This window comes from Pecten maximus, chromosome 4, assembly GCF_902652985.1.
Source record: "Pecten maximus chromosome 4, xPecMax1.1, whole genome shotgun sequence".
Lineage (NCBI taxonomy): Eukaryota > Metazoa > Mollusca > Bivalvia > Pectinida > Pectinidae > Pecten > Pecten maximus.
This window is the reverse complement of record NC_047018.1, coordinates 2966954-3033873: the sequence shown is the minus strand read 5'-3', so window position 1 is coordinate 3033873 and position 66920 is coordinate 2966954. Positions and strand designations below refer to the sequence as shown.

The 66920-nt window shown below is 40.2% G+C and overlaps 3 protein-coding genes across 3 annotated transcripts; 1 reads left to right on the top strand and 2 right to left on the bottom strand.

The window, feature by feature from the left end:
* Positions 1 to 35568: 35568 nt before the first annotated feature.
* LOC117324844 lies at positions 35569 to 39239 on the bottom strand. The gene is made up of 3 exons (XM_033880673.1): positions 38733 to 39239; positions 37683 to 38549; positions 35569 to 37599 (listed from the first exon to the last, which is right to left on the bottom strand). The coding sequence occupies exons 1-3, from the start codon at positions 39237 to 39239 to the stop codon at positions 35569 to 35571; spliced, it is 3405 nt and encodes a 1134-aa protein (XP_033736564.1).
* Positions 39240 to 48854: 9615 nt separating this feature from the next.
* LOC117324976 (complement C1q and tumor necrosis factor-related protein 9-like) lies at positions 48855 to 51296 on the top strand. The gene is made up of 2 exons (XM_033880827.1): positions 48855 to 49317; positions 49729 to 51296. Exons 1-2 carry the CDS (start codon positions 48861 to 48863, stop codon positions 50124 to 50126), a joined length of 855 nt encoding a protein of 284 aa, XP_033736718.1. The 5' UTR covers positions 48855 to 48860; the 3' UTR covers positions 50127 to 51296.
* A 3084-nt stretch (positions 51297 to 54380) lies between these two features.
* On the bottom strand, positions 54381 to 65890 carry LOC117324975 (sister chromatid cohesion protein DCC1-like). Its single transcript, XM_033880825.1, has 12 exons — positions 65824 to 65890; positions 65147 to 65295; positions 63475 to 63639; positions 62852 to 63017; positions 62368 to 62502; positions 61957 to 62047; positions 61468 to 61606; positions 60749 to 60837; positions 58401 to 58477; positions 56614 to 56691; positions 55743 to 55891; positions 54381 to 54625 (listed from the first exon to the last, which is right to left on the bottom strand). Exons 2-12 carry the CDS (start codon positions 65185 to 65187, stop codon positions 54517 to 54519), a joined length of 1239 nt encoding a protein of 412 aa, XP_033736716.1. The 5' UTR covers positions 65188 to 65295; positions 65824 to 65890; the 3' UTR covers positions 54381 to 54516.
* Positions 65891 to 66920: the final 1030 nt, after the last annotated feature.

Here is a 66920-nt window from a genome sequence, read left to right as displayed (position 1 = left end):
TTCATAATATCTCATCAACTATACAAGGATAAATGACAAATAAATTTTTACTAAGATCTTAATTTGATAAGAAATATACATGTACTAATGAACCACTAATTCCTAAGTTACACTGGTTTAGGCTGACCTTTACCCTTAGGACCAACTAATAGACATATAATAGACTTCCAGTACTAAAGACTTGAGTCAGACCCCGACTTTTGACTTAATGACTAATGTAATAGTCTATTTGTGTTTTTAATATATCTAATTACATTATCAAAGATATGAGTGTTTATATCATCACTGTAACTGTCAGAGCCATTTAGGAGTATATATATATATATCAATATGAAAATATTCCTGCTTATGTAAAGAATTTATTAGAGTATCTCTATGCACAATATAGTTAATTAGGGCATAAAAAGAAAAAATGATATGAAGTTTCAAGTCCAAATCCACAACTACAAACAGGCGATTCTATCAGGTGGTCTTTATAAAGATCATAATTTAATTGGCTTGCTACATTTCTCAACTGACACAAAAGTATGTTTTCATTTCTATTTCCTTTATATTTAAAGATTGAGGAAGTAGTATTTCTAATATCATTACCCGCCGATATCAAGTTTCGAAATTTTGAAATGGTTGGTGCATTTAATGTATCAAAATCAAGGTCATTAAACTCTCGTACCATGGAGGGAAAAAAACTATGAAAATAATTTTCAGAGTGACATAGTGGTGGGTTGAAAGCCCTGATGGTTCTTAAAGGGTAGTTCTGTTCATCAATATTATTTTTAAAAACGTTTACAATCTCAGTAAGATACGAAGGTGTATCATTGTGTATTATTTTGTACATCAGCAGATATTTATGTTTCTTCCGTCTGGACTCCAATGTTTCCCATCCTAGCTCATTATACAATTTTTCATGTGAGGTTCCCCTACGTAGGCCAGTTATAATACGAGCAGCTTCAATTTGAATCGATTCTAATAAATTTTTACATTGCTGAGAGCAATTATCCCAGATCACATCAGCATAATCAAGTATAGGCCTAATAAAAGCAGTAAAAATAGTAGTAAGTGAGCTTCTATCAATTTTATATTTAAGATATTTCAAAATATTAAGATGTTTACAGGCTTTTTGGTAGATATTGTGAATATGATTATTCCATGTACCATCAGCTGAAAATAAAACACCAAGGTGACTATGTGAGTCATTATTTTCTATTGCTGTGTCAGCAAAAAATAGTGGTAAGTGTACAGTATTTCTTTTTCTGGTAAATAAAACTGATTTAGTTTTTGAGGGGTTAAATATAACATCCCATTGTTTTGCCCAAATATTGATAGTTTGTAGATCTTCATTTAGCAAGTCAGTAGCAATAATTTTTGTTATGATTATCAATAATGGCAAATAATGATGTATCATCTGCAAACAGTTTTATAGAATTATTATTATGTGTATTGTATATAACACTTTACACAATGTGTATTGTATATAACACTTTACACAAATATGTATTGTATATAACACTTTACAAAAATGTGTATTGTATATATTGTATATAACACTATACAAATGTGTATGGTGTATAACACTTTACACAAATGTGTATTGTATATAACACTTTACACAAATGTGTATTGTATATATTGTATATAACACTTTACACAAATGTGTATGGTGTATAACACTTTACACAAATGTGTATTGTATATATTGTATATAACACTTTACACAAATGTGTATTGTATATAACACTTTACACAAATGTGTATGGTGTATAATGCTGTAAACAAATATTCATTGTTAATAATGTTTTACACAAATATCTATTGTTTATTTAATGCGTATTTTACATAATGCTTTTTTATTCTATTAAACATTTTTCAGACAAAAATCTATTAAAAACTTTTTTACAATCAATGTATTCCGGCTTTAGGTGCCTGAATTTGTTATACTGTTTAGTAAGCTGTTGACATTGTTGATTGTTGAAGAGTGATTGACACTATAAAAGGAGGTTATATATTGATGTTATTGTTAGTCTTTATCTCACCTAGCTTGGAACACTATATGGTGCAGTGTCTGTTGTCTGCCCGACATTTGTCAACATTTCCTGTAAATCCCTACTAGTCATGAATGGCTGAATGGATTTTAATCTAATTTCTTCTGAAGTATTCTTTTAGAAAGGCGATCAAATGGGGTATAATTTAAGGGTGTGGTTCCCCTGGGGCAGGAGGGGTGGGGCACAATAGGGGAAATAAATCAAATTCTTTCAGATCTGCTTATCACCTTCTGTGCATATGGGTATGAAATGATTTTGTCTATATCTGGTCTGAAGTATCCTTGGGTGAAAAAAAAAACATTTTGTGGAGGGGCAGGGCCCAAAAGAGGTAAAGAGGAATTTCTTTGAAATACATTTTGTATTTCATCATTTGGTGGCCAGCATGAACTGAATATGGTTTACATAAAATTCTATTCCCCCCAGAGGCACGCAGTCAGGCCAATAAAGGAAGTCAATTAGCTATTAATGTTGAGTGCTTTACAACTTAATTTACTTTGAATCTTCTTTGGAGCCTGAATGCTAAATGTTACTGCTACACAATGTATATGCTAAAGAGGCAGATCCCAAATAGGAAAAATATTTGTACATGTATCATAACTTGCTTGGCCATTATCACTTACATCCAGGTGAGCGATGCAGGTCCCATGGGTCTCTTGTTTATGGAAAGTCAGAATGATAATAATGTTGAAGAGGCCTAATCAACCGTGAGCTATGCTAGGCAATTTGGAGCATTGTGGACGGAGCACAAGTAAAAATTGTCTTCCTTAATATCTTTTGTTTTTTATCACAATGTACCAGGTATAAAAGTGCATGCTTCAGGATAAGTCTCCCCTCCCCCTTTTATCTTTTATTTTTGCTTCATATTATATAATCCCATATTAAGGGACAAGTTCCAATTATACAGTATATTGATCTGAAGGTTTAAAATGTGCCATACTTGTACTTTGTCTGATATATAGATTGTTTTCCTTTGATTTATAAATAAGTATGCTAATTTATCAAACTCAAAATATTCATTTATTAATGTTTGTTTACCAGTGAAATATAACATGACATTGAGCATGTCTATTATCATGTCCAAACAGTGCTGACATTTTTTATTGTATCTAAACATATTTGATGAGATTTAGACTAGATATATGTTTACAGAAGCTCATATATATTTCTACAGAAAAATAATCTTCAGAATGTTGTTTTATCTTTAAATACACAGGCAATATTCCTACACGTGAAATTCATGTGAATTTTTAGGTCACCTGAAACACTCTACAGATTACATTGTATTATGGACATCTCAACACACCCTACAGATTACATTGTAGTACAGACATCTCAACACACCCTACAGATTACATTGTAGTACAGACATCTCAACACACCCTACAGATTACATTGTAGTACAGACATCTCAACACACCCTACAGATTACATTGTAGTATAGACATCTCAACACACCCTACAGATTACATTGTAGTATAGACATCTCAACACACCCTACAGATTACATTGTAGTATAGACATCTCAACACACCCTACAGATTACATTGTAGTATAGACATCTCAACACACCCTACAGATTACATTGTAGTATGGACATCTCAACACACCCTACAGATTACATTGTAGTATGGACATCTCAACACACCCTACAGATTACATTGTAGTATGGACATCTCAACACACCCTACAGATTACATTGTAGTACAGACATCTCAACACACCCTACAGATTACATTGTAGTACAGACATCTCAACACACCCTACAGATTACATTGTAGTATGGACATCTCAACACACCCTACAGATTACATTGTAGTACAGACATCTCAACACACCCTACAGATTACATTGTAGTACAGACATCTCAACACACCCTACAGATTACATTGTAGTACAGACATCTCAACACACCCTACATATTACATTGTAGTATGGACATCTCAACACACCCTACAGATTACATTGTAGTACGGACATCTCAACACACCCTACAAATTACATTGTAGTACATGTATAGACATCTCAACACACCCTACAGATTACATTGTAGTACAGACATCTCAACACACCCTACAGATTACATTGTAGTACAGACATCTCAACACACCCTACAATTACATTGTAGTACAGACATCTCAACACACCCTACATATTACATTGTAGTATGGACATCTCAACACACCCTACAGATTACATTGTAGTACAGACATCTCAACACACCCTACAGATTACATTCAGATTGTAGTATAGACATCTCAACACACCCTACAGATTACATTGTAGTATGGACATCTCAACACACCCTACAGATTACATTGTAGTATGGACATCTCAACACACCCTACAGATTACATTGTAGTATGGACATCTCAACACACCCTACAGATTACATTGTAGTATAGACATCTCAACACACCCTACAGATTACATTGTAGTATGGACATCTCAACACACCCTACAGATTACATTGTAGTACAGACATCTCAACACACCCTACAGATTACATTGTAGTATGGACATCACAACACACCCTACAGATTACATTGTAGTATGGACATCTCAACACACCCTACAGATTACATTGTAGTACAGACATCTCAACACACCCTACAGATTACATTGTAGTATGGACATCTCAAAACACCCTACAGATTACATTGTAGGACAGACATCTCAACACACCCTACAGATTACATTGTAGTACAGACATCTCAACACACCCTACAGATTACATTGTAGTATAGACATCTCAACACACCCTACAGATTACATTGTAATATGGACATCTCAACACACCCTACAGATTACATTGTAGTATGGACATCTCAACACACCCTACAGATTACATTGTAGTATGGACATCTCAACACACCCTACAGATTACATTGTAGTACAGACATCTCAACACACCCTACAGATTACATTGTAGTACAGACATCTCAACACACCCTACAGATTACATTGTAGTACAGACATCTCAACACACCCTACAGATTACATTGTAGTACAGACATCTCAACACACCCTACAGATTACATTGTAGTACAGACATCTCAACACACCCTACAGATTACATTGTAGTATAGACATCTCAACACACCCTACATATTACATTGTAGTATGGACATCTCAACACACCCTACAGATTACATTGTAGTACAGACATCTCAACACACCCTACAGATTACATTGTAGTACAGACATCTCAACACACCCTACAGATTACATTGTAGTATAGACATCTCAACACACCCTACAGATTACATTGTAGTATGGACATCTCAACACACCCTACAGATTACATTGTAGTACAGACATCTCAACACACCCTACAGATTACATTGTAGTATGTATATCTCAACACACCCTACAGATTACATTGTAGTACAGACATCTCAACACACCCTACAGATTACATTGTAGTATGGACATCTCAACACACCCTACAGATTACATTGTAGTACAGACATCTCAACACACCCTACAGATTACATTGTAGTACAGACATCTCAACACACCCTACAGATTACATTGTAGTACAGACATCTCAACACACCCTATATATTACATTGTAGTATAGACATCTCAACACACCCTACAGATTACATTGTAGTATGGACATCTCAACACACCCTACAGATTACATTGTAGTATAGACATCTCAACACACCCTACATATTACATTGTAGTACAGACATCTCAATACACCCTACAGATTACATTGTAGTACAGACATCTCAACACACCCTACAGATTACATTGTAGTACAGACATCTCAACACACCCTACAGATTACATTGTAGTACAGACATCTCAACACACCCTACAGATTACATTGTAGTAGGACATCTCAACCACACCCTACAGATTACATTGTAGTATGGACATCTCAACACACCCTACAGATTACATTGTAGTACAGACATCTCAACACACCTACAGATTACATTGTAGTACAGAACATCTCAAACAACACCCTACAGATTACATTGTAGTACAGACATCTCAACACACCCTACAGATTACATTGTATGTAAGGACATCTCAACACACCCCTACAGATTACATTGTAGTATAGACATCTCAACACACCCTACAGATTACATTGTAGTATAGACATCTCAACACACCCTACAGATTACATTGTAGTATAGGACATCTCAACACACCCTACAGATTACATTGTAGTATAGGAGCTCTCAACACACCCTACATATTTACATGTAGTATGGACATCTCAACACCCTACAGATTAATTGTAGTTAGCCATCTCAACACACCCTACAGATTTACATTGTAGTTAGACATCTCAACACATAACACACCCTACAAATTACATTGTAGTACATGTATAGACATCTCAACACACCCTACAGATTACATTGTAGTATAGACATCTCAACACACCCTACAGATTACATTGTAGTATGGACATCTCAACACACCCAACAGATTACATTGTAGTATAGACATCTCAACACACCCTACAGATTACATTGTAGTACAGACATCTCAACACACCCTACAGATTACATTGTAGTATAGACATCTCACTGATATTTTACCATGGTGACCACAGTCTGTAGGAAGTGACTGATATTTTACCATGGTGACCACAGTCTGTAGGAAGTGACTGATATTTTACCATGGTGACCACAGTCTGTAGGAAGTGACAGACATTTTACCATGGTGACCACAGTCTGTAGGAAGTGACTGATATTTTACCATGGTGACCACAGTCTGTAGGAAGTGGCCGATATTTTACCATGGTGACCAGTCTGTAGGAAGTGACTGACATTTTACCATGGTGACCACAGTCTATTGGAAGTGGCCGATATTTTACCATGGTGACCACAGTCTGTAGGAAGTGACTGATATTTTACCATGGTGACCACAGTCTATTGGAAGTGGCCGATATTTTACCATGGTGACCACAGTCTGTAGGAAGTGACTGACATTTTACCATGGTGACTTGAGTCTGTAGGAAGTGACTGACATTTTACCATGGTGACCACAGTCTATAGGAAGTGACTGATATTTTACCATGGTGACTTGAGTCTGTAGGAAGTGGCTTATATTTTTTCCATGGTGACCACAGTCTATAGGAAGTGACTGACATTTTACCATGGTGACCACAGTCTGTAGGAAGTGACTGACATTTTACCATGGTGACCACAGTCTGTAGGAAGTGACAGACATTTTACCATGGTGACTTGAGTCTGTAGGAAGTGGCTTATATTTTCCTGGACAGGCAAGTGACTGACATTTACCATGGTGACCACAGTCTGTAGGAAGTGACTGATATTTTACCATGGTGACCACAGTCTGTAGGAAGTGACTGATATTTTACCATGGTGACCACAGTCTGTAGGAAGTGACAGACATTTTACCATGGTGACCACAGTCTGTAGGAAGTGACTGACATTTTACCATGGTGACCACAGTCTGTAGGAAGTGACAGACATTTTACCATGGTGACCACAGTCTGTAGGAAGTGACAGACATTTTACCATGGTGACCACAGTCTGTAGGAAGTGACTGATATTTTACCATGGTGACCACAGTCTGTAGGAAGTGACAGACATTTTACCATGGTGACCACAGTCTGTAGGAAGTGACTGACATTTTACCATGGTGACCACAGTCTGTAGGAAGTGACTGATATTTTACCATGGTGACCACAGTCTGTAGGAAGTGACTGATATTTTACCATGGTGACCACAGTCTGTAGGAAGTGACTGATATTTTACCATGGTGACCACAGTCTGTAGGAAGTGACTGACATTTTACCATGGTGACCACAGTCTGTAGGAAGTGACAGACATTTTACCATGGTGACTTGAGTCTGTAGGAAGTGGCTTATATTTTTTCCATGGTGACCACAGTCTATAGGAAGTGACTGACATTTTACCATGGTGACCACAGTCTGTAGGAAGTGACTGATATTTTACCATGGTGACCACAGTCTGTAGGAAGTGACAGACATTTTACCATGGTGACTTGAGTCTGTAGGAAGTGGCTTATATTTTTTCCATGGTGACCACAGTCTATAGGAAGTGACTGACATTTTACCATGGTGACTTGAGTCTGTAGGAAGTGGCCGATATTTTACCATGGTGACCACAGTCTGTAGGAAGTGACTGACATTTTACCATGGTGACCACAGTCTGTAGGAAGTGACTGATATTTTACCATGGTGACCACAGTCTGTAGGAAGTGACTGACATTTTACCATGGTGACCACAGTCTGTAGGAAGTGACTGATATTTTACCATGGTGACCACAGTCTGTAGGAAGTGACTGACATTTTACCATGGTGACCACAGTCTGTAGGAAGTGACTGATATTTTACCATGGTGACCACAGTCTATAGGAAGTGGCTTATATTTTACCATGGTGACCACAGTCTGTAGGAAGTGACTGAAATTTTACCATGGTGACCACAGTCTATAGGAAGTGGCTTATATTTTACCATGGTGACCACAGTCTGTAGGAAGTGGCAAATACAGATATTGTACTAGTTCCAAGACAATAATATATTTCATATTTATCTCATCAGATCTGGAAATGCACTGTTCATATTTTGTATTATCATACAACTGTTAAAAGATATACTTGACATTGTAAGTATTAAATGAAAATATTTAATGTGTCAATTTTTTTATCAAACTTAATATTTCACCTAACTTAGATTTCCTGTTGAGAATACATTGTATTTTAAATCTAAACTGCTGTCAATTTAATTAGTATACACAGCATGCAAGATTTGATAACACACTCAGTCACACACTCTGTGTGACAAAAGAGGTCATTCTGATGAACACTGTAGACATAGCATGTGCTCATTGAACCACTTATACTACTTGTGTTTATAAGCCAAACATCATCAGATAGTGGGCTATTCAAATCCCCCGGCATCTGGTGTCCGTCTGTTGTCCGTCTGTCGTCCGTCCAGTAATACATCTATAAATAATCCTGGTTATCGCTACTTCTTGAAAAGTGCTGGAGGGACATTCATAGAAAACTTTGTGTGTAAGTTCCTCTTGGTCACTGGTTCTGCCAATTCACTTAAGATTTTTGAACAGGAAAAGAAAATGGCCAACATGCAGCCATCTTGGATTAGGAGAATTGAAGTTTGTTATCGCTATTTATTAAGTACTTGAGGGATATTCCTCCAATTTATGTGTATGTTCATCACCAACTTGGTCCCTAGTTGTGCCAATCAAATTTACGTTTTTGATCAGAAAAGCAAAATGGCCAAGAGGTGGCCATCATGGATTATGAGAAGTGAATATTGTTTTTGCTATTTCTTGAAAAGTACTGGAGAAATATTCCCCAAACTTCATGTGAAGGCTTCCCTTAGTCCCTAGTTATGCCAATTGAATTTAATTCTTTTATCAGAAAACAAAATGGCTGACAGGCGGCCATCTTGGATTTTGAATTAAAAAAAAAAAAATTATCACTATACCTTAAAAAGTACTGGAGGGATGTTCCTCAAACTTCATGTGTAGGTTCCCCTTGGTTCCTTAAGCAATAACTGGTTGAATGGTGTGCCTTGGATTCTAGTTGTGCCAATTTAATTGTGACCTAAACACTTGGCCTCATATATAGGACACTAGATGTTGTGAGGATAATCTATAACTTATGTTGTATTTACTCCACACAATTTTACAGTAAAACAGACACGAAAAAAATTGTACAGGTTATAGGCCTAACATTAAGTTCTTGTTTTGTCAGGTTCTGTCAGTAATGGCTGAAGAGTTAATTTTCAGTTATAGTCCTACTTTAAAGAATATGGCATAATTAATGTTAATATATGTTCCGTTTAGGTATCTATATCATGTCTGCGATGAGTCTATCATGTTGATACGAGATATTTGACTGTATGGCAAATACAGGGATCAATAAACAATGATAATGTCTTGGCCGAGTTGATTTTATTATTGGTAACAAGTCACATGAAATGTATGTCTTGTACTTGATTCAGTCTTGCTAATAGCTACAAGAGAGTCCATAACATCAACACGATTCCGGACACGTTAACATGAGGATATATACTTCACAAGGAAAAAGAAATGTGTAAAGCTTTCTCCCTGTAGAACACCTTGGCCTATAATGAAAGTCAGAACACAACAAAACTTACAGAGCGGGTTGAAATTTGGATTTACTTTTTTTAATGTAGGTCAAAGGTCACAAGGTTCGTTTATGTAGTTAAAATACAAACAAACAAAAAAACACTTGATCAGAACTTTTATTTTTGGTAAGCACAGCAGGCAGTGCCCTGCTCGATGATTAATTAATATTTTAAGTTCACGAGGCCAAAAAGGGCCGGTGAGCTTATGCCATGGTGTCCATCTTCCATCCTCAAAACATTTGCTTCATATTGCTAATAGTCAAAGAAGAGGCCCAAGGGCCTTAACGATCATCTAACTCTAATTTAAAGACCCTTATGCTATTGTAGAATGCATTCTCTGTAGCGAGTATAGTGGCAATGTTTGCCATGGTGGCCATCTTGGAATTTAGACCAACCCGAAACAGGTTCAAGATCATTCCTGGTAAGTTAGAGCTGAATCCCACTGGTGGAATTTGAGAAGAAGTTTGAAATAGGTGTTGTTCAGGTAAACCATGATTGTGTAATCATGTTACAAAATGGCCACCATGGCTGCCATGTCAAAGTTTTTACGAAGCCGAAAAATAATAACACTTTGTTGGCTCTCCTTCCTTAACATCATTACCAATTTCAGCTCAATGGCACCAGTGGAACTGGAGAAGATGTTTTAAATGTGTTTTTCAAGATGGCTGCCATGGCAACCTGACCAACCTGAAAAATAATAACACCATAGGACCATCTCGAGATCATTTCAGGCAAGTTTCAGCTCAATCCCACTATTTAAATTTGAGAAGAAGTTTGAAATGTGAAAAGTTTACGCACCGCGTACGGCGCACGACGGGTCAGATGACCTAAAAAGCCCTGAATGGATTTGAACCGAATTTGGTCAGAAAGATCCTTGGGGGAAGGAATAAAATGTTTTGTTTTTTGGGGAAATGCTACAATATCAATTCTTTATTTTTTGATTTTTGAGGAAAATCAATATGAACATGTTAGATACATGTATCATATATGCAAAGCAAAAAGTTACAATTTTGAATACTTTATATACAGGAGGTAAATTGTGATTGAATTTTGAGTAAGAACATGCTCTTTTCATATTAAGCAAAATTTTCTATACGGCAAAAATACAACTTCCTGTTGCAGTCTATTCGTAACTATGTGCTAAAAAACATCTCCAAACAGTATAAAATGAATCGCCCAAATATAGTAATAAGGAATATTGCTATGTAATTTTAAAACAAGCATGGGGGGAATCTGTTTTACATTGAAATATTGTAAAGTGAACTGAAATAAAATGTTTATACTTAGTTTCATTAGTACACAGGGACTGACACCTACACTAATGACCAACTAAAGTGCAATTTCCACTTTCAAAATGGCCGCTATGTTCCCTGATAACCACAAATATTAAATGTTCTTACAACTGCTGAATCAATTTTCTGACAAGAATGCTTCATGATAGATTTATGTTGGTTTACACATTAAACTACCTAAACTGGAATCCAGTCCTAAAACCCTAATACATAGAAGATGACAGCTGGGCCCAGTTGTTCAAAAGGTGATTAGCTTAATCACTTGATTGTGATTTCATTTCTCATTTGTTGCAAAACCTGTGAGTATATCATCTTTAAATTATGCCAGTTGGAAGAGAATTAAGAATTACAGAATTTCATAAAGTTTTGTCAAGTTAGTTCTACCAGAAATTATTATATCAGGATTTGAAAAACGTTGTTAAGATATGATTAGCCTAATCACCTTTCGAACAACTGGGCCCTGGTGGCGAAACCTACATTACCTGAGGTTTGTCTTAAATCCTTTGACTTTTGGATGCAACTTGGCTTACTGGTTTCCAAATACACTTTTTTTAGATGTAGTATACTAAATAATATATGATACTGACTACGTGGGTACATATCTCCGTGGTTCTCTGTGGGCACATATCTCCGTGGTTCTCTGTCCAATAGGACACTGGCAATAATAATCCTTTAGAGGATTAATGGTGTCGGAGCTGTGATGCTGGATCCAAACATTGTACGGATCTGACATCGTACAATGTTTCGTGAGTGGCGATATATCTCATAGTCACCATCATCACTGAGGTGATCACTGATGAAGCCAGTTAACAGTGATATTAGGTATGTGTCACAAGAGATTGTCCGAAGGTATTCCATGTCTAACTTTGGAAAGTCACAATTATCCACAGCTGCGGTTTGTTGGACAAATAGTGACTTTGCCTTTCTGGTAAGATCTGGCCCGTCTTCCACACGCTGAACTAAGGTGTTGTGAACACTAAGGCGCTCTTTCACTTTATCAGCCAGCGCCGTATCCACTGCGCCTCACTCTGGTGTTCTAACATATATGGGTCCTCGGATTCCATTGAGACAGACTGTTACTATTCTAACGAGTGTCTCGATGACATCAATGAAATAGTTTGGAGACAAATTGTGTTTTGAAAAACAGACATTGCTTGAAACGTTGTCAAACTCTGTGATTCAAAATCTGGCCAATCATCCCTAAACCCTCGATCATCAACGACATTGTCATCTTTCTCCAGTCAGGAGAGACTATCCATGATGGCTTTTGTAATCTTCGCATCTTTGTCGCTTCCAGTGAAGGGTCCTACTGTATCCAGAATGTAACCGATAGGGAGGGATATGCTCATGAATTTCTAATAGTTCCGCTGCTTCTGGCCACAATCGGAGATTCTCTGGAGCTTGTGATCAGAACTCAGGAGTAAAGATATAATTTACCCTCAAGTATGACAGTCGCTAGCTTCCCCAAAAAATGCTTCGGAGAACACTGTTGAGCTCAAGAATATTTTCTCTTGTAAGATTTCACGTCCAAGGAACATGTCTAATGCTTTTACTATGGAATGAAATGTTTTCGATCTACTGGAAACTTACATGTTAAAATTTACTATGGAATGAAATGTTTTCGATCTACTGGAAACTTACATGTTAAAAAGAGTACTGTTTCCGGGATATGGTTATTTCCACTTTTATCCAGCACAACAGGAGTGTATCCTCGTGGTGTGGAGTGTATCCTCGTGGTGTGGAGCGTATCCTCGTGGTGTGGAGTGTATCCTCGTGGTGTGGAGTGTATCCTCGTGGTGTGGGGTGGGGTGTATCCTCGTGGTGTGGGGTGTATCCTCGTGGTGTGGAGTGTATCCTCGTGGTGTGGGGTGTATCCTCGTGGTGTGGAGCGTATCCTCGTGGTGTGGAGTGTATCCTCGTGGTGTGGAGCGTATCCTCGTGGTGTGGAGTGTATCCTCGTGGTGTGGAGTGTATCCTCGTGGTGTGGAGCGTATCCTCGTGGTGTGGAGCGTATCCTCGTGGTGTGGAGTGTATCCTCGTGGTGTGGAGTGTATCCTCGTGGTGTGGTGTGTATCCTCGTGGTGTGGAGCGTATCCTCGTGGTGTGGAGTGTATCCTCGTGGTGTCGGGTGTAAATACCAGTGTCAGGAGAGGTCGAACAATGTGAAAGAATTTCTAGAAACTGTTCTTGTCCACCCTGCCCAGGCGTTACAATCTGCAATATCCAGAGAGGAGAAACGCAGCCCCTATGCAATATCTCTAAAAGATGATTTCCTTTGATCTGGAAGTTAGCCGAGAACATTTCTGTTTCATCAGAGCGAAATTTAACGTAAGGGTTAAGATCTTTCCCTATGAGATGATGTGAACAAATATGTTATGACCAAGGAAACTACAGTTTTAGGTGAAAGACGAGTTGGTGTTCTGTGCGCTTGGGCCAAATGATCGAGTTTTGATTGAAACTATTCACACAAAGTGTGTATTTGGCGTGGGAAAACTGGCCATAATATATATGTTCTGTGGATAATGATGGGATGTTCCGCCAGTTATCATTATCAACATCAACATTTTGAACTTCAGGTTGCGACTTTCGTTTCTGATCATTCTTGAAACACTTCGCACACGTGCCGATCTCTTGCTCATCAGTTAATGCCATCTGCTTTTAAAACATCAAGCAACCAATAATGCTGGGGAAGTCTGATGTTTATAGAAGATTTCTTGGTTTTAATGTCTCCCCTAAAGACAACTTCACAACCTGCAGCCATCTCTCATTGTGAGACCAATACTGTATTAGGTGTTAATATCTCTCATTGTGAGACCGATACTGTATTAGGTGTTAATATCTCTCATTGTCAGACCGATAGTGTGTTAGGTGTTAATATCTCTCATTGTGAGAGACCGATACTGTATTAGGTGTTAATATCTCTCATTGTGAGACCGATACTGTATTAGGTGGTAATATCTCTCATTGTGAGACCTACCGGTACTGTATTAGGTGTTTAATATCTCTCATTGTGAGACCGATACTGTATTAGGTGCTAGTATCTCTCATTGTGAGACCGATACTGTATTAGGTGTTTAATATCTCTCATTGTGAGACCGATACTGTATTAGGTGTTAATATCTCTCATTGTGAGACCGATACTGTATTAGGTGTTTAATATCTCTCATTGTGAGACCGATACTGTATTAGGTGTTAATATCTCTCATTGTGAGACCGGTACTGTATTAGGTGTTTAATATCTCTCATTGTGAGACCGATACTGTATTAGGTGTTAATATCTCTCATTGTGAGACCGGTACTGTATTAGGTGTTTAATATCTCTCATTGTGAGACCGATACTGTATTAGGTGTTAATATCTCTCATTGTGAGACCGGTACTGTATTAGGTGTTAATATCTCTCATTGTGAGGCCATACTGTATTAGGTGTTAATATCTCTCATTGTGAGACCGATACTGTATTAGGTGTTAATATCTCTCATTGTGAGACCGATACTGTATTAGGTGTTAATATCTCTCATTGTGAGACCGATACTGTATTAGGTGTTAATATCTCTCATTGTGAGACCGATACTGTATTAGGTGTTAATATCTCTCATTGTGAGACCGATACTGTATTAGGTGTTAATATCTCTCATTGTGAGACCGATACTGTATTAGGTGTTAATATCTCTCATTGTGAGACCGATACTGTGTTAGGTGTTAATATCTCTCATTGTGAGACCGATACTGTGTTAGGTGTTAATATCTCTCATTGTGAGACCGATACTGTATTAGGTGTTGATATCTCTCATTGTGAGACCGATACTGTATTAGGTGTTAATATCTCTCATTGTGAGACCGATACTGGATTAGGTGTTAATATATCTCATTGTGAGACCGATACTGTATTAGGTGTTAATATCTCTCATTGTGAGACCGATACTGTATTAGGTGTTAATATCTCTCATTGTGAGACCGATACTGTGTTAGGTGTTGATATCTCTCATTGTGAGACCGATACCGTATTAGGTGTTAATATATCTCATTGTGAGACCGATACTGTATTAGGTGTTAATATCTCTCATTGTGAGACCGATACTGTATTAGGTGGTAATATCTCTCATTGTGAGACCGATACTGTATTAGGTGTTAATATCTCTCATTGTGAGACCGGTACTGTATTAGGTGTTAATATCGCTCATTGTGAGACCGGTACTGTATTAGGTGTTAATATCTCTCATTGTGAGACCGATACCGTATTAGGTGTTAATATCTCTCATTGTGAGACCGATACTGTATTAGGTGTTGATATATCTCATTGTGAGACCGATATGTATTAGGTGTTGATATCTCTCATTGTGAGACCGATACCGTATTAGGTGTTGATATCTCTCATTGTGAGACCGATACTGTATTAGGTGTTGATATCTCTCATTGTGAGACCGATACTGTATTAGGTGTTGATATCTCTCATTGTGAGACCGATACTGTATTAGGTGTTAATATCTCTCATTGTGAGACCGATACTGTATTAGGTGTTGATATCTCTCATTGTGAGACCGATACTGTATTAGGTGTTAATATCTCTCATTGTGAGACCGATACTGTATTAGGTGTTAATATCTCTCATTGTGAGACCGATACTGTGTTAGGTGTTAATATCTCTCATTGTGAGACCGATACTGTGTTAGGTGTTAATATCTCTCATTGTGAGACCGATACTGTGTTAGGTGTTAATATCTCTCATTGTGAGACCGATACTGTATTAGGTGTTGATATCTCTCATTGTGAGACCGATACTGTATTAGGTGTTAATATCTCTCATTGTGAGACCGATACTGGATTAGGTGTTAATATATCTCATTGTGAGACCGATACTGTATTAGGTGTTAATATCTCTCATTGTGAGACCGATACTGTGTTAGGTGTTGATATCTCTCATTGTGAGACCGATACCGTATTAGGTGTTAATATATCTCATTGTGAGACCGATACTGTATTAGGTGTTAATATCTCTCATTGTGAGACCGATACTGTATTAGGTGGTAATATCTCTCATTGTGAGACCGATACTGTATTAGGTGTTAATATCTCTCATTGTGAGACCGGTACTGTATTATGTGTTAATATCTCTCATTGTGAGACCGGTACTGTATTAGGTGTTAATATCTCTCATTGTGAGACCGATACCGTATTAGGTGTTAATATCTCTCATTGTGAGACCGATACTGTATTAGGTGTTGATATATCTCATTGTGAGACCGATACTGTATTAGGTGTTGATATCTCTCATTGTGAGACCGATACTGTGTTAGGTGTTAGTATCTCTCATTGTGAGACCGATACTGTATTAGGTGTTAATATCTCTCATTGTGAGGCCATACTGTGTTAGGTGTTGATATCTCTCATTGTGAGACCGATACTGTATTAGGTGTTAATATCTCTCATTGTGAGACCGATATTGTATTAGGTGTTAATATCTCTCATTGTGAGACCGATACCGTATTAGGTGTAGATATCTCTCATTGTGAGACCGATACTGTATTAAGTGTTAGTATCTCTCATTGTGAGACCGATACTGTGTTAGGTGTTGATATCTCTCATTGTGAGACCGATACTGTATTAGGTGTTAATATCTCTCATTGTGAGACCGGTACTGTATTAGGTGTTTAATATCTCTCATTGTGAGACCGATACTGTATTAGGTGTTAGTATCTCTCATTGTGAGACCGATACTGTATTAGGTGGTAATATCTCTCATTGTGAGACCGATACTGTATTAGGTGTTAATATCTCTCATTGTGAGACCGGTACTGTATTAGGTGTTTAATATCTCTCATTGTGACACCGATACTGTATTAGGTGTTAATATCTCTCATTGTGAGACCGATACTGTATTAGGTGTTAATATCTCTCATTGTGAGACCGATACTGTATTAGGTGTTAATATCTGCGACACCTGCTATTTTGTAAATAGGATAGACGCGCTTTGATAAAATATTTCAAATCATGGACATATAAGCTTTTTACTTGGAGAAACAATGAAATTGAGGTATATGGAATATATTGTTGCAAGATTTGTTTAGTCAATATCGGTCATGTTATATATATATAGAGTATTTAACGTTTCCTAATTTGATTCTCTGTAATGGTCAATTAAGGACCTTGCCTACGTATGTCGGCATTACTTGTAAGCGTGCTATGTATAAGGAAAGGCATACGTGTAGATTAAGGTTTGGAGTGTTACAGGGAGGTCTGTTATGTCCGCTATCGTTCGACAAGTCATTGGGGTGACATACATCAAAGCCAAAAATCAACACTTTGCAGAAAAGTTTTGATCTTTTGGGCAGGATTAGGGTAAGTAATAAAGCTCTCTATGGAAAACATTAAAGTGTCATTGGTTTATAAAAAAAAATGACTTTTTCACAAAATGCTTAAAAAATGAATATTATCGGCAAGTATTGTTTTAGTATTTTGGTAGATACTCTATTTAGTTTATGGTTCAAACTTCTTCCTTCTTCCTTAAAATAAATATTTATTTTTATCTATTTTGTGACAATGTCCGTTCTTAGTTTAGTAAATAAGATGCGTAATTAGTTAAATAGGCAAGTGTATCATCCATTAATTTGGGTTAAATGTATAGCCAAAGTGAACCCACCCTGATGGCACAAAACAAGTTATCGGTGAGTGGTTTCTAAGTGTACAAAAACATATTTAGGCCGACCCCTATAGGAAATTGATATTACAGGAAACCCCAACGTTGGTTAGAAAGATCCTTAGGGGAAGGGGAACATATTTAGTATAAATGGTGACTTTGACCCCCCCTGGGACGTAGAGGGGGCCCAGTAGAAGTAAGTCTGATGTAAAAATAGGCCCAGTGATCTTTCCCAACCTCAAGGGGTTTCGTTCCTTTAAACACAATTATGTTGTAAAAACAATCCCTGGGTTCTTTTAATATCCCTGGGGAATCTGGACTTCGTTTCTGTATTACATCTTTAAAACTAATGAGATTCCAACGCCATAGCCATAAAAAGCATTGTTCGACATCAATAAATAAAGCTATTAACGAATTGAACATGAACATTATTTTGATGTTTGGTCAAATCCAACCAGGTGAGCGATACATGTCATTTGGGCCTCTTGTTAGCGTACAAAATCAGTGAGCAGGGCGCTATACCTGCTGTGTATTCAACAATGTAACTAAATCAGCGAGTGGTGACCACCCGTGGTACTGTCTACACCCAGTGATGACCACCCACGGTACTGTCTACACCCAGTGTTGACCACCCACGGTACTGTCTACACCCAGTGGTGACCACCCGTGCTACTGTCTATACCCAGTGGTGACCACCCACGGTACTGTCTACTCCCAGTGTTGACCACCCGTGGTACTGTCTATAACCAGTGGTGACCACCCGTGCTACTGTCTACACCCAGTGGTGACCACCCACGGTACTGTCTACACCCAGTGGTGACCACCCACGGTACTTTCTACACCCAGTGGTGACCACCCATGGTACTGTCTACTCCCAGTGGTGACCACACCCGTGGTACTGTCTACACCCAGTGGTGACCACCCGTGGTACTGTCTATACCCAGTGGTGACCACCCGTGGTACTGTCTACACCCAGTGGTGACCACCCACGGTACTGTCTACACCCAGTGGTGACCACCCGCGGTACTGTCTACACCCAGTGGTGACCACCCGTGGTACTGTCTACACCCAGTGGTGACCACCCGTGGTACTGTCTACACCCAGTGATGACCACCCACGGTACTGTCTACACCCAGTGGTGACCACCCGTGGTACTCTCTACACCCAGTGGTGACCACCCACGTACTGTCTTCAACCAGTGGTGACCACCCACGGTACTGTCTACACCCAGTGGTGACCACCCACGGTACTGTCTATAACCAGTGGTAACCACCCACGGTACTGTCTACACCCAGTGGTGACCACCCGTGGTACTGTCTATAACCCAGTGGTGACCACCCGTGGTACTGTCTACACCCAGTGTTGACCACCCGTGGTACTGTCTACACCCAGTGTTGACCACCCGTGGTACTGTCTACACCCAGTGTTGACCACCCGTGGTACTGTCTACACCCAGTGTTGACCACCCGTGGTACTGTCTATACCCAGTGTTGACCACCCACGGTACTGTCTACACCCAGTGGTGACCACCCGTGGTACTGTCTACACCCAGTGGTGACCACCCATGGTACTGTCTATAACCAGTGGTGACCACCCACGGTACTGTCTACATCCAGTGTTGACCACCCCGTGGTACTGTCTAACCAGTGGTGACCACCCGTGGTACTGTCTACACCCAGTGTTGACCACCCGTGGTACTGTCTACACCCAGTGTTGACCACCCGTGGTACTGTCTACACCCAGTGGTGACCACACCCGTGGTACTGTCTACACCCAGTGGTGACCATCCGTGGTACTGTCTACACCCAGTGGTGACCACACCCGTGGTACTGTCTACACCCAGTGGTGACCACACCCGTGGTACTGTCTACACCCAGTAGTGACCACCCGTGGTACTGTCTATACCCAGTGGTGACCACCCATAGTACTGTCTACACCCAGTGTTGACCACCCGTAGTACTGTCTACACCCAGTGTTGACCACCCGTGGTACTGTCTACACCCAGTGGTGACCACCCACGGTACTGTCTACACCCAGTGTTGACCACCCGTGGTACTGTCTACACCCAGTGGTGACCACCCACGGTACTGTCTACACCCAGTGTTGACCACCCACGGTACTGTCTACACCCAGTGGTAACCACCCACGGTACTGTCTACACCCAGTGGTGACCACCCGTGGTACTGTCTACACCCAGTGGTGACCACCCACGGTAATGTCTATACCCAGTGATGACCACCCGTGGTACTGTCTACACCCAGTGGTGACCACCCACGGTACTGTCTACACCCAGTGGTGACCACCCACGGTACTGTCTACTCCCAGTGTTGACCACCCGTAGTACTGTCTATACCCAGTGTTGACCACCCGTGGTACTGTCTACACCCAGTGTTGACCACCCGTGGTACTGTCTACACCCAGTGTTGACCACCCGTGGTACTGTCTATAACCAGTGTTGACCACCCGTGGTATTGTCTACACCCAGTGTGACCACCCGTGTAGCTGTCTACAACCCAGTGGTGACCACCCACGGTACTGTCTATTACACCCAGTGGTGACCACCACCGGTACTGTCTACCCCAGTGGTGACCACCCGCGGTACTGTCTATAACCAGTGGTGACCACCCGCGGTACTGTCTACTCCCAGTGTTGACCACCCGTGGTACTGTCTACACCCAGTGTTGACCACCCGTGGTACTGTCTACACCCAGTGTTGACCACCCGTGGTACTGTCTACACCCAGTGTTGACCACCCGTGGTACTGTCTACACCCAGTGGTGACCACCCACGGTACTGTCTATAACCAGTGGTAACCACCCACGGTACTGTCTACACCCAGTGTTGACCACCCGTGGTACTGTCTATAACCAGTGTTGACCACCCACGGTACTGTCTACACCCAGTGGTGACCACCCGTGGTACTGTCTACACCCAGTGTTGACCACCCGTGGTACTGTCTATAACCAGTGGTAACCACCCACGGTACTGTCTACACCCAGTGGTGACCACCCGTGGTACTGTCTATAACCAGTGGTAACCACCCACGGTACTGTCTACACCCAGTGTTGACCACCCGTGGTACTGTCTACACCCAGTGGTGACCACCCACGGTACTGTCTACACCCAGTGGTGACCACCCGTGGTACTGTCTACACCCAGTGTTGACCACCCACGGTACTGTCTACACCCAGTGGTGACCACCCACGGTACTGTCTACACCCAGTGTTGACCACCCACGGTACTGTCTACACCCAGTGGTAACCACCCACGGTACTGTCTACACCCAGTGTTGACCACCCACGGTACTGTCTACACCCAGTGGTGACCACCCACGGTACTGTCTACACCCAGTGTTGACCACCCGTGGTACTGTCTACACCCAGTGGTGACCACCCACGGTACTGTCTACACCCAGTGTTGACCACCCACGGTACTGTCTACACCCAGTGTTGACCACCCACGGTACTGTCTACACCCAGTGTTGACCACCCGTGGTACTGTCTACACCCAGTGTTGACCACCCGCGGTACTGTCTACACCCAGTGTTGACCACCCGTGGTACTGTCTATAACCAGTGGTGACCACCCACGCTACTGTCTACAACCAGTGGTGACCACACCCGTGGTACTGTCTACACCCTGTGGTGACCACCCGTGGTACTGTCTATAACCAGTGGTGACCACCCGTGGTACTGTCTACACCCAGTGGTAACCACCCACGGTACTGTCTACTCCCAGCATTGACCATACAATGTTTATCGGATTGTTAGTTTTTATGACTAGGTATACTAGCGATTCAGTAGTGTGCGCGGGTCTCCATATGGCCAATATGTCGGTTCTTTGAGATGACAGATGATTGCAATACTATCTGCTAAACTCATTCTGTTCGCTGCTTCGGATATTTTGGCGGATATTGAAACAGCTTTAAGGATTCTCTATCGCACGACACAAAGATTTATACACTATCGGCTTATATAAAAAGAACAACTGGTCTAGGTTCGTACGTAAACCTGAACTAGGGCTGTCAATATCTGGACCTTGAAGACGGACTATTGTATTATTCAAGGAAACAGGAACTATCGACTCAAGGTAAGATAACTCCGGTACCTAAGGTCTTTTTCTGCTGTTTTACAACTCTGTCCTTCTATCCATCATCCTGGCCATCATCAGTCTTCACCTTCATCCAACCGAAAAGAACACACATTTTTTAAGAAAACATAAGTCATTGTATAACAGTTTAACGGTTCATCAACTAGTTACTGGTTTACCGCCTACACGACTCCTCCTTTTGCTAGGTTTACTGGTTTACCGCCTACACGACTCCTCCTTTTGCTAGGTTTACTGGTTTACCGCCTACATGACTCCTCCTTTTGCTAAGTTTACTGGTTTACCGCCTACATGACTCCTCCTTTTGCTAAGTTTACTGGTTTACCGCCTACACGACTCCTCCTTTTGCTAGGTTTACTGGTTTACCGCCTACACGACTCCTCCTTTTGCTAGGTTTACTGGTTTACCGCCTACATGACTCCTCCTTTTGCTAAGTTTACTGGTTTACCGCCTACATGACTCCTCCTTTTGCTAGGTTTACCAAGTTTACCGCCTACATGACTCCTCCTTTTGCTTGGTTTACTGGTTTACCGCCTACACGACTCCTCCTTTTGCTAGGTTTACTGGTTTACCGCCTACATGACTCCTCCTTTTGCTAAGTTTACTGGTTTACCGCCTACATGACTCCTCCTTTTCCTAAGTTTACTGGTTTACCGCCTACATGACTCCTCCTTTTGCTAGGTTTACTGGTTTACCGCCTACATGACTCCTCCTTTTGCTAGGTTTACTGGTTTACCGCCTACACGACTCCTCCTTTTGCTAGATTTACTGGTTTACCGCCTACATGACTCCTCCTTTTGCTACGTTTACTGGTTTACCGCCTACATGGCTCCTCCTTTGGTTTACTGGTTTACCGCCTACATGACTCCTCCTTTTGCTAGGTTTACTGGTTTACCGCCTACATGACTCCTCCTTTTGCTAGGTTTACTGGTTTACCGCCTACATGGCTCCTCCTTTTGCTAGGTTTACTGGTTCACCGCCTACATGACTCCTCCTTTTGCTAGGTTTACTGGTTTACCGCCTACACGACTCCTCCTTTTGCTAGGTTTACTGGTTCACCGCCTACATGACTCCTCCTTTTGCTAGGTTTCCAAACAAACATCAATGTGATAATTATGTCCAAGCATTTGGAAAGAAATAACACAATTGTATCAATATATACCATATAATGTTGAATCGTACAGGAGACAGTACGCAATATGACAAACTTTGAAAACAACAATATCAGTCATAAGGATAATAACATGTATATATATATATAGAATAAAGTTGAAATGTCCATGTGACGGTAAATAATAATAAAATAAAAAGCCAAACACAGATCTGCTGTCTCCCTAGTACTTTCGCGGCTACATTCTGCCGCTCTTCAGGGGATAAATATCCCCTGAAGAGCGGCAGAATGTAGCCGCGAAAGTACTAGGGAGACAGAATATCCCCTGAAGAGCGGCAGAATGTAGCCGCGAAAGTACTAGGGAGACAGCAGATCTGTGTTTGGCTTTTATTTTATTATATATATATATATATATATAGGTAATTTGTAACATTTGTTTAGAATTTTTAAACGGTATTTAACCGATACCTGTCATAAGTCCGCTAACTCTGACATATCCAGCTCGTATATAGTTTTGCCACCAATTAGTATGAGAAATAATTGAACATTTGAATCGGAGTGTAAATAAACATTAAACATAATTTCATTTGTATTAATCAGTTCACACCATGACTGATCCCTTACCTCTTCTGTGAAGGCACATTGTAATAAGACATCTTACCGCACTTGTCACATAATTCCTACTCTCGTTGTCTTAAACTTACAATTATTGACATCATTTTGTGTATGCCTTCTCTGCTATCAGGCAATTTTATCATTAATATCAATAAAACATGTGAGGAGTTTAATTATCATGAAGTTACATAAATCTGTGAAAATAAGGATCGCCGCTCATTCTCTCTCAACATACCGTTTCTTTGTACATATGTACATTATATTTTACTTTCACTTTCCATTTACTTTTCACTGGAAATACTCCATCTGATGAGTATTATTGTAGGAATTTTAATAAACGTATTTCTGAAGAATTATTATCATATCACTTGTAAACCCGTCATTGTACATATTGGTATCCATGTATGCCAAGCCCATTAAAAGTTCACCTTTCGAAATACACCACAATTCACAATCATTAATAGCCGAAGCATATACTTTTGATTTAATTATGTTACAAATAGTTAATGGATTTAACGCACATGGATGAGCTCCACTTCTAATTAAAAACTCATGACACCACTCTTAAGCTTATTACAAGCACACACTATGCGTTCGATACTATTACAATTATAGTTTAACATCACACCAACATGAGTTATTTCTTTAAACATGGGGAGAAGATGCTCGTAAAGATACAGTTTCGCATCAAGATTTCCATTGTTTTTTTCAAGAGAAACACACTATCTTATTTGTTTACCGCAGCAAAATGAAGCACCACTTTTTACTACACAAATCACATATCTCGAGTATATTCTATAAGACGTTGTCTACTAACCAAAATTACATCACCAGCTTGTGTTAATACGTTAATTCTTAAATCGATAATTAGTGCATTATTTGCACATTTTTCAATCGTGTCTTATAAACTGTTTATGAATACAAGGTACATTTTGGTAGACAACGCACTCCCCTATACAATCCTTCTCTCCGTACGGATCCATCTTGAAATCAAACCATGAAATAAAACACTACATGTAATGTCTGCATATCTTATTTTTAAAATATACCGTGACTTTGACGTACGTGTAATACCAATTATATCATTAAACTTGTATCCCATCATGTCACACAGTATCAAATGCCTTGTTGCTGTAATTTGATGTATCTTTATGTAAATTGAATGAATTTTATAAACTTCGCAATCCTTTTTGATATGCCGATTAAGTCAGTAATCCTGATGGTTTAGTGAACTAGCTCAGTAATCCTGATGTAAAGTGAATTCAGTAAGTAATCCTGATGGTTTAGTGAACTCGGTTAGTAATGATGGTGTTTAGTGAACTCAGTCAGTAATCCCGATGTTTAGTGAACAGTCAGTAATCCCGATGTTTAGTGAACACAATCAGTAATCCCGATGTTTAGTGAACACAGTCAGTAATCCCGATGTTTAGTGAACTCAGTCAGTAATCCCGATGTTTAGTGAACAGTCAGTAATCCCGATGTTTAGTGAACACAGTCAGTAATCCCGATGTTTAGTGAACTCAGTCAGTAATCCCGATGTTTAGTGAACACAGTCAGTAATCCCGATGTTTAGTGAACACAGTCAGTAATCCCGATGTTTAGTGAACTCAGTCAGTAATCCCGATGTTTAGTGAACTCAGTCAGTAATCCCGATGTTTAGTGAACTCAGTCAGTAATCCCGATGTTTAGTGAACACAGTAAGTAATCCCGATGTTTAGTGAACACAGTCAGTAATCCCGATGTTTAGTGAACACAGTCAGTAATCCCGATGTTTAGTGAACACAGTCAGTAATCCCGATGTTTAGTGAACTCAGTCAGTAATCCCGATGTTTAGTGAACACAGTCAGTAATCCCGATGTTTAGTGAACTCAGTCAGTAATCCCGATGTTTAGTGAACTCAGTCAGTAATCCCGATGTTTAGTGAACACAGTCAGTAATCCCGATGTTTAGTGAGCACAGTCAGTAATCCTGATATTTACTGAGTTGACCTTACTGTCACAGTCAGTAATCCTGATATTTACCGGGTTGACCTTACTATCACAGTCAGTAATCCTGATATTTACTGGGTTCACCTTACTATCACAGTCAGTAATCCTGATATTTACTGACCTTACTATCACCGTCAGTAATCCTGATATTTACTGGGTTGACCTTACTATCACAGTCAGTAATCCTGATATTTACTGGGTTGACCTTCCTGTCACAGTCAGTAATCCTGATATTTACTGGGTTGACCTTCCTGTCACAGTCAGTAATCCTGATATTTACTGAGTTGACCTTACTATCACAGTCAGTAATCCCGATATTTACTGAGTTGACCTTACTGTCACAGTCAGTAATCCTGATATTTACTGGGTTGACCTTACTATCACAGTCAGTAATCCTGGTATTTACTGACCTTACTGTCACAGTCAGTAATCCTGATATTTACTGGGTTGACCTTACTATCACAGTCAGTAATCCTGATATTTACTAGGTTGACCTTACTATCACAGTCAGTAATCCTGATATTTACTGACCTTACTGTCACAGTCAGTAATCCTGATATTTACTGAGTTGACCTTACTATCACAGTCAGTAATCCCGATATTTCCTGAGTTGACCTTACTATCACAGTCAGTAATCCTGATATTTACTGAGTTGACCTTACTGTCACAGTCAGTAATCCTGATATTTACTAGGTAGACCTTACTATCACAGTCAGTAATCCTGATATTTACTGGGTTGACCTTACTGTCACAGTCAGTAATCCTGATATTTACTGACCTTACTATCACAGTCAGTAATCCTGATATTTACTGGGTTGACCTTACTGTCACAGACTAATCCTGATATTTACTGGGTTGACCTTACTGTCACAGTCAGTAATCCTGATATTTACTGGGTAGACCTTACTGTCACAGTCAGTAATCCTGATATTTACTGGGTTGACCTTACTGTTACCGTCAGTAATCCAGATATTTCCTGAGTTGACCTTACTATCACAGTCAGTAATCCTGATATTTACTGAGTTGACCTTACTGTCACAGTCAGTAATCCTGATATTTACTGGGCTGACCTTACTATCACAGTCAGTAATCCTGATATTTACTGGGCTGACCTTACTATCACAGTCAGTAATCCTGATATTTACTGAGTTGACCTTACTGTCACAGTCAGTAATCCTGATATTTACTGAGTTGACCTTACTATCACAGTCAGTAATCCTGATATTTACTGAGTTGACCTTACTATCACAGTCAGTAATCCTGATATTTACTGACCTTACTATCACAGTCAGTAATCCTGATATTTACTGAGTTGACCTTACTATCACAGTCATTAATCCTGATATTTACTGGGAAGACCTTACTATCACAGTCAGTAATCCTGATATTTACTGGGTTGACCTTACTATCACAGTCAGTAATCCTGATATTTACTGGGAAGACCTTACTGTCACAGTCAGTAATCCCGATATTTACTGAACTTAAGGTATTATCTCAGTCGTGTATTGTCATCTGATGATCTTTTTTTTTCGACGTATTTTATTTTTTGATATTCGTCGAGAAGATACAGCTGAACATTAAGTAATACCCTTTTTCGTTTATTGAATGTGCTGCTTTATACGTAAAACTTTTTTCTGTATCGAAAGACCAAACTGTGGTATACGTATGTATGTACTAGTATGTATGTGTCCTTTGTCCTAGCATATCCACTGTGGCTACATAACATAGCTTTTCGACTTATAAAGCAATTTAGGGTTAGCCTACTAACAAAGACACATTCGGTCTCCAAAGTCTGTAAAGGACAGATGATAAAGACGTGTCTCTGTAAATGACACGTGTCATCCTTATAACAATCGCTCGCACAGAATCACTTATAAAGCAAAGCCGAAAATACTGTGCACAATAGAGCAAAGACCTTCTCCAGACGGAATAAAAAGCTTATAGCTGCTTTTACTCTAATGATATTTTCATGAGTTTTTATAATTTGTTTAGAATGTTGTCGCTTTTTTAATTGCAGAAAAAAATCACGATTTTTATTTACTGAGCGTAATATAAGTATTGTATGTACTTTTAATGAACAACGCCCGTGTACTGTAATGGATTTTAATGGAGAGCTCCTGGGTAATATAATGGATTTTAATGGAGAGCACCTGGGTACTGTAATAGATTTTAATGGACAACACCTGTGTACTGTAATGGATTTTAATGGAGAGCTCCTGTGTAATATAATGGATTTTAATTGACAGCACCTGGGTACTGTAATGGATTTTAATGAACAGCACCTGGGTACTGTAATGGATTTTAATGGAGAGCTCCTGTGTAATATAATGGATTTTAATTGACAGCACCTGGGTACTGTAATGGGTTTTAATGGACAGCACCTGGGTACTGTAATGGATTTTAATGGAGAGCTCCTGTGTAATATAATGGATTTTAATTGACAGCACCTGTGTACTGTATTGGATTTTAATGGACAACGCCTGTGTAATGTAATTGATTGTAATGAATTTTAATGGACAACACCTGTGTACTGTAATGAATTTTAATGGAGAGCACTAGGGAACAGTAATGGGTTTTAATGGAGAGCACATGGGTACTGTAATGAATTTTAATGGACAACACCTGTATAATGAATTGGATTTTTTATGAACACCACCTGTGCACTGTTATGGATTTTAAAGGACAACACCTGTGTCCTGTAACGGAATTTAATGGAGAGCACCTGTGTCCTGTAATGGATTTGTATGGACAATGTTTCATATTTTCGATAGAACAATGTTTTCAAGTCAACCAATACTTTTCCTTTAAATGAATCAAATTTATCAAACGACCTATTATTTTCTCCTTGATGTTCATCCTTTTTTAATGAGATATAATCAATCGACCTTTCATTCATTTACCCATAATTACAGTGATGCAGTTTACGGTCAAGCTGATGATTGCAGCCAACATCTGTTTAATGTCCCGCGTTACGGCTGGTCCTGACCACTTCTGCTCGTCAGACGAAACAGGCCGAATGGGTGTGTGTGGCTCGAATCTGGCAGATGATCTGTCTTTAGTATGTGGCGGAGTGTACAACAAACGTGGCAGCTCTCAAATACAAGGTACAATAGAAAAAGGATCACGTGTCCATTTATACTCGTAAGAGATTGATTATACCATAATAGAGGTTTTCATTTTACTTATTTCACTGATTAATGTCCTCCAGTACTCCTCTTTTATTATATTTATTTAATACCTAACAGTTCTCCTCTTTTATTATATTTATTTAATACCTAACAGTTCTCCTCTTTTATTATATTTATTTAATACCTAACAGTTCTCCTCTTTTATTATATTTATTTAATACCTAACGGTTCTCCTCTTTTATTATATTTATTTAATACCTAACGGTTCTCCTCTTTTATTATATTTATTTAATACCTAACAGTTCTCCTCTTTTATTATATTTATTTAATACCTAACAGTTCTCCTCTTTTATTATATTTATTTAATACCTAACGGTTCTCCTCTTTTATTATATTTATTTAATACCTACCAGTTCTCCTCTTTTATTATATTTATTTAATACCTACCGGTTCTCCTCTTTTATTATATTTATTTAATACCTAACAGTTCTCCTCTTTTATTATATTTATTTAATATCTAACAGTACTCCTCTACCGACTCAATCATCCAGAATTATCATTCATACTCCAAATATTTGCCCACCTGTCAACACAGGCGTGCACTAGGACACGTGTGATTTTTATCTATCTATCGCCAGTATTGCATCCATCTCGACAACAATAAGAATTACCGACCTTTTGTTGGTGAATGCATACGGAATAATCGCTTGTGTCCTTTCTCAGATAAACAATGGCCGCAGTACCACAACATAGTGTTGAGAAGTGACGTCGAGGAGCCGACAGTGGACTGGGAGAAAACATCAAAAACTTTAGACGAAGTAAAACGAAAAAATCTAGAAAAAGTGGGAAAGTTTTCACTTGAGAAGCGGCAAGCTTTTTCCTTCATATCTACGATCAGACAACCAGGACTAGTGTGCGAGTGTTGCGTTTACAATTGTAGTCTTGATGAAATGCTTATGTACTGTGGGATGGCAGAATAAGGAAAAGCCTCGTTAAACCTGACTGAACATCACAGCTGTCCTCAATAGCAAGGCAACTTTAAAACATTTATTCAGGGAGCATTGCCATCCTGTATGTCATCAAGTTAAATCTAATATCTTACACATTATATGAGATATCTTAAATATGATATAAGATATCTTGTATAGAAAAATAAATGAGATATCTTATATAGAATCTAATTACATGTATATTTCCTATGTGTTTGCTTCAGTTCGCTACAACTCTTAATCTTGTCTAATTACATGGATAGGTTCAGTTGGAATTGGATTTGTAGTGTGCCGACAACTGAATATTTTCCTGAGATCACATAAAACTGCAAATTAACAACATAGAGCTCTAGTGTTCGTTTAATTGTTTAAGCCTGGTATCACATACAGGGTGTGCGATGAATGAAAGCCGTTAGTCATGTTGGTTAATCTACACCTGTGATGTTCGAGCAAATTATGCATGTGTCATCACATTATGTACTTGTGATCATAATAGGTATGGTTGTGTAATTATTTATCAGAACGGAATGGGGAAATGAGAACGGTAGAGGTAGATATGTGAACGGTAGATATGTGAACGGTAGATATGTGGAAGGTAGATATGTGAATGGTAGGTATGTGAACGGTAAATATGTGGAAGGTAGATATGTGAGAGGTAGATATGTGAACGGTAGATCTGTGAACGGTAGATCTGTGAGAGGTAGATATATGAACGGTAGCGTGAACGGTAGGTATGTGAACGGTAGATATATGAACGGTAGCGTGAACGGTAGGTATGTGAACGGTAGCGTGAACGGTAGATCTGTGAACGGTAGATATGTGAACAGTAGATCTGTGAACGATAAATCTGTGAACGGTAGCGTGAACGGTAGATCTGTGAACGGTAGGTATGTGAACGGTAGATCTGTGAACGGTAGATCTGTGAACGGTAGATATGTGAATGGTAGATCTGTGAACAGTAGATCTGTGAACGATAAATCTGTGAACGGTAGCGTGAACGGTAGATCTGTGGAAGTTAGACCTGTGAACGGTAGATATGTGAATGGTAGATATGTGGAAGGTAGATCTGTGAATGGTAGGTCTGTGAGAGGTAGATCTGTGAATGGTAGGTCTGTGAACGGTAGATCTGTGAACGGTAGGTCTGTGAACGGTAGGTATGTGAACGGTAGATCTGTGAACGGTAGGTCTGTGAACGGTAGGTCTGTGAACGGTAGGTATGTGAACGGTAGGTCTGTGAACGGTAGGTATGTGAACGGTAGATCTGTGAACGGTAGATATGTGGAAGGTAGATATGTGGAAGGTAGATATGTGGAAGGTAGATATGTGAATGGTAGGTATGTGAACGGTAGATCTGTGGAAGGTAGATATGTGAATGGTAGGTATGTGAACGGTAGATCTGTGGAAGGTAGATATGTGAATGGTAGGTATGTGAACGGTAGATCTGTGGAAGGTAGATATGTGAATGGTAGGTATGTGAACGGTAGATAGATGAACGGTAGATATGTGAACGGTAGATCTGTGGAAGGTAGATCTGTGAACGGTAGATAGGTGAACGGTATATATGTGAACGGTAGATCTGTGAACGGTAGCGTGAACGGTAGATCTGTGAACGGTAGATCTGTGAACAGTAGATCTGTGGAAGGTAGATCTGTGAACGGTAGATATGTGAATGGTAGATCTGTGAACGGTAGATCTGTGAACGGTAGATATGTGAACGGTAGATCTGTGAATGGTAGATCTGTGAATGGTAGATATGTGAACGGTAGACCAGTCAACGGGAGGCTGGTATGGGAACGGGAGGTAGATCTGTGAATGGTAGATAGGTGAACGGTAGATAGGTGAATGGTAGATCTGTGAACGGTAGATCTGTGAGAGGTAGATATGTGAATGGTAGATATGTGAGAGGTAGATCTGTGAACGGTAGATATGTGAATGGTAGATATGTGAACGGTAGACCAGTCAACGGGAGGCTGGTATGGGAACGGGAGGTAGATCTGAGAGGGGTGGGGGTTAGAACGGGCGACAGACCTCCGTGTGGGAGGTAGTTCTGAGAGGGGTGGGGGTTAGAACGGGCGACAGACCTCCGTGTGGGAGGTAAATCTGAGAGGGGTGGGGGTTAGAACGGGCGACAGACCTCCGTGTGGGAGGTAGATATGAGAGGGGTGGGGGTTAGAACGGGCGACAGACCTCCATGTGGGTGGCAGCTCTGAGAGGGTTGGGGGTTAGAACGGGCGACAGACCTCCGTGTGGGCGGTAGATCTGAGAGGGGTGGGGTTAGAACGGGCGACAGACCTCCGTTTGAGAGGTAGATCTGAGAGGGGTGGGGGTTAGAACGGGCGACAGACCTCCGTTTGAGAGGTAGATCTGAGAGGGTGGGGGTTAGAACGGGCGACAGACCTCCGTTTGAGAGGTAGATCTGAGAGGGGAGGTAAACTGGGAACAGAAAATATATTCGAGTATTGGATATAGCGATAGGACATCTGGTAGATATGGGAACAGGAGGAAAGTCTAGAGACGCGAGACAGTGCCGAATACCGGAAGTTTGTAGATGCTGTGCTTTGCTTTCACATCCACCTCTACCGGTCCCCGGCAGTCCTCGGCAGTACCCGACCGTCTTTGGCGAGGACCTAATTATTTGCAAATCTTACGACAATACCCGATGACTTCAGGATTGGACCGAATGATTTCTTCACAGCAAAACCAAACAACACACTATTTCCTTCCGCAAAGATTGCAATTTTATAATATGCTTCATGATTTAATATGGTTGAAGACGCTTGTTTGAGATAAATGCAGTCCAGAAGAAAAAAGTTAAAATCATAGACAATGACCAGCTTTATCATTATTCCGAATTATTTGTCCAGTTTGTGTAAGGGGAGGTATTGTAGTTTGTACGGGTAAATCACCCCGCTGGTTAGTAAAATGTCCTCACCTGTCGAATACTGATTTTAAACTATTTTTAACTGGCAATCAGGCAAAGAAATCGCCGATTGTTCCTTTATTTGACACTAAAAATCGAAGTAGAATACGATCTGGTTGGTTCTGGGGACATTTTCAAGGAATACAAAAATGGCCGTGCTGATTGAACTGTTCGAAGCTGTTCGCAACGGATATTACGATATCAAGAAAGAGGTGGCAGGGTTTTACAGATCACCGAAACGGACAAGGTTAGGGCATCGATACCAAACAATGATTTTCATCTAATAAAAGTTACAAAATATCTTATTATGACCCAGATCAATTAATATGTAGGAAAACGCAGTAAATTAAATGTGTGGGGCAATACAAGGCCATGTGGTTGATCAAGAAACGTGACGGACATTTAAAGACCAAGATCTTCTAATCGAAGATTTAATTACAAGAAACATACAGTTTTCATAATTATGACGAAATTCACCTATCCTCGATGGAAGTCCAATAAGTTAACCTGTTAATCCCACCTGTCCTCGATGGAAGTCCAGTAAGTTATCCCTGTAAATCCCACCTGTCCTCGATGGAAGTCCAATAAGTTAACCTGTTAATCCCAACTGTCCTCGATGGAAGTCCAGTAAGTTAGCCCTGTAAATCCCACCTGTCCTCGATGGAAGTCCAGTAAGTTAACCTGTAAATCCCACCTGTCCTCGATGGAAGTCCAGTAAGTTAACCTGTTAATCCCACCTGTCCTCGATGGAAGTCCAGTAAGTTAACCTATTAATCCCACCTGTCCTCGATGGAAGTCCAGTAAGTTAACCCTGTAAATCCCACCTGTCCTCGATGGAAGTCCAGTAAGTTAGCCCTGTAAATCCCACCTGTCCTCGATGGAAGTCCAGTAAGTTAACCTGTAAATCCCACCTGTCCTCGATGGAAGTCCAGTAAGTTAACCCTGTAAATCCCACCTGTCCTCGATGGAAGTCCAGTAAGTTAACCCTGTAAATCCCACCTGTCCTCGATGGAAGTCCAGTAAGTGAACCTGTAAATCCCACCTGTCCTCGATGGAAGTCCAGTAAGTTATCCCTGTAAATCCCACCTGTCCTCGATGGAAGTCCAGTAAGTTAACCTGTTAATCCCACCTGTCCTCGATGGAAGTCCAGTAAGTTAACCGTGTTAATCCCAACTGTCCTCGATGGAAGTCCAGTAAGTTAACCCTGTAAATCCCACCTGTCCTCGATGGAAGTCCAATAAGTATAATCCCACCTGTCATCGATGGAAGTCCAGTAAGTTAACCTGTTAATCCCACCTGTCCTCGATGGAAGTCCAGTAAGTTAACCCTGTAAATCCCACCTGTCCTCGATGGAAGTCCAATAAGTTAACCTGTTAATCCCAACTGTCCGCCAGGTTACAGTTAATCGTAGTATGCCAAGTGAACTTTTAAAAGAAATTCTGTATCCTTAAACATAATATTAACATAAATACAGACTTTCAAAGAGGGATCGAACGGTGTTTATATTGCGTTTACAGTGGTATTAACGCAACGGATACAGACATATTCTATTTAGCGCGTTAGCCATTTTGTTTCGCCTGCAACGAAAAGACGGTGATGGCCTCGTCGTCAACATTTCATTTAAGTGTTGCGTTTAGATCCGTTGCTCAAGTCCTACTTTAACCAAATTTGGTATATAGTTACATCACATAGTGGACATCTCAACACATTCTTTATTGACAGAATATCATCCAGAATTAATTTATGGTCCAGTGACTTTGGAAGTTAGGGGTGTTGGGAGTCTGGACTTCAAAGTTTTGTGTTTAACTCGGTCATACAAGCCTGGCATATAGGTGTATTGTAGTGTGGACATCTCATCACACCCTACAAATTACATAAATTACATTGTTTGTGGTATTTTGAGGTTATAAAACTTAGATTTTGAGAAATTGATATAAAATCTTGAATTTTGAGAATCAGTTTTTGTGAAATTGTATGTACACGTGCACTGTATATACCCGTACACCGGAAATTGCTACCAGCGAAGCGAAACTGCTGCGTGGACGCTGTCATACACACGTAAGTTTTTCAATATTTTTCATACTTAGATATTTTTAAATTCGGAATCGTTTAAGTTGATCAAGCTTATAATACTCGCATGCCATAGAACCTCCGTATGCGACATTTTCTTTCAAAACATGCTGCCTGGTACCGCTAAATGTAAAGTGATAACATCAACAGGCAATGATAATTCAGTATACCGCACGTTTACTTGCATGTTTGACCAAGTTAAAGCTTTGAATCGTTGCGTTATAACAGAAAATAAAATGACAGCTGTACGGCAGGTTGATAACTCGCCTTAAACCGATTGATCAAACTTCCGTACACCTGGTCATTTTATTTTTGTGTTTTGAAAGAAAATGTCACATACGGAGGTTCTATGGTATGAATATTTATACGCCGTGTAAAAATATATGATAACAACATTAAAAAAACTTGCGTGTGTTTGACCGCGTCACCCAGCAGTTTCGCTTCGCTGGTAGCAATTTCCAGTGTACGGGTATACACAGTGATGTGGAGGAATTGAGGTATGTTTTGGCACGAAAGATAACTTTGAGTACATGAGATAGTCCTACATCTGGGAAAGTGAGACAGTCCTGTATCTGGGGACGTGAGATAGTTCTAAATCTGAGGACGTGAGATAGTCCTGTATCTGGGAACGTGAGATAGTCCTGTATCTGGGGACGTGACATAGTTCTGTATCTGGGGACGTGAGATAGTTCTGTATCTGGGGACGTGAGATAGTCCTGTATCTGGGGACGTGAGATAGTTCTGTATCTGGGGACGTGAGATAGTCCTGTATCTGGGGACGTGAGATAGTCCTGTATCTGGGGACGTGTGATAGTCCTGTATCTGGGGAAGTGAGATAGTCCTGTATCTGGGGACGCGAGATAGTCCTGTATCTGGGGACGTGAGATAGTTCTGTATCTGGGGACGTGAGATAGTCCCGTATCTGGGGACGTGAGATAGTCCGGTATCTGGGGACGTGAGATAGTCCAGTATCTGGGGACGTGAGACAGTCCTGTATCTGGGGACGTGAGATAGTCCTGTATCTGGGGACGTGAGGTAGTTCTGTATCTGGGGACGTGAGATAGTCCTGTATCTGTGGACGTGAGATAGTCCTGTATCTGGGGACGTGAGATAGTCCTGTATCAGAGGACGTGAGATAGTTCTGTATCTGGGGACGTGAGATAGTCCTGTATCTGGGGACGTGAGATAGTTCTGTATCTGGGGACGTGAGATAGTCCTGTATCTGGGGACGTGAGATAGTCCTATATCTGGGGACGTGAGATAGTCCTGTATCCGGGGACGTGAGATAGTCCTGTATCAGGGGACGTGAGATAGTCCTGTATCTGGGGACGTGACATAGTCCTGTATCTGGGGACGTGAGATAGTCCTGTATCTGGGGACGTGAGATAGTCCTGTATCTGTGGACGTGAGATAGTCCTGTATCTGGGGACGTGAGATAGTCCTGTATCTGAGGACGTGGGATAGTCCTGTATCTCGGGACGTGAGATAGTTCTGTATCTGGGGACGTGAGATAGTTCTGTATCTGGGGACATGAGGTAGTCCTGTATCTGGGGACGTGCGATAGTCCTGTATCTGGCGACGTGGGATAGTTCTGTATCTGGGGACGTGAGACAGTCCTGTATCTGGGGACGTGATATAGTCCTGTATCTGGGGACGTGAGATAGTTCTGTATCTGGGGACGTGAGATAGTTCTGTATCTGGGGACGTGAGATAGTTCTGTATCTGGGGACGTGAGACAGTCCTGTATCTGGGGACGTGACATAGTCCTGTATCTGGGGACGTGAGATAGTTCTGTATCTGGGGACGTGGGATAGTCCTGTATCTGGGGACGTGAGATAGTCCTGTATCTGGGGACGTGAGATAGTTCTGTATCTGGGGACGTGAGATAGTCCTGTATCTGGGGACGTGAGATAGTCCAGTATCTGGGGACGTGAGATAGTCCTGTATCTGGGGACGTGAGATAGTCCTGTATCTGGGGACGTGAGATAGTCCTGTATCTGGGGACGAGAGATAGTCCTGTATCTGGGGACGTGAGATAGTCCTGTATCTGGGGACGTGAGATAGTCCAGTATCTAGGGACGTGAGATAGTCCTGTATCTGGGGACGTGAGATTGTCCTGTATCTGGGGTCGTGAGATAGTTCTGTATCTGGGGACGTGAGATAGTCCTGTATCTGGGGACGTGAGATAGTCCTGTATCTGGGGACGTGAGATAGTTCTGTATCTGGGGACGTGAGATAGTTCTGTATCTGGGGACGTGAGATAGTTCTGTATCTGGGGACGTGATATAGTCCTGTATCTGGGGACGTGATATAGTCCTGTATCTGGGGACGTGAGATAGTCCTGTATCCTGGGACGTGAGATAGTCCTGTATCCTGGGACGTGATATAGTCCTGTATCTGGGGACGTGATATAGTCCTGTATCTGGGGACGTGAGATAGTTCTGTATCTGGGGACGTGAGATAGTTCTGTATCTGGGGACGTGAGATAGTCCTGTATCTGGGGACGTGATATAGTCCTGTATCTGGGGACGTGATATAGTCCTGTATCTGGGGACGTGACATAGTTCTGTATCTGGGGACGTGATATAGTCCTGTATCTGGGGACGTGATATAGTCCTGTATCTGGGGACGTGATATAGTCCTGTATCTGGGGACGTGACATAGTCCTGTATCTGGGGACGTGAGATAGTTCTGTATCTGGGGACGTGAGATAGTTCTGTATCTGGGGACGTGAGATAGTTCTGTATCTGAGGACGTGACATAGTTCTGTATCTGGGGACGTGATATAGTCCTGTATCTGGGGACGTGACATAGTTCTGTATCTGGGGACGTGATATAGTCCTGTATCTGGGGACGTGACATAGTTCTGTATCTGGGGACGTGAGATAGTTCTGTATCTGAGGACGTGTGATAGTCCTGTATCTGGGGACGTGGGATAGTCCTGTATCTGGGGACGTGATATAGTCCTGTATCTGGGGACGTGGGATAGTCCTGTATCTGGGGACGTGAGATAGACCTGTATCTGGGGACGTGACATAGTTCTGTATCTGGGGACGTGATATAGTCCTGTATCTGGGGACGTGGGATAGTCCTGTATCTGGGGACGTGAGATAGTTCTGTATCTGGGGACGTGAGATAGTCCTGTATCTGGGGAAGTGAGATAGTCCTGTATCTGGGGACGTGAGACAGTCCTGTATCTGGGGACGTGAGATAGTTCTGTATCTGGGGACGTGATATAGTCCTGTATCTGGGGACGTGACATAGTTCTGTATCTGGGGACGTGAGATAGTCCTGTATCTGGGGACGTGTGATAGTCCTGTATCTGGGGAAGTGAGATAGTCCTGTATCTGGGGACGTGAGACAGTCCTGTATCTGGGGACGTGAGATAGTTCTGTATCTGGGGACGTGATATAGTCCTGTATCTGGGGACGTGACATAGTTCTGTATCTGGGGACGTGAGATAGTCCTGTATCTGGGGACGGGAGATAGTCCTGTATCTGGGGACGTGAGATAGTCCTGTATCTGGGGACGTGAGATAGTTCTGTATCTGGGGACGTGAGATAGTTCTGTATCTGGGGACGTGACATAGTTCTGTATCTGGGGACGTGATATAGTCCTGTATCTGGGGACGTGATATAGTCCTGTATCTGGGGACGTGATATAGTCCTGTATCTGGGGACGTGAGATAGTCCTGTATCTGGGGACGTGAGATAGTCCTGTATCTGGGGACGGGAGATAGTCCTGTATCTGGGGACGTGAGATAGTCCTGTATCTGGGGACGTGAGATAGTTCTGTATCTGGGGACGTGAGATAGTTCTGTATCTGGGGACGTGAGATAGTCCAGTATCTGGGGACGGGAGACACTCCTGTATCTGGGGACGTGATATAGTCCTGTATCTGGGGACGTGAGATAGTCCTGTATCTGGGGACGTGAGATAGTCCTGTATCTGGGGACGTGAGATAGTCCTGTATCTGGGGTCGTGAGATAGTCCTGTATCTGGGGACGGGAGACACTCCTGTATCTGGGGACGGGAGATAGTCCTGTATCTGGGGACGTGAGACAGTCCTGTATCTGGGGTCGTGAGACAGTCCTGTATCTGGGGACGTGAGATAGTCCTGTATCTGGGGACGTGAGATAGTCCTGTATCTGGGGACGTGGGATAGTCCTGTATCTGCATGAGGGGGTGAGGTATGTTTTCGCACGTAAGGCATCTTTGAGGACGCGAGACAAATGTGATGAAATGAAATAGATATGATAACGTGAGTTATCTCTGAGGATGTGAGATGTGATTTAGAGCACGAGTTAGCTAGTGAGGACATGGTATATATGAGTGGACATATGTTTTACAACGTAGGTCAGGTCTGAAATATAGCTAGAAGTATAGACAGATTTCAACTGCCTTGTTCAATATTGAGGAGTGTTCGAACCATATCACACTTTCCTTTAAACCATTGTTATATAACAGTCGTTCCTGCAAAATTGAGTTATTTTACATTACAGTCATTCTTGCTATTGACATTGAGTTATTTTACTTGCTATATGCAGTTGGCTCTGACGCCAATATTAAGGCTAGCTCAAATGTTGATTGGAAATGGAATTTAACACGCAAATAAGAAAAGAAATACATTATCTTAGCTACCATACATTACTGGGAATTTGAAGTGTATAGGCTAACGGTGATTTGAATTTCCATGGTCTTCCTATGGTCAACATTGCCTTCTTCACGCTTTGTTTAAACTTTTATGACCTATATCTGAAATTTAAATAAACATGACAATTTATTTACAACTATTGATTATTTATGTATACGGTTCATGAGCTGTAGGTATACCATGCCCACATCGATATACCGGATCTTGTCTGTGACGTCAATGATAAAAAGTTCCTTAGTTGCCTTGGAAACGTGATTATGCTGTCCGTATTTTGTTATTTATGTATGACTACAGTGTATAAGTACGGCCGATCAGGTATATATAAACCAGACAGGTGTCACTGACTTCCATTTTCTGTGTTATTGAGATCAGGTGACGGAAGTCTCTCGATAGGAAAAATCTTGTATGTCATCATCATCATGAGAGAACAAAGAAATTAATAAGTTTCTCATTGTTATTTGGTTTACTTTTTAGTAAATAGCCTGGATAAAGGAAGTTGTGACGTGTAAAATCGGACATTTCCGTGATTATAGAAACTGAAAACCTTCAAACGAACACACATACGGTATAGCCAGTTATTTTCGCGGGGATGATATTTTCGCTGTTTCACGGGTCATTGGCGTGGCTGCGAAAATTTGATCCGTGAAACGATAAGACAAAGGTAAATAGTATCCACAAAATATACTGCACGTGTTCGACGTTTGGAATTCAACATCAGGATCAAAATTTGCGAAAATTAGATATGCCTGATCGCGAAGTTTTAATTCTTCAAAATTTTAATTCTGTCGTATCCAATAAAAATCGCCAAAATTTTGAATCGCGAGAATCAACGGCTATAGGGTATGTCGGCCACCAAACTTTTACACTGAGGTTTAGATACACTAACAACATATAATAATAGAACGACAAAATCGAATAATATAATGATGAAAATCGAATAATATATTGATAAAGTCGAATAATATATTGATAAAATCTATTGATATAATGAAATATCAATTAATATATTATTTTAAGGTCATGTGTGACAGCTATGGCGTTCCATAGATATTTCCTGTGATCTTATATCTATATACTACTTGCTTTTCTCCTTTATATCTGTAACGTGCACCTGTTCCGCCCAAGTGTCTCCTGGGATAAGCTGTGCCTTCAGCGCACATGACTGGTTCATTCACAATCGGTATTGAATCGGTAATATTTACAATGTACAATGGATTAATCTATATGTTATATATAAGAACAGATAAAATGATCGTGCCGCTTGCCACGGAACCTCACACAATACAAGTATAGCAATGAAAGCCAATGTCGCTCACACACGCCTACCGCGCGTGCTCTTGTTGGGCACCGGGTGCCGTGCGCACCGGCAATGATCAACCAAGCACGCCTAGTGCAAGTGCTCCCTGCGCACCAGCAGCAGTAATGGAAGTGCTCCCGGCACTTGATACGTTACATTGTCTACTTTGCGCACCGGCTCAATTGCTCCCGGCAACCTCGCAGTGGCTTCCTTGCGCACCAGCTTCCTGCAGCGCACCAGCCCCCGACTACCTCACGACTAATGGTCACTTATTCAGCGACCACCAATCGCTACAACACGAGAGGCTTCTCAGTCTCTCGACAAAGACTTCAGTCAGAATCACGCCCATTCAATTGATTTGAACCTATCTCTAATTGAATGGTACATATCTCTAATTGAATTGAACCTATTTCTCATTGAATTGGGATGTGCTGCTCGATCGTGGGTATATTGTTACGTCAGTATTCTATGGTGTGATTTGTATGGGTCAATCAGTGAACGACCTCTTCATCAAAGATGGTATCCGAGTTATTCGTGTCAGGGTCCATCCTCGTATAAACCATCACCTCCTCATCAGACGACATTGTTGATTCTGAAATGTCGTCATCTGGTACGAGGGGATTAGTCTGTCTCGTCTGCCTTGTCTGAACAGGTCGTTGTCGTCTTTGAACAGGTGCGTGAGCCTTAGGACGTCCGGGCAGGAAGCTGATATGAAGTAGAAAGTTGCGATTGATGGTTCTGATCCTTCCTTCACCATCCTGGAATACTGGTACGTCCTCGTTTGGTTGGGCTGTGACTACAAATGGTCACTCTTCTCATTTATCTGCTACCTTGTGTGTATCCTCGAAGGCAACCTTGACCAGCACTCTATCTTCAACGTTGACGGCAGATCCTCGCACCTTGCTGTCATAAACCTTCTTCTGGTGGGATTTGGAAAGGTCGGAATTGGAATACGCAAGAGCGTAGGCACCTGTGAGTCGTTTTCTTAAAGATTCCACATACAAGGTCAAGGTTCCTGGCATCTTCGCTAGCCAAGGCTTCTGATTACGTTACACTACACGAACCCTTGGCGGATATAGTCGTGTTCAAACCGTCGCGCCCTGGAATCCCAGGGCATCCAATCAAATCGCGTTTTACACTCGGGCTTGGTTTCGCAGTAAACAAAAATTGCGGCACCCAGTACAGAGCTACAATGTCGACTATGTCATGGCATTTTACCTATATACAGAGACATGCAATCTTTAGGGGAACATTCGCAGTGTTTGATAAATCTATTTAAGTCATTGATCACATATCTCATCGAAATGACACAAGCCTCCATGTGTGTTTGTTAACATCACAGATGAAGTAAATCGGTAACGCTCGTTTTGATTGGTCGAAAATTTCATGCGTGAAGGGTTGTAATTTCGAATCTCCGCTAGAGGGCCAGAACTGACGCCTATATCCGCCAAGGGTTCGTGTAGTGTAACGTAATCAGAAGCCTTGGCTAGCGAAGATGGGTTCCTGGTGGTTTGCTCGTAGGAACTCCAAAGGTTAAATCTTCTGGAAGTCGTGGCCTTCTGCCTAACATAAAAAAAAGTACGGGGTCTGTCCTGTTGACTCTTGTTTGGTACAGTTATATGCAGGAACCAATGCTGCGGTGTTTGATTTCCAATCTTGTTTCCGCTTCCCTGTAAATGTTCCAAGCATCCCAATTTAAGGTACGATTAAACCTTTCACATAGTCCATTTCCCATCGGGTGATATGGTGTTGTGTTCGATTTCTCTATTCCTGTTAGCTCAAAGAGTTCCTTCATCAGACTGCTCATAAAGTTTGGTCCTTGGTCAGTATGTATCCGGTGCGGCAGACCGTAATAAACAACGAAGTTGTTGAAAAACACTTCCGCCGTGGTACGAGCTTTCTGGTCTCTAGTCGGTACTGCAACGGCGTAGTTTGTGAAATGGTCGGTGCTAACTAATATGCTGTCCATCTGTTGACTACTCTACACTTACAAAGTCCATACACACTAACTCAAGAGGCTGGCTTGTCCAGATGTTTGCCAATGGTGCCCAGGAGTTGATTGGAATCTTCATCCGGATACATCTATCGCAGTGCTTAATCCACTTCTCCATATCTCTTCCCATGCCAACCCAGTAAGAATTGTCCTGGTGACCCATCTGGTCATAAACCATGGAAATCACTATGACAACCTGACAACGGGGCAACACTTGAGTAACAACTGGTTCTCCGTTCCGCATAGCCTCCTTGCAGAGATTCCTTCCTCCACTTTCAGTTTGTGAAAGTTCTTCAAGAATACTGAATGCTCTTGGGTGTTTGGTAAATCTTGTCGTTGTGGTCTGATACCAGCATTCACAATAGGTATCCACAAAGAAAGCACATAATCTTGTTCTTGGGCGGAAATCGTATCGAACACATTGGTATCATCGGAGTCACTGATGGTTTAAAGGGTTGCTGCCGACATTAAATAGCGTCGATGAGTGGCGTACTCTGCATAGCGTTGTTGATCGCCTCTAGCATGTCATTGGTGATGATACAGAGCTTGTCACTATATTCCAGTAGTGGGTGACGTGACATGGCATCAGCATCTCCATTCCTAATTCTTGTGCGATATAATATCTCGAAGTCAAATCCTCCCAAGGCTGCAACCAATCTCAGTGATGTAGCGTCAAGCTTGGCTGATGTCAACACGTATGTAAGTGGGTTATTATCCGTCGGCACTGTAAAGTGTCGTCCGACCAAATAACTTTGAACTTTTAAGTAACGGCCCACTTCAGTGCAAGAAATTCCAGACGATGAGCTGGATACCTGGTTTAGAATACCCTCTACTTGCGTATGTAATGTGGTCCTAGTCCCAATGAAGACGCATCAGTATGGACTTCAAACGGTTTGCTCTCTGGACTGAAGACAGGGTAACCAATGACTGGATGTCCACACAACACAAACATGACTTCAAGGTTGTGAAGTCTTCCTCTTGCTCATCTGTCCATGTCCATTCCTGAGCAACTTGGCTCTTCGCTGTCTTTCCGTTTTTCCCGGTCTTCACATGTGCTGGCATCAATATTGTCAGAGGCTGGACTAAAATTCTGAATGAACTGGCGATAGTACCCAACGATTCTAAAACTAACGTACGTCCTCAGGATTCGTAGGTCGCTATCTTGTCGGGGTCTGGTTCTATGCCATCCCTCTGAAACCACATGCCTGACATAATTTACAGTTCTCTTGAAAAGTGAGCATTTGTCTGGTAAAAGCTTCAGGCCAGCATTTGCTATCCGCTGCAACACATGCCTCAGATTGGGGAGATGGTCCTCATAAGTTTTGGCAAATATGAAGACGTCAATGTACACATAGCATATCGTAGCGTGTAATTCACCCATGGCATCTTCAATTAATCACGGGTAATAGCAGAGGCATTGGCTAAACCAAATGGCATGCCATTATATTTCCAAAATCCTAAAGGCCCAATGGTGAAAGCTGTCCTCTCCTTATGATATTCAGCAATCTCTACTTGGTGGTAATCAGATTTCATGTTGATTACTGAAAAATAACGATTCCCAGCCAAGGAGTCCAGCATCCAATCTATTCGTGGCAAAGCATAAGCATCCTTTACGGTTCTTTCGTTGAGTTGTATTCTACACACATTCTGAGAGCTCCCGACTTTTTTCATACAAGAACAACCTTTGGAAGTCCAGGGGGATGTGAACGACGGATTATACCTGCTGCCAACAACTGCTGGAGGTAACTCCTTACTTCTACAAACATAGTAGGAAGAATCTTTCTGCAGAGTTGCTTAGATGGTGTGGAATCATCCAAGTCAATCAGGTGCTTGACAGTATCAGTATGACCAATGTCTGTGTCACCTGTGGAGAAACTAGATCTAAATTCTTTCAATAGCTCTTTTTTCCTGTAATCTGGCATTTAGATGCATAACTTTCAGAGAGGAGTTAAAGCGACACCATGACAGACTGGCAGTAATAAGATGTGCACAGGAGAAATCCGTCACCATCCGTCCAAACACAGATGTTATCATTCAGGGATTTATAGATAAGCCACTTGTGTGTCCACCTGTGTGTGCTATTGTGCAGTCCACTCCAGGATCCAGAGTGCCCGAGGATTTTGATATAGCACCACATTCCAGTGTTTATATCACGTTTTCTCCAAAATGGACGGCTTCCAACATCGATTCTGTGGTTAGAGATAAGGCTTCTTCTCCTGTTGATGCTGTTTCATAGTGCTGAAATCTAGTCAATTTTGTTGATTATTTCCTTTATTTCTTCAAGCTCCGTTCTAGAAGCTGATTCCTTGTCTTCTCAACTGCTGACTTTGCCGAATTTGTCGCAGACTGTTTCCCTCTTTCTTCTACTCTCTCTAAGTGGTCTTGTTCTACACGACGGATAGCAATCCGCAACTGGTCAAAATCTCCTGGTAGGTTATATAAATGTCCAGTGGCATCCTTCAGTCTTCCAGTCAATCCAGACGAAAACACTCTCCTCAACATAGAGTCATGTTTGGCTAGGGATATATGATTAGCATCAGCAGACTTAGTGAACAAATCCTCCACCCTTAACTTCATCCTGACACGGTTTATGTTGGTTCCTGTCTGGCACTGAAGAACTTCGCCAACAGCATGATTGCCTGGTCCACTATACCAAAGACACTATCCATTTTGGCTAAGATATTCTGTAGTCTAGCATCAGGTGGGAGTCTGCACCGAACCCTAAGCGCTTCACCCTTAAGGTTATTCCTGATTGCTTGGGAAACTGTCTGTGGGGTGGCCTTCCTTGATGAGGCATTCCACCTGGTTCCGCCATACATCATAGGTAGCTTCCTTCTTCTCATCTCCAGAGAATGTGGAAATCTTAGGAAAATGCTGCATACATGTAGCTGAAGATATATACTTATGTCCACGCTGATCCTGGACTGCCGTCTTGGAATCCGGATCCTCTTCTCCTTGTCTAGCCAATTATTGCCTAAAATCCTCTAATGAATCCACCTTAGGCTTGACGTTCATAGACTTGATGAAATTAAATTAATCAATCATGCGCTCTGTACTAGTATTATGTACAGTTCATAAATAACAATAGCTAAAATGTGAATAAAATGGGAGGGCAATAACTCCCTATATATCAACCTCCTTAGTGAATAGACACAGGAATAGATCAGTCACTGAAGAAATGGTGGTTGGAATAAATAGAATTCTCCTTCAATGTTTCAACAACATCGCTTCTGTATTTGCTTCGTTGCTTCACTTTTATCTATCACAAATGGAAAGATGTCAGATCCACAAACCGGGGCCAGGTCCTAGGTTATGTCAGATCCACAAACCGGAGTCAGGTCCTATGTTATGTCAGATCCACACACCGACACCAGGTCCTAGGTTATGTCAGATCCACACACCGGAGTCAGGTCCTAGGTTATGTCAGATCTACGCACCGAGACCAGGTCCTGGGTTATGTCAGATCCACACACCGAGACCAGGTCCTGGGTTATGTCCGATCCACAAACCGGAGTCAGGTCCTAGGTTATGTCAGATTTACACACCGAGACCAGGTCCTAGGTTATGTCAGATCCACACACCGAGACCAGGTCCTGGGTTGTCAGATCCACACACCGAGACCAGGTCCTGTGTTATGTCAGATCCACACACCGAGACCAGGTCCTACGTTATGTCAGATCCACACACCGGAGCCAGGTCCTGGGTTATGTCAGATCCACAAACCGGGGCCAGGTCCTAGGTTATGTCAGATCCACACACCGAGACTAGGTCCTAGGTTATGTCAGATCCACAAACCGGAGTCAGGTCCTAGGTTATGTCAGATCCACACACCGGAGTCAGGTCCTAGGTTATGTCAGATCCACAAACCGGAGTCAGGTACTCGGTTATGTAAGATCCACAAACCGGGGCCAGGTCCTAGGTTTTGTCAGATCCACACACCGGAGTCAGGTCCTAGGTGATGTCAGATCCACACACCGGAGTCAGGTCCTAGGTCATGTCAGATCCACAAACCGGAGTCAGGTCCTAGGTTATGTCAGATCCACACATCGAGACCAGGTCCTAGGTTATGTCAGATCTACAAACCGGAGTCAGGTCCTAGGTTATGTCAGAGCCACACATCGAGACCAGGTCCTAGGTTATGTCAGATCTACAAACCGGTGTCAGGTCCTAGGTTATGTCAGATCCACACACCGAGACCAGGTCCTGGGTTATGTCAGATCCACAAACCGGAACCGGGTCTTAGGTTATGTCAGATCCACAAACCGGAGTCAGGTCCTAGGTTATGTCAGACCCACACACCGGAGTCAGATCCTAGGTTATGTAAGATCCACACACCGGGACCAGGTCCTGGGTTATGTCAGATCCACAAACCGGGGCCAGGTCCTAGGTTATGTCAGATCCAAAAACCTGGGCCAGGTCCTAGGTTATGTCAGATCCACAAACCGGAGTCAGGTCCTAGGTTATGTCAGATCCACAAACCGGAGTCAGGTCCTAGGTTATGTCAGATCCACAAACCGGAGTCAGGTCCTAGGTTATGTCAGATCCACAAACCTGGGCCAGGTCCTAGGTTATGTAAGATCCACACACCGGGACCAGGTCTAGGTTATGTCAGATCCACACACCGAGACCAGGTCCTAGGTTTTGTCAGATCTACACACCGAGACCAGATCCTGGGTTATGTCAGATCCACAAACCGGGGCCAGGTCCTAGGTTATGTCAGATCCACACACCGAGACCAGGTCCTGAGTTATGTCAGATCCACACACCGGGACCAGGTCTAGGTTATGTCAGATCCACACACCGAGACCAGGTCCTAGGTTATGTCAGATCTACACACCGAGACCAGATCCTGGGTTATGTCAGATCCACAAACCGGGGCCAGGTCCTAGGTTATGTCAGATCCACACACCGAGACCAGGTCCTGAGTTATGTCAGATCCACAAACCGGAACCAGGTCCTAGGTTATGTCAGATCCACACACCGGGACCAGGTCCTAGGTTATGTCAGATCCACAAACCGGAGTCAGGTCCTAGGTTTTTTCAGATCCACACACCGGGACCAGGCCCTAGGTTATGTCAGATCATCATAATGAGTTCCAAGGGAAACAACATGGGATATCAGGTTGTCTTAAATTTTGCTGGCCTGTGCCAACTGTTGTATTTTTTTAACTCTTATAAATGATGAAATATAGGTAAGAATGCATATGAAAAACGGACCATTTGTAAATATTTGATGTGTTTGAGTTTCCTCTCATCAACTGATGCCAACCAAAAAAGTCCCTTTATACCTGAAGCAAACACAGAAGTCAAAGAAAAAGGCACCGGACTTGCTTCGTGCGGTAGATTTATTTCGCGCTTTGTGTGTGCATCCGTCGTGACCATGCGCACAAGAAGCTAGCGGGGAATATCGCACTTCCAGACAACCGAGAAAATTAGTCTTTAACAAAAACATCAATTTCTCAATTTCTGAGGTTTTTAACAACAAAATTAATAACCGTCGAGATTTGGTTGGAACATACTGGTGAACATGGCGCGATGACATGCTTAGTGCACCAGATTACAATAACACGTACATTAGTTCAGCTAAACCCTGTGTCGAACCTCACTTTTATCAGTATACCTGGCGGTAGGGTCGACCTGTAAAAATCTACATTTGCTTTCATACCTTTGAATAAAACATATATATATTTATATCTTAAACGGTATTACTTTCTTGATGATGCATTCGATGATTTATTTTCTACACAATAACAATTTTAACATATTACACACTATAATGTGCGTCAGGTTGACCTTATGCTAACCCCACAGAAAATAACTTCCTTCTTCAGTGCCTGATAAAATGTCGTAGGCCGTCTTATCATTGTACATTGTGATCCGCTGTATCTACAATGTTGCTCAAATGTGTGAGTCTCGTTGCATGTCTCTCGATAGCACAAGGACAGCTAACAGACCAGGCCTTAAAGGGGCTGGACCCTTCCCTTCGGTCGATTTTATCTGAGATTATACGGCGGATCGATGATCTAGAACAGCAACACAATGCCGATAGGCAAGTGATATCAAAACTCGTGCGAAGAGTAAGAGATCTAGAGACGAGCCATATAAAGGGTCTGCGGCAAGTAGCGGAAATAACCGGCAACTCAGACAAGGTGACGAAAGGAAACCAACACCTAAACCATTATGTGGACAAGCTCCCAGTATCACTCTCTGGTCCCAACAAAAGTACTAGTGATGATTACTTTAAAATACAGATTCCAACAGGAAATGAAAATGGGCCTTCTGGTCTCTGGTTGGGCAAGAACGATGCGAAACCAAAGACAAGAGTGGCGCTTCGGGATTCCCCGACAGGTAATACAGAAATTAATTGACATGTAATACAGAAATTAATTGACAGGTAATACAGAAATTAATTGACAGGTAATACAGAAATTAATTGACATGTAATACAGAAATTAATTGACAGGTAATACAGAAATTAATTCAAGTTAAAATTCGCGACCAACTTTGGTACCCAAATTTATGTTCGAAAGTTAATACACAATGTTATTTTAAGTCTTCCGATAAGTATGTTAACTTCGCGATCATCTTTGGTTACTAAAATTGTTTAGATATTATCAACGTTTATTTCTCTTCCAAACCAAGATCGGGACGGTGAAATCTTAAAACTGCTAGCATAAAACATATAAACATATGGTGTTTTGAATACAACCCGTAAGATATTAGCCTTAGGTTTCCTCTCTCTATTAAAACTTTTTTCAGCTGCGCCAATCACAGCCGTGGCATTCTATGCCGTTCTAGGTCACGAAATACCGGAGACGAGCCAGAACAGTGTCATTTTATTTGAGAATAGTGTGACAAATGTTTGTGGACACTATAGCCAGTTCACTGGAACGTTTGTGGTTATCCAGGCTGGAGTTTACGTTTTCCACTGGACTGTCAAGACCGACTTCAATTCCTGGATTATCAGCGAACTAGTACGAAACGGAAGTGTTTTGGGGACGAATCTGAGTGAATATCCTAACCCTGGATCGGCGATAGCTATAGCTTCACTGGAGAGTGGAGATCGTGTCTGGGTCAGAATCGGGTCGAAAAAGGCGGCAGCAGAAATTCAACCAATATTTACCACATTTTCTGGATTTTTACTGCGAGCAACCTGATGGTTAGCATGTTAGTTACTGAACATAGACGTGTAGAAATGGCGCACATTTTGCTATCAACAGACCTTATGAGTGTCTCAATGATTCTTGGCCGTCTTCGCCCTGTTATGCCCCTCAGATGGGATGATACTAAGTGGGGGAGCGGTAACACGGTAAGTTAAACTCAGTATTCCTTCTTACATAACGTAGAATGTGACTTATGGACAAGTCGACGGGGTGTCCGAGGGTATTCCGAATGTATCAGGTCACCTACCCGATAGAAATGCCATACAGATTTCGAGTTTCTGCAATGTTCAGATTTTTCTTAATATTTTGTCGCCTTCGAGTGTTTATATCGCGTTTTCTCCAAAATTGACGGCTTCCAAATTAAGTATGTATTCCGAACATGAATTGAAGTCAGAAATAATGTAAATAGTTTTAAACGGCAAAACCACGTTCATTTTATCAAAGTAATTCATTTCAATTTCGTTTTCAATGTATTTTATTATTTAAATAGTGTTTTCACATTTTTCGCCATTAAAATGAACAGTAATAGAGGTTGAGTTTTTTCTTTCTTTGGTGTTGATTGAATGTAGTGTTAATAAAAAGAATACGATGACCTGTAGCTATTTTTTATTTTTTATTATTATTTTTCAAAATATGAGCAGTTGAGCACAACTGAGAGCTTTCATTTTGTTACACACGTAGCATCTGAAACCAAACCAATCAGCATTTTACTTAAAATCGAAGTAAAAATACCATAATCTTAGCAGTTTTTGACATGAAAAATATGAGGAGCATAAAGACCGTGCTTCACATAGCGCGATTTACAAATTGCCCGACGTTCATGATTTTACGAGATCTCGTATTGCTGCAAAATTGCAAAAATGAAATGTATTATCTAAATTTTCCCCCAAAAAATACTTTGAGGGAAAACGCGGGACATTCCGTCGACGCGTCCATAAGCCACATTCTACGTTATGTAAGAAGGAATAATGAGTTTAACTTACCGTGTTACCGCTTACCCGCTTCAAGATTGAAACCCCTAGCCCCACTTAGCATCACCCCTGTCTGTGGGGTTTAATCGGATGGACCTGTCCATCGGAAATCTTTGTTATAGTATATGTTATTGTTTATAAATATCCGTTCTTCTTCCAATGGACTAGTGTACAAGTGAAGGGATTTATCAGACAATAGGGTCTAGACATTTTCTGTTCATTTCTAACAAGATTATCTAAATTCATCTTTTACACTATCACGGAACATAGCCCACAGTTCGTACCATCTCAATTTCACCAACGCAATATGTGAACTTACTGATGCTGTGAATACAGACTATACATGTCCCAGTGAATACAGACAAGACATGTCCCTGTGAATACAGACAAGACAGGTCCCTGTGAATACAGACAAGACATGTCCACGTGAATACAGACTAGACATGTCCACGTGAATACAGACTAGACCTGTCCCCGTGAATACAGACTGACATGTCCACGTGAATACAGACTAGACCTGTCCCCGTGAATACAGACGGGACATGTCCCTGTGAATACAGACTAGACATGTCCCTGTAAATACAGACTAGACATGTCCCCGTGAATAGACTAGACATGTCCCTGTGAATACAGACGGGACATGTCCCCGTGAATACAGACTAGACATGTCCCTGTAAATACAGACTAGACATGTCCCTGTGAATAGACTGGACATGTCCCCGTGAATACAGACTAGACATGTCCCTGTGAATACAGACTATACATGTCCCCGTGAATACAGACTAGGCATGTCCCTGTGAATACAGACATGTCCCCGTGAATACAGACTAGACATGTCCCCGTGAATACAGACTACACCTGTCCCCGTGAATACAGACTAGACCTGTCCCCGTGAATACAGACCAGACATGTCCCTGTGAATACAGACTAGACATGTCCCTGTGAATACAGACTATACATGTCCCTGTGAATACAGACTGGACCTGTCCCCGTGAATACAGACAAGACATGTCCCCGTGAATACAGACTAGACATGTCCCCGTGAATACAGACTGGACCTGTCCCCGTGAATACAGACTGGACATGTCCCCGTGAATACAGACTGGACATGTCCCCGTGAATACAGACTAGACATGTCCCCGTGAATACAGACTAGACCTGTCCACGTGAATACAGACTGGACATGCCCCCGTAAATACAGACTATACATGTCCCCGTGAATACAGACTAGACATGTCCACGTGAATACAGACTAGATATGTCCCCGTGAATACAGACTAGACATGTCCACGTGAATACAGACTAGACATGTCCCCGTGAATACAGACTAGACAAGTCCCCGTGAATACAGACTGGACATGTCCCCGTGAATATAGACAAGACATGTTCCTGTGAATAGTGAATACAGACTAGACCTGTCCCCGTGAATACAGACTGGACATGTCCCTGTGAATACAGACTGGACCTGTCCCCGTGAATACAGACTAGACATGTCCCCGTGAATACAGACTAGACATGTCCCCGTGAATATAGACTGGACATGTCCCTGTGAATACAGACTATACATATCCACGTGAATACAGACTGGACATGTCCCCGTGAATACAGACTAGACATGTCCCCATGAAAACAGACTAGACATGTCCACGTGAATACAGACTATACATGTCCCCGTGAATACAGACATGTCCCCGTGAATACAGACTAGACATGTCCTTGTGAATACAGACTAGACCTGTCCCTGTGAATACAGACTAGACATGTCCCTGTGAATACAGACTGGACCTGTCCCCGTGAATACAGACATGTCCCCGTGAATACAGACTAGACATGTCCCCGTGAATACAGACTAGACCTGTCCCCGTGAATACAGACTAGACATGTCCCCGTGAATACAGACTAGACATGTCCCCGTGAATACAGACTATAAATGTCCCCGTGAATACAGACTAGACATGTCCCCGTGAATACAGACTATACATGTCCCCGTGAATACAGACTTGACATGTCCCTGTGCAAACTGCATCTTACCATTGTATTCCAAAATGAAAAGTAAAAAATAACAATCACATAGCATCAGGGAAGCATTCAAGAATTAAAATCAGTGTATAATTGATGGGTTAGAATTTTTATGAAGCTGTGGGCGAACAAAATATAGTCCTTTGTGGCGACCTGATTTTATGAAAGTTTTTATACAATGCATACTGATATCTCTATATCAACTAACACAAAAGGAGATATTCCCAGTGTAATAGTGTCTGATGTTTGTTTATTTATAAATACCACCTGTTGGGTCAAGGTATAAATAATCGGACTACACTGACCTGTCATGATGACCTCCGTTATTGATAACAGGTGACTCATCATACTGAGAGTGATAACCAACTTATAGGTAACACAGTAATGATTACTGGGGCATACAACCTTAACTTGTAGGTAACACAGTAATGTTTACTGGGGCATACAACCTTAACTTATAGGTAACACAGTAATGATTACTGGGGCATACAACCTTAACTTAATTATAGGTAACACAGTAATGATTACTGGGGCATACCACCTTAACTTATAGGCAACACAGTAATGATTACTGGGGCATACAACCTTAACTTATAGGTAACACAGTAATGATTACTGGGGCATACAACCTTAACTTATAGGTAACACAGTACTGATTACTGGGGCATACCACCTTAACTTATAGGTAACACAGTAATGATTACTGGGGCATACAACCTTAACTTATAGGTAACACAGTAATGATTACTGGGGCATACAACCTTAACTTATAGGTAACACAGTAATGATTACTGGGGCATACAACCTTAACTTATAGGTAACACCGTAATGTTACTAGGCACAACTTGGGACCAATGGAAACCTATATATCCCTTCAGTACTTGTTCAAAACTAGCAGTAAAATCATTCAATTGTCAAAATCCAAGAGTGCTGTCTCTTGACGTGCTGTTCTCTGATCAGTCCTTAAATGCAATATGCACAACTAAGGACAAAGTTGAACTCGCATGAAACTTGAGAAAGATCCCTTCAGTGCTTTCTGAGAAATAGGGATATCAAACTTCAATTGTCAAAATCCAATACAGCTGCCTGTCGGCCATGTTGTTTTCTTGCTGGTCCCAAAATGAAATATGCATAACTAGGGACTACATCTCCGAAAAAAAAAAAAAAATCACTAATGATCAGTGTTCATATGTACTACATGTGTATCTCCCAACAAATCCAAATCACTAATTCTTGAAAAATAAGTCAAACTAAACAATTTCTATTCACAATTTAATTGCCTGGCATCAATTCAGTTGAGCACAATTCAAATTGTTCCACAATTTTTAGTCCTGTAATGAGGAATGCGTACCAACAAAGCTTGCTGCCAACAGATACAATTATGGTGTATGCTCTCATGAGACAATTTTTCTGGAGTTGAACACCTTGATACCGTTTTGTAACGAAGAACGTGCGTATTTGAGCAGTAATCCTCCTACATCTACCTTCACTGTCGTCAGGTCACTGTATAAAATAAATACATTATGTTGTTATATACCTCAACCAGTGACTTTGATATAATACAAGTACTATATATACTAGTTCCAACTCACACCTTTTAAACTTCTACCTGCTTACCAACACAGAAGTGAATTTACCTTGCCCCAACATCTGTACAATATTTCAATGTCCTTTCTTCCATATTCAGTTTCCCAATCTTATCAAAACAATTTGAAAACATTTCTCCACACGTAACACCAGTACATAATAATTCCAGCTTTAATATTAAATCCTTCTTTATCTGAAATTTTGACACCAACAATGATTTTTTCTGTTTAGTTACAAAAGATGAATCAAAGAATAAGCAAATATTTGAATCTAGATGATTATTTTGTAGTGTATTAATTAAGGACTGAGAATGAGTACTTATAATATCGACCAATATATGTGATATATTGCTAATACATCCCTATAGTCTATGCATGATATTATAATGGTAATCTTATTCTAATGTTTTGGGTGCTTAAATTTAAAAAAAGAAAAGAAAAATTACTGTATGTGTTCCTTATCAGGTCTAAATTATACACTTCAAACAAAAATAGACTATTTTGCTTCCTTAAAGAGACAGACCGGTAAACGGCACATCTCCGATTACTAAATAAACTTCAGTATATGTTTCTATGTGACAAAATTAGAGGCTTTCCGACTTTATTTCTTGAAAACAATTACAGAATATGTATTTAAAAGACGTTTTAAAACTCAACCTGAGAGGGAAATGTATGGAATATAACGGCAAATCTTCTTTGTAAATCACCGCTGCCTTTGAAGTTATCACTGTGTGGCACTGTGCACGTGCTTGTTTCTTTGATGTGTCAATCAAATTAGACTCCACTTTATAGCGGGGACTTATTGCGGGTTGCGATTAAATAAATGATATTAAAAAATGAGGTTTTAATATCACTTTTCAGCGTTTTATAAGGAAAATAAAATGAAAAACTCAACAATTCCAACAATCTGTCATGTGTACAAAATCTTTTTCTATTAGCCAATTTTTCTGATCTCTGCGGGCAAGCCTCTTTAAGCTTGTAAAATCCTCAAAGTAAATACGTCTCAAATACCCATACTGTTATTTGATACTTGCCAAACAAATGGTGAGATTTCATCTAAAGTCCACTTTTCCCGAGTCCTGAAGAGTGCATCAAAACGTTCAGCGACATCCTCTGGGAGATTTTCAACAGGAAAGTACCATATGACCTCCGGCTTACTGCTACGATCGATCAGTGCCATACCCTGCACAATGTGTCAAATAAGTAAACCACTATGACATATATAGGCTGTAACATCATAATAAAATTATTCAATTTAAACATTGTCACTATACCTTGTCCAAAACGTTTTCGTCAACAAAGATATTTTCTGTTGAAACAAGCTCATATCTTTTTAAATATCTTGCCAAGCCTGACTTGACTTCCTCAAATAACTTTGTACCAAAACACATGTCAATTCCGAAATTGAGTGAATGAGCCAAAAAAACAGGAATTTCTTGTTTTTCATCCAAAGTTTGACCACAGTAATCGAAATTCCATTACCGTAGTGGTAATTATATTTTTCTTATACCGAGTCAATCTACTATACACGAAATTTGGCTGCTGTAGTTCTTTGAAGAAACTGAGCTAACTTCTTAGGTGAGTACCATCATTGAAATCATATCACAACAAACTGGAACAGTGCTATATCGTGTTGCAATATGTTTTGACACTGGATTGCGATATACAAATATATCGGTTAACCGCGGTAGTCCTAATTGTAATGGGTATCTATGAACTTTTCAAGGTGTATGTATTAGTTAGCAATCGGCTTACAGTTCTAATTATTTGTTTTAATTGTTAAACAGTTATGCTCGTGACACTTCAATTATGCCTGAATTTAACTAAAAAAGCTTTCATCTTTCATAAAACAAAAACTGAAAATAAGGATCATTATCATAACAAGGTTATTAAAAGACACAGTACCTCTACTTGGTGAAGATATGTCTTCATCCCTGATGGTACACTCTGCTCCCACACAGATAAGAACTCTTGTAGGTTAAACTGTCAAAACATATCAAAGCATTTATGTAAGAACTTATGTTACGTTCACAATCTGTTCAATACTCAACTGGATTTTCTTAAACTAGTATTCTCAAAAATATTTACACGCACAGATGTATGTAACCCTGGTAAATACTAGCCGTAATATACCACTTGGCCAGAGAGATTTTTTTTTAGCTTGATCCGTTGAGCATGAGACTAGTAAGCCAGAGGTCCCGAGTTCGATCCCTAGCGGAGGTAGTGATTTAAATCTAATTGATCATGCGCTCTGTTACATATGGAACAAGAGATCCTAGAGGGATCTTGGCGCCCACCATTGAATGATCCATATAAATCAAATGAAAGACTGATCTTTTCTTTTCCCTTCTTTCACTGTCCTTTCAAAACATTTAATTACTTTATATAACACGATATAGCAAGAGCAATCCGCAATTATCAAAATCTAAGATGACTGCCTGTTGGCCATGTTGTTTTCCAATCTGTCCCAAAATACAATATGCACAACAAGGGACCAAGGGAAACTTACATAAGAAATTTAGGAAGATCCCTTTCGTATTTTCTGAGAATAGCGATAACAACCTTCAATTGTCAAAATCCAAGATGGCTGCCTGTTGGCCATGTTGTTTCCCGATCAGTCTAAAAATGCAATATGCATAGCTGCGATAACGTAGCTCTGGACGACGGACGGACAATTTCTGACAGATGGTCGTCGTCAGAGCTACGATTCCCTCCCATTGCTCGTAATGTAGCAAAACAGTGAACCTCGAAAATGCTACAAATAGCGGATATCGTTTAATTTTGGAGTAATAGTTGGTATAATTAAACATTTCTAACACAATTTTGCAATGTATTAGCCTACCGTCTAATCTGGAAATCTTTATTTCGCATATTCTGATATCATACTGCTTGGAGTTGTCTCCGTGATCCGCCATGTTACTTCTCGAAGAACTCTCGCGAGGATGCTGACCCAAATATGGAATCCGTGACCATATATGGATGAAGCTACTACGATAAATTAATACATTCTCAGAGATATTTAACCTCTGTTTTGTAACTCTTGTGAAGAAGGCGAATCTAACTTTGCGTAATTAAATAATTTCAGAATCAATTGACCTTGATTACTGAGATATATTACTCCGAATCTGTTTTTCTGTTGAAATCTCGCAGGAAACCTCATTAGCATCAATTTATTTTGATTTCCTTATAAGGAAATTGACCTTTACACTTGTATCAAAGATGGCGGTATGTTTGAACTGATATCTCTGTGTGTCTTGCTCGTTTTGGATTTTACTATTTATTGTCAAACAATTGACGTAATGTGCAGGTTTGTGGCTTGAATATTAATATTAGATACCAGAATCATCAATTTACATGTGTTTTTTTATCCGAGAAAATGTTTACCACTGCTAATACTGCCCGATGTGAACCACATCGGGGCTTGCTACACTATCGGCAATGGGAGGGACTTCATACCCTGCCGGAGAGCAGTGTAGGCAGGGTATGAATATTCGTTCTACAATATGCACAGCTAGGGACCAGGCGGAACTTACATATGAATTTTTTGAAAGATCCCTTTAGTACTTTCTGAATTGTTTAAGGAGGGATGGACAGATGGAAGGATCACAGACAAGGGATGCAGGGCGATTTGAATAGCCCACCATCTGATGACCGTGGGCTAAAAAGCAAAGCTATCAAATAAAATCACGTACTTTTCCAGAATTTCGAAGACACAGCTCAGCAAAGAATTTGCATATTTTGTCCTCATTCAGTGTGTAAAAGGCTGTATCTGAAACATTACAGAGAGTATAAAACATAAGCCCAGCATGTTACAGAGTGGAGTAGATCAGGAGCTACTTCCACTCTTACCAGTCAGTACAGTAGTCTCAGGCTTGTACATCAGCATCTGTGGGTTATCATTTTATACAGCCAATTAAAGATTCGTCAATACAATTGTCTTAGATTTACAGTACATCAATATCTGTGGGTTAGTTAAAAACAGCTGGTTTCTCGCGTTCCAAAGATTGTTGAGTCAAATAATGCCTTTTCTCAGGTTAAAGACAATCACCAAAATAGCAATCCTGAGCAGTGTATTCACATCTAATTAAGTGACACTTAAAAATATCCCGGTGTAGCATGGTATTTTGAATCATGGATAAATGACCCGGGGTCAAAATAACACTATGGTAAAATGAATCCCTCTTGGTAAAGTGACCCCCCTCCCCCCCGAAAAAAGTCACCATAACTTGTTTTTTTTCATATATTATTCAACATATTTTTTTTATTAAAACAATGTTGTATAAGATTTTGATGTAGTCATGTAATGAGGAGGAAGTATCAAAACAAAGTATTTACAATATTAGTTTGGGATAGATCATTTCAAGCTGGGAGTCACTTTACCATGACCATAGTGAAATAAAGTATTTTGTCATTTTTTTGATGATTAACATTTTTTCAGTAAACTTCAATTCATCAATCTATACATTATAACAAATCTAAATTGGCCTAAGGTAAGTGATTTTGATGTAAGTCATGTAAGGATGAGGAAGGGGTCAAGTGACCCCCCTCCCTCCTAAATGACTCGCATTGAAATCACTTATCCCAGACCAATGTTGTTGTTGTTAAGATTTATAGAATAATGAATTGATGTGTACTGATAAAGGTTTAGTGAAAAGAAGTCACTTAACATTACCAAAAAAATAATAAAAAGGTTTACTTCTCCATTTACTCCCATCCTCAAGTATTTACCTATATTTCACTCTATAGCCAACCTACACATCCAAATTTGTACTGTTTATAATCATACAATACTAATTTGTTGTAATATATAAAAATATGTTAAATAATATATGAAAATCATGTTAGAGTGACTTAAGTAGGGGGGGGGGGGGGGGGGGGGGGTGTTACCATTATGGAATTTTGACCCTGGGATCAATTTACCATGGGGATCAAAATACCATAATACACCGGGTTTCTTCAAGAGTTCAATTTCCACAGCTCAACATGAAAACATTGTTTTGCTTCAGTTTATCAATTTAAAAATGTATTTTGTATATGTTTAATGTCAAATATACAAAATTATACATTGAAAGAAACAAAACATGTTGGTTATCATGTTCATCTTCAACACAATATTTTTTTCAGCTTATTTTTTTTGTCATTTGACATCTAAAAATACAGGCGGTATTAGATTTGTTTGTTGATTCAGTTTAATTGAAGAAAATGGTGAGGCAATGTAAATATAAGTATTGAACAATGGTTTTAATGTTGTTATAGTCGATATGGCAACAAGATGTATGGTGGGCAATTATGGTTTCCATGCCGCATATGCTCACCATACATCTTGCTGCCATATCAACTATAACAACATTAAAAACATTGTTCATTGCTTAAATATTGCCACACAACTATGAGATGTATCGATCAGTAATTCCACTGGTATATTAAAACGAGTTTCCAATGTTATATCAAAAACAGGTTATTTCTACCATACTCTGTGGTTTTGTCCAAGTCTTGTACGTATATATATCATTCTGACATACTCGGTGGTTTTGTCTAAGTCTTGTACGTATATATCATGAGCGACATACTCGGTTTTGTCTAAGTCTTGTACGTATATATATCATTCTGACATACTCGGTGGTTTTGTCTAAGTCTTGTACGTATATATCATTATGACATACTATGTGGTTTTGTCTAAGTCTTGTACGTATATATCATTCTGACATACTCTGTGGTTTTGTCAAAGTCTTGTACGTATATATCATTCTGACATACTCGGTGGTTTTGTCTAAGTCTTGTACGTATATATATCATTCTGACATACTCGGTGGTTTTGTCTAAGTCTTGTACGTATATATATCATTCTGACATACTCGGTGGTTTTGTCTAAGTCTTGTACGTATATATATCATTCTGACATACTCGGTGGTTTTGTCTATATATCATTCTGACATACTCGGTGGTTTTGTCTAAGTCTTGTACGTATAAATATCATTCTGACATACTCCGTGGTTTTGTCTAAGTCTTGTATCTATATATCATTCTGACAAAGAGTTACCTATTTCCATGCGGGAGTCTTCATCTTCAGTATTAGTTGTTGAGGAGATTTTGTCTGCATAACAATTAATGACATGTTCTATAACTGGCCTGCAACACAAATCAACAGTCATTCAGTATCCGGTAACAAGTTATTATATGTATAATTTAATATGGTGAACACTTTTATTTAAATTTCTACAACAGGGCTGCAAGCTAATTTTAAGTGTGTCACCTGACTGCTATTAAGTCCACTATTTGGATCATTTAGCATAAATTTCTTGTAATTTTTCACATTTACATTAACAATCTGAGATGAACATTACAGTCTCAGTGGGTTAATATTCCAAGGTTAGATGTACAGATCTATGACAGGCTGAATTGATACTTCTACAACGTCAAACAGTCCTGGTGTTAAGATCACAGATGTGTTCAAGTCACTGTCATTATTATACAAAGCTGTGATCCTTAGAATGTAGTCCTCTATTTAGAGTCCTCATTCGATAGGAGACTGAACAGGTGTTGTACAATATAACACAATGATAACATTATACTTGGATTCCAATTACTTGGGGCCTATGGAACTTTCTTGTGAATTTTCTAGGGTGTTCAAGGGCCAATACTCATTTAATGTTTGAATTGATTTTACAAAATATGCCATGTACGCCAAAAAAGTTCCCAAAATGAAACCAAAAATAAATCTTCTCAATTGAGCAAAATTTTTCTGAACTCCCCGATTACCTAGGAAAGAGCTCCTCTAACGTCTGGCAGCAGTCTTCCAAGGGGAGACCATTCTTCAGCCAGTCATTCTCCTCCGACAGTTGTATGATATGGTTAAGAACTTGGGTTAAGAAATCAAAATGTAACACGCGCCAATACCCTACAAGAGAGAGAATATGCAGTCTACATCCTAACAAAACCTATTTGAACGGTAACAGAGCAACACAATTACCACTTTCAACTTCAAACTTAACACAATCCAGACAGCTCCCTCAAAATTGTATAACAAAAAAAAAGGAATGCAAAGCCTGAAGCTTCCGTTTTTATTTTTCTGTTATTATTACTATTATTTAAATGATTCTAATTTTGTATGCTCCATTGACATAGTATCTATTAGGAACACCACTTGTATGTTTAAAGCTACAATACATTATTTTTCAACCTGAATACACTGAAAACGGTCCTCCATTCAATGAACTACGATCTGTTTCTAGATCAAACGTCACTCACCCTCGAGGTTACATGCCTGTAGTTTCTTTAGAGCTACTGTGATCTCTGCTTCACTTGCCTGCACTAAATTCAGGAGATCTTGGAAGGTGTACTGAGGGGAAAAAAATCCTAAAAATGAAGGTCTTAAATTTTGTGTTCATGGAGAATGCATATATGATAACTAACTTATTTTTGGTAAATTCTTTTATAACAAAGTTACATACATGTGTATACATCCACGCACTAACTAGTGGCAATAGGTTCTTTTTTCATCATAAATTTAATTTTCTGAAACAAATTCAAACTAAGGTTTTCAACAACTTAATGTGTAAAATAAAAAGTCTTGCCCAAAAGATGTAAAAACAACCTACTTCGCTACATATCATACTGCCTACTGATGGCGATTCTCTGAGTCTACTGAGGACGACCTACCTTCTGAGCCATGTGCTCCTCGTCCTCCTCACTCTCCTTGCCATTGTACATGTTTCTCTCCAGTAACAACTTCAACTTCTTCACCTTTGGTTTACATGGTCGCAGCTCGAAGTAGTTGTGTAATACAGAGGTCACCTGAAGATATTCATATCATATAGTTAATGAGCATTAAATAAGCCAGGTAAAACTGTAGGTACATTAGTATCATGACGGGTATCCAGCATTTGTTCATACTTATTACCTATTAATGTATATATAACATCATAAATGATAACAGAAATATGGCTGATATGGAAGTATTTATCTTACAAAACATACTGTAGTATACAGGAAATCTGCACCTTGAAACAAACTAGTACATTAGTATGTTTACCTCTAGAAGTCTATAGAGTGCAAACTTAACATTTTTTTCAGTGGTGCTAAATAATACACAATATATAATCAAAGCAGTAGTGTCGGACATAACGACAGCTAAAAGTCAGACCTGTCTGTAATTGACGACTTGTTCTCCTTTGTCAGGCAGGTCCTGGCTCAAAACCATCTCTGGTAGTAACAGCATGCAGTTGGATATCTCTGCCTCCTTTATGTCATATGTCTTGCCAGCGGTACACAGCACTGCACCTTCAGTTTTCTCTCCTCGAATTACTAACCTGGACACAGTTGCCAGTAAACATCATTGATTCATGACAACAGTGTATTAGACATGATCCAATGAGCAAAATTATCATTTGAAAGGAACTCTTGATCTACAATGAGCAGAGCTTTTTCTCACTGGTTTGGGATGGGGCCTTTTTGTCTCATTTTGGGAAAAAAATATGGTGAATTTGGGAAGGATTTTACCAGGAGTAAATTAAACTGCAAATATTGGGAATTTGGATTAAATATGTAATAATTTCAATTGGGACTGGGGCCCATTAACGGCCCCAAAAAGCCCTCAGAAAAAGCCCTGATGTGGCTATGCATGTTCATAAATCCAAGACTGTTTAAGAATGCATCTCAATAACATACTCCTGCAGCAATAAACAGATATTTAGGAGATCTTTTTTTGTTTACCTTTACTTCCTGATTAAGTTTTACCTGTAAATCTGCTTAGTACACTATACTTACTCATCTCCAGTCTCCAGAGCTGTCAACACAGAGTCATCTACTTCCAATAGTTTGACAGCATCATTGTCCAACTCCTCTGAAAAGTAGATGCTCTGGATAGCAGGCTTTACTTCTGCTGGGTCTATCTTAGCATATTCCATTACCAATTTTATATCCTCCAATGACCTTTGATTCAAACAAATGAATTACATGCATGTACAAAATAAATTAAAGCAAGTAATTACAGAAATCAAACACATTGTACAATAGCAAATATACTTGAACTACTTTAATGTGGTCACCACGTGCACGTGCATGCTGAAGCAAATTATGTTAGTTTTCTGATTAAATTGAACAAACTGCAAATGAAAGGTTGCATTGTCTATATCTCAAATTAAATTTCATGTAATGCATGTGTTCCAAAAAAATGTGTAATTACATAAAGGTAGAAATCCTGACGTCTCTAAATCAAGGAGACATGAGATAACCTGTACATGTATCAGTGCAAACAAGTCTCCTATTTATGACTCCAATTAATTATAATCACATAATGTAAAGCAAAAGTTGATGTTCATCACACTACCCTGATAAATAAACAATTTATTTTAACCCAGAAAGCTGCAGTTGTGTAGTGATGGTTTTGTAGTAGGATTCATCATGAAGGTTGATTATGGTTCATATAAATGCTTGTACGAAGGTCAACCACATAACTGATCAGCTACATGACAGTATAAACATTCGGGAATCTCGGAAAAGTGAAAACAACACAGAACAGCAATGTTATCAACTGATCATTTACATGATGGAATTGCTTATTGAAATGTTCCTTATCTATTATAATTTATTTGATGTAATTATTAAGTGATAGAAAGGCCGACACCTGTAATTTTAAAAACTTAACAAAATATGATTTGATAAGTTTGATTTTTTTAATGACTAATTACATTGTACCTTCCAAGTTGCAAATGAAACATTTGGGAGGGAGATAATGAGGAAATGAAGTAATTTTTTATAGCAAATTATCTCCCCTTAGATTTTGTTTACTTGCATTGCGCACAAAGTGTATTGTGCCCATGTGCAGTTGAAAATGTCACTCATGCATTTTTCTCACCCATGAGATTTCTAAAAAGCTGTATATATATATATGCACTAGGCAAGAATGTTTTTACGATGAAAACATAAACGAAAAAAACATGAATATGACACATGACATACAGTATCCTTGCCTAGGACTTGCATACATATTGTCACTCAAACCAATGGTGAATAACTTAGTATCGTATAGCACTCTCTCATATAGGAAAGTATTATCCTGGTCAGAGATTTAGTATATAGGTCTAGATCTCTGTCCTGGTCTAGCTGGACATGCATGTACACTCATCTCCAATAAAACAATTAAAGAAGCAATGGGCATCTGGAGGGAAAATCTACCAGGTAAGATGATCAAAAATTCGGACTAACCTAATGAGTGACCTGTAAGTCGATGGCAGTCATGTGTTGCAAGTGGTAACACCAGAGACCATAACGTTATACTATAACCAGCTGGCTAACTATTATTGTTAAAATTGTTATAATAAATATCTGTAACACAGACAAATGATACATATCTAATTGATAGCACATGTCAATGCTTATCTGTCATTCATGATCACATCAGTTTAAATTGATTTCGGGACTTCCTATTTCAAATTACCTTAGATCGCCGTTGTTTACTTTGGCAATTTCGGTGTCCATGTTTGCTGTCAAAATGTAGCTCCCGCCAATTTTTCACCGGAAGTGTGGAATGATAACATAACTACAGCCGGTAGAGGTCGGAAAACCCGACACCGCCCGGTATACAACCTGCACGGTACACACAATACGGACCGTCAAGCTTTTATTTTCATTCATATGTAATCAAAATGATACTAGATCTATATAGTATTATAGTTATTAACTATGTGACTATTTGAACGAAGAAGAGTTGCAAAATAAGAAAAAAATTACAAAAGTGAACCAACTGTAGCTAAGCTTAGACTAACTATAAATTATCAGAACCCTGATATAGATCTACAAATCTATGTTTGCGATGATAAAACTTTCCGAGATTTCCCCTTTGAAGTTTGCTTAGTTCTTACAGTTTTATCCGATACGTATCGTACAATGATAATGCGACGCGTGGAAAGTTATTTTCTGATACCGTACGTGTCAATAGCTTAGCTATTAGAGAATTTCAAGGTTTTTTTCAAGTTTATCATGGTATATATTTGTTTGGTATGTTTCTTTAAAATAACAACCAATGTAAGACTAGCCGAGAGTTCTAACTTTGTCAGATCTATAAGCAAATCATGATCACTGAAACTTTCTTCACAAACAAAACAAAATACTTACCGATTCTTTTCTTCTCTGCCTCCGGAAAATGTCAACATATTTAGCAATCCGAGACAGCAATGCACAAGGTACAGAACGCCACGTGATTCATATTCGACTTTGTCCGTGCAGCATTCTTTACATCGACCAAGGAAAACTGTGTTTCAAAATTCCTAAACATTTATTTTTAGATTTTTTTAGTGTTAATATACGTATACAATTATAGTTCAATTTTTTATGATTTCCCCCCTTAAATTTTGTATTGCATTCCAATGGAAAGGTTAAAGTTAAGGAACTTCCTTACGTTAAGGGGTATTGACACAACTGGCCAGAGTCAGATGTAAATGACGACATCAGCTCACCAACGAAAGAAGATTAAAACATGGCCAAGACGCTGAAGAACACCAACGCACACCTTGCCGTTTTCGTTTTGGCGGTCAAACGGTTAGACCAGTCGGACCAGTGTTATTCGTTTATGAAATAAAGACGGACCTGGCTATTTTATATTATTTTCAGACGAGCCTTGAAAAAGACTTCCAATGCCTGTATTATGCTTGAAATATTACATTTAAAAACTGACGAACCAGTTTGTCCTTTTATCAGAGTTTCCAACTAGGACTAGGCGTTGATTTCGTAAATAACATCAGGCACCATGCATTTTACCAAAACGTGTTTAGATGTACATCTTCATGCATAACAAGACACTATCGAACCGAACGAAATAAAATCATGCATGATAACCCCAAATAAATCGAACGAACGACTACGACATCGAACGAACAATCTCGACATCATCGAACGAATGCCTGAACGTATCTTCAATGAACCATGTATAAAACCCGGCACGGAGAGGGTATACTAATATAAAATTGTATCAACCTACTGAGGAATCTCTGTGTTTAACGAGCTCCCAAAAATTATGTAAAAATCATTATAATGGAGTACGACGATACCGTACCTTGTCCTGTCGCAGTTCTATGAGTGTCTGAGACCAATCTGATTAAAATCTAGATGGTCATTCTCACTACGTTACATTAACATCTAACAACATCCCACATGGGGTCACGTTCTGATGACCGTTGAGATATGCGAATGTCACTTTCAGGGCGAAATGTCTA

Bases quoted from the DNA above. Each gene is read 5' to 3' on its own strand.
- LOC117324844 (XM_033880673.1), bottom strand. From the start codon at position 39,239: ATGCCTTACGTGCGAAAACATACCTCACCCCCTCATGCAGATACAGGA. The intron at 38,550-38,732 runs GTCCCCAGATAC...TCACGTCCCCAG, and splicing joins CAGATACAGGACTATCTCAC to ATACAGGACTATCTCACGTC. The intron at 37,600-37,682 runs GTCCCCAGATAC...TCACGTCCCCAG, and splicing joins CAGATACAGGACTATGTCAC to ATACAGAACTATGTCACGTC.
- LOC117324975 (XM_033880825.1), bottom strand. From the start codon at position 65,187: ATGGACACCGAAATTGCCAAAGTAAACAACGGCGATCTAAG. The intron at 63,018-63,474 runs GTAAGTATAGTG...AACTGTGTCCAG, and splicing joins GCTCTGGAGACTGGAGATGA to GTTAGTAATTCGAGGAGAGA. The intron at 62,503-62,851 runs GTCTGACTTTTA...GAATATCTTCAG, and splicing joins AAGTCGTCAATTACAGACAG to GTGACCTCTGTATTACACAA.
- LOC117324976 (XM_033880827.1), top strand. From the start codon at position 48,861: ATGTTGCTCAAATGTGTGAGTCTCGTTGCATGTCTCTCGATAGCACAA. The intron at 49,318-49,728 runs GTAATACAGAAA...AACTTTTTTCAG, and splicing joins GCTTCGGGATTCCCCGACAG to CTGCGCCAATCACAGCCGTG.